Source organism: Rhinopithecus roxellana, chromosome 2 (genome assembly GCF_007565055.1).
Source record: "Rhinopithecus roxellana isolate Shanxi Qingling chromosome 2, ASM756505v1, whole genome shotgun sequence".
In the NCBI taxonomy this organism is placed as follows: Eukaryota; Metazoa; Chordata; class Mammalia; order Primates; family Cercopithecidae; genus Rhinopithecus; species Rhinopithecus roxellana.
In genome coordinates, this window is record NC_044550.1 from 53,980,280 (window position 1) to 54,052,368 (window position 72,089).

The 72,089-nt window shown below is 40.7% G+C and overlaps 1 protein-coding gene across 2 annotated transcripts; it reads left to right on the forward strand.

Moving 5' to 3' along the window:
- Nucleotides 1-10,239: 10,239 nt before the first annotated feature.
- RASGEF1B (RasGEF domain family member 1B) lies at nucleotides 10,240-56,454 on the forward strand. 2 transcript variants are annotated; one of them, XM_010354110.2, is made up of 14 exons: nucleotides 10,240-10,379; nucleotides 22,952-23,134; nucleotides 24,841-24,963; nucleotides 25,688-25,825; nucleotides 35,662-35,877; nucleotides 36,369-36,443; nucleotides 38,098-38,193; nucleotides 38,308-38,410; nucleotides 41,543-41,622; nucleotides 43,011-43,106; nucleotides 48,509-48,604; nucleotides 49,279-49,402; nucleotides 50,861-50,933; nucleotides 55,025-56,454. In XM_010354110.2, exons 2-14 carry the CDS (start codon nucleotides 22,958-22,960, stop codon nucleotides 55,047-55,049), a joined length of 1,422 nt encoding a protein of 473 aa, XP_010352412.1. In that variant the 5' UTR covers nucleotides 10,240-10,379; nucleotides 22,952-22,957; the 3' UTR covers nucleotides 55,050-56,454. The 2 variants fall into 2 exon arrangements, with proteins under 2 accessions (XP_010352412.1, XP_010352413.1); XM_010354111.2 differs by having other exon boundaries at nucleotides 35,665-35,877.
- Nucleotides 56,455-72,089: the final 15,635 nt, after the last annotated feature.

Below are 72,089 nucleotides of genomic sequence, written 5' to 3' on the forward strand. Positions count from 1 at the left end.
TATAAAATTACTCTGCAGTTCCAATATGGTCTCCTATTAATTTTATTATTCTATTACTCATTTTCTCCTTTGTCCCTTCCTACTCAAGGTGCTAGACATAGATTGGCAATTAGTCAAAACCAAAAAGATCTTCTAGTAAAATAATCAGACTTAACATTAAAGGCTACCAGAATCTGACTTAGAAAAACCTGTTCTTAATTCATTATAAGACCAACTTATTCAGAAAGAAACAAAAAGTCTGACTCATGGACAGCCTTCCTTTCACTCAGGCTAATGGCAGGAAGAGAGCATGAAACCAAAGCACACCAAGCAGCCTCCTTCTCTTTTTGCTGTAGGCCCTCAGAGGATGAGGAAAGGGAAGTCAAGGAAAAGCATACTTAAATAGCAAGGGGAAAATAAGGGATTTGCTCTAAAGTGTGGAGCTGGGTTGGTCTAATTGGCCTAAGACCCCATAATCTTTTGTCATCATACAAGAGAGGCCATGTACATCAGACTTATCAAAAAAAGGTTTGTGTTTTTTAGCTTTGAAAGCGAGAAGGCCTAGGCTGGGGTCCAGATTGACTGTTGATAGGTGGTGTGATCAATCCCGTTTTTTCCTTCCATTTACAATCTGAGGTTAAGATTACATATCCTTGAACTGCTCATCTCCATAGTCCAGAGTGACATTGAGAATATAAATGAAAGAGAAAATGTGGGAGTGTTTTGGGGAGTTACATGGCCATTTCACAAGACCCTTTAAGATGCACAGAATGGGAATTTAATGCTGAAAAAGGATACCATTCTGCTTTAGACATGTTTTATGTTTTTCTTACATTGAAGCCATAATCCATTACCTTATATCATTTCCTTTTTAATCCTATCTAGTGTTCTGGTGCCTCATTCTTCTTTAAAATGATAAATTTTAAACATCTGAAGACAAACACGCATTGTGAGATTTTCATGGAAGCTTCAAGTGTTTTAAAGAAATTATAAACCACAAATAATAGTATTAAACTCGTGTCTATGAAGAAAACTAAACTTGTGTCTTTGAGACAAATAACATTGCTTTGCAAAAAGCAACTGGCTTCCAGTTTAATTTAAATACACATATCTAGTAGTTTTAAACATTATTTCATAAGTCCCACAGTAATTGAGTGAATTTTATGAACTGGGAAGGCAGGAGGATTAAACAGAGATATACAGGTTTAATTCATGGCTTCTCCAGCTGAGTGTCCTTGGCCGGTGAGTACCTTCCCAAGCCTCATTTCTTCATCTCAGAAATGGAAATAATAGTACTTATCTCTCAGAGTTTGGGTGAGGATTGATGATAATGTGAATAAAAAATAGCTCCCTGCTAACAGGGAGCTATTAACAGAGTTACACAGATATGGTGAAACACTCAACAGTGGATAAACAGAGTGAGCAACACAAACATATATCAACACAGATAGATGATCAAAAGTCTAAGTTGTGGGGAAAACGAGAAACAGAATGAGATTGATTGCACAATAACATTTATGTAAATACACTCGTGTACTCACATAAGACAATACCATCATTGTTCATGAAAGGTGGATTGAAAAGTTCACACTAAATAATGTGTGGTAAAAACTGGAATTTTAGATAGGGAATGAAAGGAACTAAAATAAAAGAAAGAGGGTTGGACATGGATCGGTCATGATGATTGCTCTAATTTTATGCATTTGAGCTGCAAGAGGACTGGAAACTAAGAAAGTAATGCTTAGCACAGAGCCTGCCATATAGCAGAAGCTCTAAATACAGGTGGCTGTTTTTTAATACTGGAGGGAGCTACTACTTAGCAGATTTGCATCAGTTTGATTGGCATTATTGAGCTTACTGACATTTACAGATAGGAGTTGAGCCAATAGAGTAAAAAGATCAGAAAGAAACTGAGGAGTAGAGAAAGGAAATTTTTTTCATGATAGAAAACAATTCAGACATGATAATAACAGCAATTAGTTATTGAGTACTTATGTGCTAAGCATTCATTCATTTGTTCAACCAACACATATTTACTAACTGCTTCTTATATGTCAGACATTGTTCTAGACATTGGAAATACAGCAGGAAAACAACAACTACAATGACAACAGCAACATTCCCTGCTGTTATGGAACTTATATGCTAGTGAGAGGGGAGAAGCAATAATAAGTAAAATATATAGTATGTTAAGTGGCAATACGTCCTATGGAAGAAACAACAACAAGAAAGCAGGGAAGGGTTACATGGAATCGGGGGTGACTGCAATTTTAAATAGGGGGGTCAGGGAAGGCTTCTCTGAGCCTTCAAACATTATTTCAAACTCATTTCCTGTATGATCTCTTTTAGTCTTCTCAACATCCTATGAAAAAGTTACTTTCATTAACCATAATGTTATTTTTCAGATGAGTAAGCTGGTCCAGAGTCTATCAGTGCCTTTTCTAAGGCTTTATAGGTGGCTCTGTGAGAGAGATAGGATTAGGGTTCAGGATACCTGGCTCCAGAACTGTCTGCTTATTTAATACTTGGCATGCAGAAAGCTAGAAGGAACCCAGAGAGATCTGCCAGAATAGGGGGTGAGAATGCTGTTTGGAAAGCATTGCATTAATATTATCATGGTATCCATTTTACATCTTAAGAATCTAAAATAAACAAACTTCTTGGTTGGGGGATACTTTAGAAAGTAAAACTGGCCAAAATCTTCTGGTCTGCTGTGCATATCCAGAGGTTACAAAGGATATGTCAGATATTCTCATTAAGAAATCCTAATTTTTTCTAACTCTTAATTTCTTTTTCTTTATCATTTTACTTCAAGTTCTGGGTTACATGTGCAGAACGCGCAGTTTTCTTACATAGGTACACACGTGCCATGGTGGTTTGCTGCACACATTAACCTGCCATCTACATTAGGTATTTTTCCTAATGGTATCCCTCCCCTAGCACCCGACCCCACAACAGGCCCCAGTGTGTGATGTTCCCCTCCCTATGTCCATGAGTTCTCATTGTGCAGCTCCCACTTATGAGTGAGAAAATGCAGTGTTTGGTTTTCTGTTCTTGTGTTAGTTTGCTGAGAATGATGGTTTCCAGCTTTATCCATGTCCTTGCAAAGGACATGAACTCATCCTTCTTTATGGCTGCATAGTATTCCATGGTGTACATGTGCCACATTTTCTTTATCCAGTCTAACATTGACGGGCATTTGGGTTGGTTCCAAGTCTTTGCTATTGTGAATGGTGCCACAATACACATATATATATGTATGTGTCTTTATAGTAGAATGATTCATAATCCATTGGATATATACCCAGTAATGGGATTGCTGGGCCAAATAGTATTAGATCCTTGAGGAATTGCCACACTGTCTTCCACAATGGTTGAACTAATTTATGCTCCCACCAACAGTGTAAAAGCATTCCTATTTCTCCACATCCTCTCCAGCATCTGTTGTTTCCTGACTTTTTAATAATCGCCCTCCTAACTGGCATGAGATGGTATCTCATTGTGGTTTTGATTTGCAATTCTCTAATGACCAGTGATGATGAGCATTTTTTCATATGTCTGTTGGCTGCATAAATGTCTTCTTTTGAGACATGTCTGTTCATATTCTTTGCCCACTTTTTGATGAGGTTGTTTGTTTTCTTTCTTGTAAATTTGTTTAAGTTCTTTGTAGATTCTGGATATTAGCCCTTTGTCAGATGGATAGATTGCAAAAATTTTCTCCCATCCTGTATGTTGCCTGTTCACTCTGATGACAGTTTCTTTTGCTGTGCAGAAGCTCTTTAGTTTAGTTAGATCCCATTTGTCAATTTGGCTTTTGTTGCCATTGCGTTTGGTGTTTTGGACATGAAGTCTTTGTCCATGCCTGTGTCCTGAACGGTATTGCCCACGTTTTCTTCCAGGATTTTTATGGTCCTAGGTCTTATGTTTAAGTCTTTGATCCATCTTGAGTTGATTTTTGTATAAGGTGTAAGGAAGGGATCCAGTTTCAGTTTTCTGCATATGATTAGGCAGTTTTCCCAATGCCATTTATTAAATAGGAAATCTTTTCCCCATTGCTTGTTTGTGTCACATTTGTCAAAGATCAGATGGTGGTAGACGTGTAGGGTTATTTCTGAGACTTCTGTTCTGTTCCATTGGTCTATATATCTGTTTTGGTACCAGTACCATGCTGTTTTGGTTACTGTAGCCTTGTAGTATAGTTTGAAGTTAGGCAGTGTGATGCCTCCAGCTTTGTTCTTCTTGCCCAGGATTGTCTTGGCTATGTGGGCTCTTTTTGGTTCCATATGAATATTAAAGTAGGTTTTTCCAATTCTGTGAAGAAAGTCAATGGTAGTTTGATGGGAATAGTATTGAATCCATAAATTGTTTTGGGCAGTGTGGCCATTTTCACAATACTGATTCTTCCTATCCATAAGCATGGAATATTTTTCCATTTGTTTGTGTCCTCTCTTATTTCCTTGAGCAGTGGTTTGTAGTTCTCCTTGAAGAGGTCCTTCACATCCCTTGTAAGTTGTATTCCTAGGTATTTTATCCTCTTAGTAGCAATTGTGAATGGGAGTTCACTCATGATTTGGCTCTTTATCTGTTATTAGTGTATAGGAATGCTTGTGATTTTTGCACATTGATTTTGTATCCTGAGACTTTGCTGAAGTTGCTTATCAGCTTACAGAGATTTTGGGCTGAGATGATGGGGCTTTCTAAATATACAATCATGTCATCTGTGAACAGAGACAATTTGACTCCACTCTTCCTATCTGAATACCCTTTATTTCTTTCTCTTGCCTGATTGCCCTGGCCAGAACTTTCAATACTATGTTGAATAAGAGTGGTGAGAGAGGGCATCCTTGTCTTGTGCCAGTTTTCCAAGGGGATGCTTCCAGTTTTTGCCCATTCAGTATCATACTGGCTGTGGGTGTGTCATAAACAGCTCTTTTATTATGAGATATCTTCCATCAATACCTAGTTTATTCAGAATTTTTAGCATGAAGGGGCATTGAATTTTGTCAAAGGCCTTTTCTGCATCTATTGAGATAATAATTTGGTTTTTGTCATTGGTTCTATTTATATGATGGATTACGTTTATTAATTTGTATATGTTGAACCAGCCTTGCATCCCAGGGATGAAGCCCGCTTGATCGTGGTGGATAAGCTTTTTGATGTGCTGCTGGATTTGGTTTGCCAGTATTTTATTGAGGATTTTCCCCACTGTCAATATTAGAAAGATCAACAAGACAGAAAATTAGCGAGGACGTTCAGGACTTGAACTCAGCTTGGACCAAGCAGACCTAATAGATTCTACAGAACTCTCCACCCGAAAGCAATAGAATATACATTTTTCTCAGCACCTCATCACACTTATTCTGGAATTGACCACATAATTGGAAGTAAAATACTCCTCAGCAAATGCAAAAGAATGGAAATCATAATAGTCTCTCAGACCACAGTGCAATCAAATTAGAACTCAGGATTAAGAAACTCACTCAAAACCACACAACTACATGGAAACTGAACAACCTGTTCATGAATGACTACTGGGTAAAAAACAAAATTAAGGCAGAAATAAATAAGCTATTTCAAACCAAGGAGAATAAGGACACAACATACCAGAATTTCTGGGACACAGCGAATGCAGTGTTTAGAGGGAAATTTATAGCACTAAATGCCCACAGGAGAAAGTGGGAAAGATCTAAAACTGACACCCTAACATCACTATTAAAAGAACTAGAGAAGCAAGAGCAAACAAATTCAAAAGCTAGAAGAAAACAAGAAATAACTAAGATCAGAGCAAAACTGAAGACGATAGAAACATGAAAAACCCTTCGTTGATCTGTCTAATATTGACAGTGGGGTGTTAAAGTCTCCCACTATTATTGTGTGGGAGTCTAAGTCTCTTTGTAGGTCTCTAAGAACTTGTTTTATGAATCTGGGTGCTCCTATATTGGGTGCATATATATTTAGGATAGTTAGCTCATCTCCTTGCATTGATCCGTTTACCATTATGTTATGCCCTTCTTTGTCTCTTTTGATCTTTGTTGGTATAAAGTCTGTTTTATCGGAGACTAGGATTGCAACTCCTACTGTTTCTTTTTGTTTTGTTTTCCATTTGCTTGGTAAATATTCCTCCATCCCTTTATTTTGAGCCTATGTGTATCTCTGCACGTGAGATGGGTCTTCTGAATACAGTACCCTGATGGGTCTTGACTCTTTTTCCAATTTGCCAGTCTGTGTCTTTTAATCAGGGAATTTAGCCTGTTTACATTTAAGGTTAATATTGTTATTAGTGAATTTGATCCTTTTGTTATGATGCTAGCTGGTTGTTTTGCCCGTTAGTTGATGCAGTTTCTTCATAGTGTTGATGGTCTTTACAATTTGGTATGTTTTTGCAGTGGCTGGTACTGGTTGCTCCTTTCCATGTTTAGTGCTTCCTTCAGGAGCTCTTGTGAGGCAGGCCTAGTAGTGACAAAATCTCTCAGCATTTGCTTGTCTGTAGCGGATTTTATTTATCCTTCGCTTGTGAAGCTTAGTTTGGCTGGATGTGAAATTCTGGGTTGAAAATTCTTTTCTTTAAGAATGTTGAATATTGGTCCCCACTCTCTTCTGGCTTGTAGGTTTTCTGCACAGAGATCTGCGTTAGTCTGATGGGCTTCCCTTTGTGGGTAACCCGACTTTCTGGCTGCCCTTAACATGTTTTTCCTTCATTTCAACCTTGGTGATTCTGATGATTATGTGTCTTGGGGTTGCTCTTTTCGACGAGTATCTTTGTTGTGTTCTATGTATTTCCTGAATTTGAATGTTGGCCTATCTTGCTAGGTTGGGCAAGTCTCCTAGATAATATCCTGAATAGTGTTTTCCAACTTGGTTCCATTCTCCTTGTCACTTTCAGGTACAGCAATCAAACGTAGATTTGGTCTTCTCACATAGCCCTATGTTTCTTGGAGGCTTTGTTCATTCCTTTTTATTCTTTTTTCTTTAATTGTGTCTTCTCTCTATTTCATTAAGTTGACCTTCAGTCTCTGATATCCTTTCTTCCACTTGATGGATTTGGCTATTGATACTTGTGTATGCTTCACAAAGTTCTTATGCTGTGTTTTTCAGCTCCGTCACATCATTTATGTTTTTCTCTACTTTGGTTATTCTAGTTAGCAATTCATCCAACCTTTTCTCAAGGTTCTTGGCTTCCTTGCATTGGGTCAGACGATGCTCCTTTAGCTTGGAGGAGTTTGTTATTACCTACCTTCTGAAGCTTACTTCTGTCAATTCGTCAAACTCATTCTCCGTCCAGTTTTGTTCCCTTGCTGGTGAGGAGTTGTGATCCTTTGGAGGAAAAGAGGCGTTCTGGATTTTGGAATTTTCAGCCTTTTTGCGCTGGTTTCTCCCAATCTTTGTGGATATATCTACCTTTGGTCCTCGATGTTGGTAACGTTCGGATGGGGTCTTTCAGTGGACGTGCTATTTCTGTTTTTTAGTTTTCCTTCTGACATGCCTGTCTGCTGTCGGTCTGCTGGAGTTTGCTGGAGGTCCACTCCCGACCTTGTTTGCCTGGGTATCACCAGCAGAGGCTGCAGAACAGCAAAGATTGCTGCCTGATCTTTCCTCTGGAAACTTTGTCCCAGAGGGGCACCTGCCAGATGCCAGCCAGAGCTCTCCTGTAGGAGGTGTCTGTCAGCCCCTACTGGGAGGTATCTCCCAGTCAGGATACATGGGTGTCAGGGACCCATTTGAGGAAGCAGTCTGACCCTTAGCAGAGCTGGAACGCTGTGCTGAGAGGTCTGCTGCTCTTCAGAGCTGTCAGGCAGACTTTTAAGTCTACTGAAGCTGCGCCCGCAACCGCCCCTTTCCCCAGGTGTTCTGTCCCAGGGAGATCGGCGTTTTCTCTATGGGTCCATGACTGGGGCTGCTGCCTTTTTTTCAGAGATGCCCTGCCCAGAGAAGGGAAACCTGGCAGTCTGGCCACAGCAGCCTTACTGAGCTGCAGTGGGTTCTGCTCAGTTTGAACTTCTTAGCAGCTTTGTTTACACTATGAGCATAAAACTGCCTACTCTAGCCTCAGCAATGGCAGACGCCTCTCCCCACACCAAGCTCGAGTGTCCTGGGTTGATCTCAGACTGCTGCTGTGCTGGCAGTGAGAATTTCAAGCCAGTGGATTTTAGTTTGCTGGCCTCCGTGGGGGTGGGACCCACGGAGCCAGACCACCTGGCTCCCTGGCTTCAGCACCCCTTTCCAGGGGGAGTGAACGGCTCTGTCTCGCTGGCATTCCAGGCGCCACTGGGATATGGAAAAAAAAGAACTCCTGTAGCTAGTTCAGTGTCTGCCCAAATAACTGCCCAGTTTTGTGCTTGAAACCCAGGGCCCTGGTGGGGTAGGCACTGGAGGGAATCTCCTGGTTTGTGGGTTGCGAAAACTGGGGGACAAGCACAGTATCTGTGCGGGAGTTCCTCAGGCTCAGTCTCTCACGGTTTCCCTTGGGTAGAGGAGAAAACCCCTGACTCCTTGCGTTTCCCAGGTGAGGTGATGCCCCACCGTGCTTCGGCTCACCCTCCGTGCTTCAGCTCACCCTCCGTGCTTCGGCTCACCCTCCGTGCTTCGGCTCACCCTCCGTGCTTCGGCTCACCCTCCGTGGGCTGCAGCCACTGTCCAACGAGTCCCAATGAGATGAACTGGGTACCTCAGTTGGAAATGCAGAAATCACCTGTCTTCTGCCTCGATCTTGCTGGGAGCTGCACACTGCAGCTGTTCCTGTTCAGCCATCTTGCCGGCAATCCCCCGCAACTCTTAATTTCTTGCTACAGGACCAGTAATGTCAAGAGTGTAAGTGACTGGCCCAATGTCATATAGCTCATTTGCTACAGAACCAGGATGGGAAAACTGAGCTTGAAAAATCAACCAACCAGCACAACCACAACAGCAAGGCAGGGCCACCCAGCCTCTGTGTTTCACTCTGCATGGCTGGCCCACCAAACTCCGTTGGCCTTATGGCTTCTCATTTAAACTGCAAAGAAGCTATGGTTAAGTCAAAGGCTTAGCTAGGTTAGAGTGAATTACTGAATCAGGGGAGTCCTATTTACAGAAAGGAGGGAAGGAGTATGATAAAGAGGAAGAAAAGTAAACGGAGGCATAAATGAAGAAAATAAAGGAGGAATCTCCTAAGAACGGACAAAGTGAGTGTCAAAGTGAGACTCCACCCCAGGAAGGAGAGGGGGAGGGGCCCATGGAGCAGGAGGGAAAAGGATTCCTCCCCCTCAGTAATCTTAATTATAGTAGTATAGGACAGGTATGAATAGTGTTGTTTTATATATGAGAAAACGGAAACTCAGTAAAGCAGTATCACTTACTCAAGGACATACAGTTGGTAAGAGTCTCCTAATTCTGTAAATTTTTTTCTTTCCATAGGTCTCTCTCTTCCCTTGTTTCCATCATTACTTCCCTCTGGCCTCATTTTATGTGTACAAAGTGAAGTACTGAGGTTTTTACCTTTTCTCTGAAATAGTTATCAAATATCCCGTGATGGAGTATGTGGTTACCATGACAACACAGCCCTCACTGAGGACTAGCCTCCCTGCTTTGCCTCCGGAATCATGTTTCAGGGAGCAGGTTCCTCTCCGTGGAACTTCTAGGAGCTGTAATTCTACATTTTGTTTGGGTGGTTATTTGCTGAATGTATGTCCTCCACTAGACTATGTAAGCTTCACAATGGCAGGGACCAGCCTACTTTGCCAACAGTGTGCCCCCAGCGTTTTGCACAGTGCTTAGCACCAGGATCTACGTGATATTTGCTGAGCAAATGTTCTGTGGTTCGCCTCCGCTCTCTTCTGAAAGTTACATGGACAGTAACCTTTAGCTCACGATTATGTTAATAGATACTGTGTAACGAGTCGGGCCGGTATTGACAGATAGTATACACGTGAATGAACACACACACACTCACAACTGCACAACAGCCCCGGGCAGGTGCACTTAAGAGGAAACGCGCACAGTCAGAGCCAGCCCGACCAGCTCTGTTAAACACCGCTGCGCTGGGCTCCGCGGGCCTCTGCCGCGTGGGAGGTCACCCAGGTCCACGCGCTGCGGGAGTCTAGGGCCCACTGGGACTTGCCGGCCGGGTCGGGCGGCGGCGGCGTGGGCGGTGAGCTGCGCGGTGATTGGCCCGCGCCTGCCGGGGCAGGGCGGGGCAGGGCGGGGCTGGCGGCGGGGGGGCGGGGCTGGCGGTCGGAGGCCGGAGCTCGAGCAAAGGGGGCGTGCGCTGCGGCGGCTGCCGTAGTTTCAGTATAAACAAGGAACCCGACTGGTTAGGAAGATTTTGTTTTTCTTCTTCCCGCGCGCTTTCGCTCCCTGTCCTTTGGTCGCATTTGTGGGCGCGCGGCACGCAGCCGGGAGGCGGAGGACTCAGAGTCCACCTGCAGGTAGGTTGTTCCCTGGCTGGGTTGTTCTCCCTGCGGGGGGACCACAGCCCGGTAGCTGGAACTCGGGACCCTGCTGAGCGCTGCGCTCTCCCTGGAGATCCCGGGGCCGCGCGGGGAGCGAGCTGGGCTCAGAGACTGCACCGGCTGGGTGCGCTCCGAGGCGGCGGGAGATCCCGAGGCGAGTGAGCGCGAACGCGGGCACCAAGAGCCGGGTTACAGCCCGGGACCGGTGGAGGGCCCCTGCCCGGCCGCTGCGGGCACCTGGGACTGTCGCGGCCCCAACAGGTGTGTGGCCGAGCCGCTGGAACCCGGGTAGGGACGGGCTTGGGTTGGGTTGTGCCTTCCCTCTTTCTCCCTGATCCTGCATCCAGGCCTTCTGTCTCGAGATCGGTGGTTTTTGAGGATTTGTCTTGAGTTGTAGTCGCGTCCATCATTTTTTTCATCCCTTCTTTCCTTCGTGTGCATACCTACGTTGATTCTTCCACTTCTTGACTAGTTTTGTGTGTGTGTGTGTGTGTGTGTGTGTGTGTGTGTGTGTGTGTAGGGGGAGCTGTTTATTTTTGTTGCCAGTGCCATGTAATCTAAAGTCTGACTCGTAGGAAGGGACAAGGGAACAGAAGTCACATACTCCCCACCGACAAGGTGATGTTCTGTCATCCTTCGGTGTTCACCTGGCAAACTTGGGAGACACTGAGTCGTATTGCTTTTGTCAGAGTTCAGTTGAATAGCCTCGGGTCACCTGCCTGGGGAATCTAAGATGAGCTAGAGGTATCTGGGAGCCTCGCGGGCAATTAGCTTAAGGGAGGCTCTTTCTAAGGGAGCTGTGAAAAACAACTTCAGTGCTGCACCAGGGAAAAGGGCGAGACAGGGGCTGGGGTGCGCGCGCCATTATGTGCGTGTATGGACGTACCATTTCAATACGGCTTGCTGTCTTGCCCCAACCAAATCGGCACAGTTCAGGCAAAAGCAACGTAGCTTAGTCCTCTGACACTGCCGAGGGTGGCACAAGTGTGGCACATAACACAAGGAGATTGTCTAGACTGCGATTTTCTCTTCGAAATGTAGATGTATGTGTCCATCCTCCCTGATGAATTCGGTGGATATGGTGTATATAGATGAATATGCACACAAATTTGTGTATGTGTTTGGGCCGAACGCGTCTCCAAGGAGTCCTTCGTCAGCAGCACCATGTGACGACGATCAGGAACTGCTGGTGTGTGTAGATCTATATTTAGCTCAGATGGTCTAATGGCCGAGGGGAGGGTCTCTGAACTGGGTGCATAAAGGGGAAGAGTCTAGGGATCAGGGTGGTGCACTTTTGAATGATGTCTGGCACAGTCACACTCAGATGGGGTGAATAATTGCCCTTTCCTCGTGAAAACAGTAGCTAGAGCTTGGCATGTGATGGCTGTGCCTTAAATTTAAAACATAGTTGGACCATGGCAATAAGCCTCTACTAAGAAACAAGGAGGTTTACAGTTAAGCAGCGTATGTACCTGGTTGGCGATTTGGGTGAAAATAACTGGTCCCATGAGATTTAGAACAAAAATAGAGTTGATTTCTTTTATAAAAAGAAATAAAAATAAAAATTCTTTGCTGTTGAGTTTTTCATAACAGAAGAAAAAGAATGGCAGCTTGTTAAACCCTATCATTAAAGGTAATTTTATTTTTTTAAGTGAGGGGCAGTGGTGGAGCTAGAGAGGAGGACCTTAGGGCACTTTTGACAGACATCAGGGTTTACAAACAACGTTATATTATGCCTTTCAAGCAGATTTTCTGGTGAAGATGAGATCAGCCACTGATTAACAAGTTTCTTGGCATTCTTCCACTGCATGTCGGGTCAATCCTTTGTTTTCTTGTAGGTGGCAACATTTCTGACTACTAAGTATACTGGCTTTGCACTTTCCAGTTGTCTAACGAAGTGTTACATTCTTAGAATTTATTTCTCCTATGGTGCATTTTCAGTCTTGCTTCATTTTATGTGCTCCATTGGATATTTTATCTGATACTACCACATCTAATACCTGGGAATCATACTGTCTTTTGGAGAAGAGAATCACCAGAAAACATTCACATGTATTGTCTCCCGCTAACCCCCTACAGCTTAGCATTAATAGACTTTTTATATGTGTGTATACACATACATGTATATATACACGTGTATTTATATGTATAAATCAAAATATTTTAACAACGCATACTTCTTATATGACATTTTATTCTTAGAACCTAAAATTAACTACTAGTTAATAGAGTACAATAGACCAAATAAAAACAATTCAATACACCTTTCTGATGGAAAAAGACATGTTAAGAAAATTGAATGGGAGAAACTGGGATCCCTAGTATGACTCAGGAGTGTTGGGATCAGCTTTGTCAATATCCACAGAGTACCTGAAAGAATTGGACTTGGGAGGAACATTGGGATGGCCCCAGGAGAGCACCTCCTTGGAAAGGAGATGGGTGAAAGGAGTGTCTTTTCCTTTGCTTGGGAGAAGAATCTAGAATCCTTGAAGCAGGGATTAGGAAACTTGATTCTGATGCCACACATAATAAATGAAAAAGCTGTGAAAACATTTTGTGACTTCTTAAAGAGGCCAATTGCACTGTCGAAAATGCTGTTTAAGATTTATGGGATTTGTATTAGTAGTAGTTGAATTTGGGTATTGCCAGCCCACTCCCCTCACTTTTTCAGACCTGTAGTTGTCCTTTTTGGTTCTCCAGTTAAAACTACAAAAAAGACCCATGCAACCTTTGCTTATCCTAAAGTGACAGATGTTGTAGCCTAGTGCTGCGGGCATATTTCTGCTTTGGAAATAAGGAGACTTGGGTTCTGGCCGATCTGGAGCCCTAATCAGTGATTTATTTTTTCTCTATGCCTGCAGTTTCTGTAAAACGACTGTGGGGAGTTGAATGGAGTGATTTATTAGTTTCTTTAGGTCTGTCATAACTGCTTTATTTTGTTGTACTACTGCTTCATGCATTTACACGCTGTCTTAAGGGTGGACTAATGAAGGGTGAAGTGATTTGCGGTTAGATGTTCACCTACTTTCTAGGTACATGGAAATGAAGAGAGGAGAGTGAAATTTCTTTTTATTGATTAATTTATGTAGAAGTTTAATATTAAACTGCTTTTTGCTTTTGTTTTTCTCTAGGTATGAATATTAAAAATGATTATTAAAAAGGTTGGTGTCAGATTTTTTTTTGGCCTATTAAATCAATATTACTATCCGTTAAATTTTTAAATTTGTTTTGAACAACCATTTTTTCTTAGGTTTATATTTATTATTTCATTTCAGGGTATGTCTGTGTCTGGAAATGATTCAGTTGATTCAAATTTTATTAGGAAACCCTGCTTAGAAAATTAGTTTAACCCAGAGAAAGTACAAATTAGCCTGGAGTACCAACATCTTTCTGTTTCTCTAAAAGAGAAAAATGGGGAGGGATGAATATAGTTTTTCAAAAATTCACAGCTGGAAAATTATCCTAGTAACCATATTACATACTAAAATATAAATAGAAAACTCTACTTTTAATAAACATCCTCATTAGGTATCAGATCATTTTCTTGAGATGAATTAGGTATAGAAAAATAAAACCTTTTATTAAAGAGTGTTCTCCATATGATATTACTTAATTTGTGTTGAGATCTACCATGTATAAATGATGATTCAGCTACTCGTATCTGTGCTGTTCAGTATGGTAGCCACTAGTCATATGGGAATATTTAAACTTAAGTTTATTAAAATTAAACAAAATTTAAAATTTAGTTTTTCAGTTGCAATAAGCCACATTTTAAGTGCTAAGTAGTCACTTGTGGCTAGTGGCTACTGTATTGGATTGTGCAAAAGAAAAACATTTTCAGTATCCCAGAAAGTTCTTTTTGACAGCACTCAATTAGGTAATGATGATTTTGATTGTGCAGAAGATCATTTTTATTCTTCTAGGAAAAGGAAATATTTAATTCTCATTATAGATGAGCACCTACAATGTAAGGGATTATGAGCAAATGGCATTAGCCAGTACGTCTTCACCTGTACAGTATGAGCTGTATAGTTCAATAATATGCCAAGATCACAAATGCCAGTTTCTCAATATATTTCCCCATAACTCTAGTTATCCTTTTGCTTTTCTAAACCAGCACTGTTACTGCTATAAAGTGCCAACCCTTTGAAAGACAAGGAACGAGGAGCCATCTACTGTCCAGTTTAGGAACTGCATGGAAGATGTAGATGATAAAAAGTTAATGCATAAAGAATGTATGCATTACATTATTTACATTCAATATGTCCTGGGTTCAGTTCCCACGTAGTAAAGATTTAGTTCATAGAAGAGCTTTAATTGACTCTCCAGGTCATGTGCTGAAATGTCATTTGTGTTTTAATAAACTGCTAACAACATATCCCCAAGACAAAAGATGACAAATCTAAGCTTTATTTTTCTTCCGAGGAAACCAAATATAGTAAACTATTTGAGTCAGAATCCCCTTCCTCCATCAATTAGGAATTAGTAAGGAAATCTTTAAGTAGCATCTAAGACAAATGAAGCAGAATGCAAATTCACTTTTTGTATGGATGCCGATAAATCAGGAAATAATATCACTGTTTCATTGCAGAGAGAAATAGGATCTTCCTTCCTCAAAAATACTGATGTTTTTCTTTTTCTCCCTTAATTGTGAAATCTACTAAGCCTGTGGGACTCACTTTCAAAGAAGGTACTTATCTTGGAGTCTTGGAGTTTCTGTCTGTTCACATACCAAAGATGTGAGTTGACTCTGAGTTGTTTTCTCTGTGTTGTTTACCTTCTCAATACGATACCTTTTTTTTTTTTTTTTTTTAATAAAGGAGGTAAGCAGAGGTGTAGCATTTCTGCAGTTTCCAGAGATGCTGTTAGAAATCTCTGATTTAGGACTTCCTCTGAATGAGGACAGAAATGAGAAGATAATCTAGAAATTTTCTTTCTTTCTTTTTTTTTTTTTTTTTTTACATAGAGTCTCGCTCTGTCACCTAGGCTGGAGTGCAGTGGCACATTCTCGGCTCACTACAGCCTCTGCCTCCTGGGTTCAAGCAATTCTCCTGCCTCAGCCTCCCCAGTAGCTGGGACTACAGGAGCCCGCCACCATGCCCAACTAATTTTTTGTATTTTTAGCAGAGATGAGGTTTCACTGGGTTAGCCAGGATGGTCTCGATCTGCTGACCTTGTGATCTGCCTGCCTCGGCCTCCCAAAGTGCTGGGATTACAGGTGTGAGCCACCGCACCTGGCAATCTAGACATTTTCAAACTTAAGTCATGTTTTAGATAGTGTCAGAAACTTGAGTTTTACCTTTCACCCTGGCTCAAATCCATAGTTAGATACACCCTATGAAGGTGCAGTCAATCTTGGTATTCTAGCAGGGCAAAAGGAGGCAGGCTGCAAGTACTTGAGATAACAGCTGGAGTAAAGCTGAAATATGTGAACTCTTAATTCAGATCTATGCAACTTCAAGGGAGAAAAGGAAGAAGCAAGTTGTTGAAGATGAATCTCACCAAAGGGCAAAGTTTCTCTGGCATCTAGATGGGAATTCAGGAACCAGTAATTCCAGGATATTAAATTAAACCTCTCCCCACTAAACAAATAAGCTTTCAAAGTTCAGCTGTGATACGGAGGCCTTTGTCTACTTAAGTGTTTTTTCTTTTTCTTTAATTGGGACACATGCCCAACATTTGAACAGAAGCTAAAATATTATGGTCAACATCAAGGCATTGGATTTATTAGATATTTCACCGAAGCACTCTTATGTATGATGAAATAGGGATTGAAAAAAATAAACCTTTTTTTCTCTGACTCTTACATTTTCTATCTCATTCCAAGTGTAGAGGAAATGCTGACTCGACATTCTGGTAGAGATTTACAAAGCACCTATTGCAGACATTGAGGGATAGCTTTTGATTTAGTTCCCATACCCATCTTTTCCTCAACCTCTTTTCCAATTTGAATTGTCACCTGAAACCACCCTATCCTGGTGCACCTGCTTCATCATAAATAACATTGTGCAAAAGCAGTCGCTAATTCAAACACAGTCTGCTGTTTAGAAAAAGGCAGCTTTTCATCTGGCGCTTTAGTGGGTTTGAAACCATTAGGCATGCCTTTCAAATCCATTCATATCGTAAATCATCCAGAGCTTGCTTCCTTGCTGCTGGATCAATGTCAGGCTGAACTTTTTCAGGGTCCTTGGAAGAACATGATCTATCTTTGTGACCAAATTAGCTGCCTCTGTAAGATGTCTTGTCTGTCAACTAACTTTTCAAGTTACCAAATTAATTTTAACAAAGAACATTCATCTTGTATACCTGGGCTGGGTGTATCTTGACTTCCTGTTGGAAGATTTTCCAGCATAACCTGTAATCTATATGCTAATTTTGGTGGCTCTACACTTTCTTTTCGCCTGGTTCATTGTTTTAAAACCAGAATCTGTTTCCCATTATCTCCCTGCATCTCCTCACATCCTAAAGTGCTGCCTCAATTTATGTAGAAAAGAAAAGAAAAAGCCCATTTCAATAGCTGTACCCAAGCCAAAATAATTATGATTATTTTATTCTCTTAACTCAGTTTGATAGGTACTACCTGAAAATACAAGAATTCGTTGATTTCTTTTCCTTTTTTCTTTTTTCTTTTTTTTTTTTTTTTTTTTGAGACAGAGTTTTGCTTTTTTTGCCCAGGCTAGAGTGCAATGGCACGATCTTGGCTCACGACAACTTCTGTCTCCCAGGTTCAAGAGATTCTCCTGCCTCAGCCTTGCGAGTAGCTGGGATTACAGGCATGCGCCACCATGCCCAGCTAATTTTATATTTTTAGTAGAGATGGGCTTTCTCCATGTTGGTCAGGCTGGTCTCGAACTCCTGACCTCAGGTAATCTGCCCACCTCAGCCTCCCAAAGTACTAGGATTACAGGTGTGAGCCACCATGCCCGGCTTAAGAATTTCTTGTTTTCTAAGGGGCCAGTCTTGAAAGTGTTAGACCAAGGTTACTGTCAGAGCCACCATGTTCTCCTTCCTTGGCATAGAGAAATAATATATAGGTTCTGTACAGGCCAGCACATGGACTTCTTAATCTGGGGTCTGTAAATTCCCTGAAAATATATGAAAACTGGTGTGTACATTTCTCTGGGGGTGGTGATGGGGAGAGGTTTGTGATCTCCCTAAAAAGTTAAGAGCCACTGACTGAATTGAATATATTCTGAGTTGTAAAGAACTGACTTACAAATGCAACTTCGTAAGGTGAGAATAGCTTTTGAGATGAACCTGCTCTCTGCTTTATGTATTATTGGTAGGATTTGAATAAAGTCAGCAGCTTTTTCTTGTGTCTCATACAAATCTCTTTTTTCTGAAGGAATTAGCTACTTTGAAGTTGGACTTTATGGTAAATTAATGCCAGTATTTAACTTGCTGTTCCATCCACATATTCTAATTTTGGAGAAGAGTCAGTTTTTCCTGAACAAAATTTTTCGTTAGCTGGTCCCCATTGATAGGTATATTGAGTTAGGCAAAATTTGTACTAACGACAGATGGCAGACAGTGGAGAGGCTAGTTTTGAGGCTGTGTTGCAGAGTGTAGAGAGGAGTAAGTTGAGAGTTTATAGGATCTCAGAGACAGAAAATATTAGTTGTGGAAGCTGAAAGGAGAAGATTTGCTGCCAGTAAGGAAGGCATGAGAACTGCACTGACTGAATGAAATAAATGGAAGTTACGGGTTATGAACAACCTTACCCTGAGCCTTTCTTTCCCTGGAGAAATCATTAGGAAGTGATTCCTGGAGTTAATAGTGCCCAGGGATAAATACTTGTCTGGATTCTCATGCCCAGTACTTTGAATATTGGATTTATTTTCTTAACAAGAGCTAAACCAATGTTTAGTCTTTTGGTCCTCACTTTTCAATTCCAGAACTGAAGCAGTTAAAACAAAAGACCCAGATATCAAGTCTGAGGAATACGGAACGAACAGTAGCTCTTGGTGTGTGGTTAACAAGAGGGAAGATACTTTAGAGAAAACAGACTACTATGTTTGTCTCCTTAGGTATTTAGAATTCTGTTCCACAAACAGTGCTTTCTGTACCATTCTGCTGATTTTTCCTTGTGATTATCAAGTGCGTCTATTACACAGGCAGCTGATCCTTCCAAAAACAGCTAGACTGGCCACTTGTTAGACATTGTCCAGCAATGAGTGATGAATACTGTGAGCCATGATTTTTCTCTTGGTCATTTCTTTCATTAAATTTTTTTTGCTGGAAATCTATAAAATACACATGAGCAAATATTACTATATTTCATGGAGTCTAAGAGGCTATCCATTGTTAGATGCTCTGTCACTGCGTATATCACTTAAAAAGACTGTTAAGTAAACATTTTTTTTACCATTCAACTGTTTACACACATCCCAGTTTTGAGGATGTTATAATGTTTTTTAAAGTCCATACTAGAATCTCTGGAATCTCTGTGTCTTGATGACACCGTGCTTTGATGGCAAAGGCCAGTAGCTTAAATACTGCTGTTGACAGTTGAACTTTTTAATAAGAGTAATTAATGATACTAATACTTCTTTGGAGCAAGGATTTATGTGGAACATGTAAAACGTGTGAATTATCCTAATAGCCTACAATTTGAGACAGACTGACAGGATTTTCGTTTAATGATTAAACATTAGAAGTTCAAAGAAGACCATTTGCAGCATATCGTGATGTAGTGTAATAAATTTTGAACCTGGAATCAGAAGACCTAACTCTGAAACCCTACCCCACTTGTCCCTTACTCCATGTCTAACCCCAAGCTAGTTATTACAGTGTTTCTGAACCTCAGCTGCTTATGTAGTCAAAAAAAGATGAGGATGCCTGCCAGATGAGGTGGTTGTAGAATCCAGGAAGGCATTTGTAGTCAGTAAATAATTACACAAATGGAACCATTGAAATTCTGAGAGCCTTCTGCATCACGGATGTCGTGAGAGAGACCTGGAGGGGGGCTTCAGAGAGTAAAGGTCTGTGACATGTGAAGACATTCTCCAGCACACAGTATCCCATAGTGAGAAGAATTATGACTAACGAAGGGAGAAGAGATTAAGGAATTGAAAAGGTTCTGTCTGGAGTATATGGGGAGGTAGAAAAATAAGACTATTGTGCATAATAAATAAGGGACTGAAGTGACTTGAATCTCAGGAGTTAGTTATTGCTATGTGCAAGGTCAGCAATCAAGGTGGTTTCATGGGAAAATGAAATCAGCTAATTAGCAGCATAACTTTGGGCTCATTAGAAGGCAGAAAATAGACTGTGACATAACTCTCTTCTTACAGTTGATTTTTAAATACAGTAAGCCATAACCCTTATTCATTTACCTCAGTTTGGTTTCTATCGCTATTTGCATTATTTTCTTTTGGTGCCTTGTTGGAGGGAGTTTTCTAAGTATTGACACTTTGCACCTCTTCAGAGAAATACTACGAGTGATATAGTTCCAAAAAACAATACACAGTCTTTTGCCATTGCTCTAATCATAATGCTCTAAGAAGAACTTTGCACTAAAGAAGATAAGTAGTTTTGTTATTATTTAGGATTTTGGAAGGGATAAGCAAAATTGGAAATAACAGGTGGAAAACATACCTGGTGGTGTTGAGGGTTTGAAGATTTCACAGCCATTAAGTGCCCGAATTAGGGCTTCACTAAATCTGAATCTTTGTCCAGATCTGAGCTCTTGTCTACTCTGCAGGAGTAAATAATTAAGAAGTGATGGCCGGGCGCGGTGGCTCAAGCCTGTAATCCCAGCACTTTGGGAGGCCGAGACGGGCGGATCACGAGGTCAGGAGATCGAGACCATCCTGGCTAACACGGTGAAACCCCGTCTCTACTAAAAATACAAAAAACTAGCCGGGTGAGGTGGCAGGCGCCTGTAGTCCCAGCTACTCAGGAGGCTGAGGCAGGAGAATGGCGTAAATCCGGGAGGCGGAGCTTGCAGTGAGCTGAGATCCGGCCACTGCACTCCAGCTCGGGCGACAGAGCAAGACTCCGTCTCAAAAAAAAAAAAAAAAAAAAAAAAAAGAAGTGCAAATACTTGGTGGGTTTTGGTGCTGATTCCTTGAAAACAAAATCTGAGTGACCCATGACCACTTTATGGGTTGGTGCTTACTGCTAATTAGCCCGTGGCCAGAGAGTACTTGATGCAGGGGAGTTGCATTCAGCAAGAGTGCAGCGATGTGCTGTGGCCTCATTGCTGGGTCATCTTAGCCTGGTCACCTTACCCCCTTGGGTCTCAGTGTGCACATTTATAAGAAGAGGAGATTGGACTAGATTGTGATGGCACATGGGCTGCTTCTCCTTCCATGACTGTCTGACAGTCATTGCTAATCACTCAGAACCTGCATTCTCCCACTGAGTTACAGCTTGCATATGCTCCTTGCTCATCCTCAGGCCTTTAGACAACTACTTGAATTGCTTGCAGTTGGAAAGTGAAATGAAATGTTTTCCAGATCCTGGGCCAGGTGATTTCTGTGGTTCCTTTGAATATTTATGATTTTCTGATTTTTTGGAATTCCCAAATCCTGGCCAACCATCTCCCAAAAGTGTTTTGTTAGAATGGTTGTACTAGCAATGAGTAAGTGCTCCAATGAAGGAAACTGTGTGGTTCCTGAAAGAAAAAATCCCGATTCCAAGGGCATGACGTTCCTCATGCTGTATGTGAAGGACACTGTGGTTATAACCATCTAAAGCTTTTGTAAGCCAGAGGCAACCAAATCCAGACAACGAGTTCTCTCTCAGTTATCTGAGGGAGCTTTTAGGTGCCTCTAATCTCAGGTCCCTGCCTCCTAGTTTGAGGACATTATGAGTTTCTCAGGGCAAGGACAGACTGGCTCTTTTTCTTCCCACCAAGGATGGCCAGTTTGCAATGATTATATTGCACAGGAGTTGTACTCGTAGAAACCTGGCAATTTGAAGAGGAAAGAAATGTACCTTGTCTATTGCCTTATAAAATGTTAACATTGAATGATTTATTTATTTAACTGCAGTTCCTACATGTGAGGTCTTGCCAACTAAGGGTGTGTACAGACTGTTTGTGTTAATGTTATATCCCATAGTGCCTGACCCTTTGGCTGTTATGATTATGTGCTACCTAAAGGAGAGCCATGGAGCCAGTGTCCCCCCCCGCTAGTCACAAATCCCTGTGGATAGAGTGGTTCTCAGTCAACACCTTCTTCCCATTTGTGGCTTTTTCATGGATCCCTTTAAATTGTCCCTCAGCACTGGTTTGTGGAGGGGACAAAATACACAGAAATGAAGTTGGTTTTTATTTCCTGTTTATTTTTCTTGATGTTTCTTTTCTCTAATTCTGTTTTCACTGGCCAGGTTGGCTTTGATGACGGATGTTTTCTCTTAATGTCCCACCCCTGGCTGCCTCCTGCTGAGGCACGTGCACAGGTTGTGGTGCTCTGTATACCCATCAGCTGTAGCTGGAACAGATGCTCAAGGAGTGATGGATGTGACTTCTCAGACAGGGCTCCACGCCCCTCCCACATTGAGATGCAAATATCTTTTAGCATCTTGAAAAGAAAGATTAGTCCAGGTTGTGTCCTCCTGCTGCCTGCACACACCCTGTCCCCATCAGTCCACGACTTGGAATATGGCTCCCCCTCATTGTTTGCCTTCTGAAGCCCGCAGTCTCTGCAGCTCTTCAATGCCTCCATTGTGCAGACGTGGTGCCAGAGACTGGGAGTCTGTTCTCAGGGCCGGGTGCCGTCCCTAGGAATTCAAGTAATAACTTAATAACCTCTGCCGTCTGCAGAACACCCTCTGACAAGGCCTTTGTGAATTGCAAAGTAAACAGATGGAGAGGAGCAACTTATCTCAGGACTGTCACAGTGCTCCTTGTTCCCAAATCGGGTGCCTTCTCAGCCTGCATGTTCATTGAGAACTGAGGCTTTACAAGATACTACCCCACAGCCCCAGGAGAATTTAACACAAAGGGGAGAAAGTCAACAGCATCTGATCTTTCAGTGAAAACTGAGGAGTCTACATGAAATCTTGTGTGTACACGTATACATATATAAACACGCACACAGTGTACTTTAATTCTAGGCCTACTTTGCAATTTATTTGCAGCTTCAATTTTGGTTGTCTTCAAGTCCTTCAGATAGATCTTCAGTGTTAGGTAACTTTTCCCAACCAAATTTTAAGGTGTACACATTTCCACCTTAGGAAAATTGTTGACTCCATGCGATAAAGCAATCAACGTTCAGTTCCCTTGCCCCTTTCACAATCTGATGTGAAGGAGTGACATCTAAATATGACAGCCAGAGACTTGAGTTTAAGTCCAGAGTGGGCCCCTTGGTCTAAGCGTTGTATGATGTTTGATGGGAGTGGTACTCAAAAGTATGATTACATGTGGTACTCAGAGAGCAGTTTGGTTCTCGATGGGCTCTGATATTGTGTCAGAAACTGAACTACTATTTTAATTGCCTATTCTCTCATTACTGTTAAATCTTAGTGCCTATTAAAGCTTACCTTTATTTTCATACTGCATATTGCTGACATTATGTTTTCTTCTTTTTTATTCCTTTTAGGAAAGTATGCCTCAGACTCCTCCCTTTTCAGCAATGTTTGACAGCAGTGGTTACAATCGAAACCTCTATCAGTCTGCAGAGGACAGCTGTGGAGGGTTGTATTACCATGACAACAACCTCCTCTCTGGATCCCTGGAAGCACTCATCCAGCACTTAGTACCTAATGTGGATTACTATCCAGATGTAGGTATTCATGTTTCTCTGAAACACATCCTTGGCAATGAGTAGAAATTATAGTACAGTAGGCAGGGACCATAGATAATACAGAATTATCTCTAGGTTGCTGAGAATTTTTCTAATAAGAAATTGCATATTGATTATCAAGTGCATTGAAATCAAGTTGAGCCTGGATAAGGATCAGATTTTGGTGTACTGTGCGTATCAATTTCTTTTCAGGTTAGTTACTACATTGTAGACAGTCTGATACCATCTGAATGAAGTATCTGTAGAGTTGATTCATGCATATAGCTTAGTCCTTAAATAGAAATGTCAGAGAACATTGGATGCTCCCAGAATATATAATGCCTTTTTTTTTCCAAGATCATCACTATGCTAAGAAAAGTGAATGTAACCAAGGAAAGTATATGGAAGAGAAAACAAGGTTTATGCTCAAGATGTAATTCTTTATAGATTCAACATCAGGTGACATGGTTGCTTTGTTTTACCTTGGTAACCTACATTTATATAACCGAATCTAGGAAATTTGTTATATGTTTTCTCAGTCTTTATAGTAATTCCAAGAGGGAAGGGAGGAGAAAACTAATTCAGAGTGTTGAGTATTTGCTCATGGTCTCACTCCCAGCATCAGCAGTCAAACACAGATTTTCTTTCTGGGACAAATGACTTTTCCCCTTCCCTGTGCTACAGCTACCTCTATGGAATTGAGCTTAGTAGTAGGAGATTTGCTGAGCAGCTGGTTATTGATAAAGATCTCATGAAAATATCTAGAGACTGCATTCATTTGTCTTTATAAATTTAATGATAACGTTGGTGTGCAAAGGATAGTTCGTGCTTGCCACAGTAATTCACCATAGTGTTTCTTACTGAGTTATCTCTCTGTGTATTTTGTTACATGGCATTTTCAGATATGTTGCCACACAGGGAAGACTTGTAACCAAAAGTAAAAGGAATCCCTTGTTCAGCCCTGTAAGTGTTTATGAGCTAGTAAAGGCGCCTAAGGAAAAAAGAAAAATCCCATAGAATTTCTCTTTTCAATGAGAGTCTGAAATTGTTATAACAAATAAGCACTACTTCATTACTGGCTTCTTGGGAGACAATGTGGTTAAAGAAAAGTATATAGTGTTATATTGTGCTTTATTAAATTGCTTTGCCTTTAAGCAAATAAATAGGTTACTTGAAAGCCTGCCTTTGAATGTTCTGACACAAACACTTTAGTGTGACATGCTAGACACCCTGGAGAATTCTTGAGTGTTATGTGCATTGGGTAGGTAGGTTTTTTTGTTGTTATTTTTTGTTTGGTTTCCATTGAGTTACAGAGTATTTGGACACACAACCATGTTTTGTATGGGTAGTATATTCAAGTAAGATTTATCTCTCTGGGCTGAATTTCATTCTTCTTTACTAAAGTGAGTTATGTGTCTTGGTATCCTGGCTCCCTGAGGATGGATGTGAAAATGTGCTCTGAATAATTCCAGGAGCCAAACTTATCCTGTACTTCTGTTATTTTAGTATGGTTTAAGGGAAAACATACATCAGAAGGTAAAGGAGAGATTAATCTTATACCGTTTTACTACTAGTAGGCATTACTTTTGAAACTGCAGCATATTAACTTGATCAGGAGAACTTAATGAAATAAGATGTATAGTATAAAGGCAAGATATTAATTTTAGAGAGAATGTAACAATGATGACTTTTTTCTCTTGCTGCAGAGAACATACATATTTACCTTCCTACTCAGTTCTCGGTTATTTATGCATCCTTATGAGCTAATGGCCAAAGTTTGCCACTTATGTGTTGAGCACCAGAGACTCAGTGATCCTGATAGTGATAAGGTAATGGTACATTTTTAATATTATAATATTACAGTTTGTTTTATTAGGAATGCTGACTCTATGGCTTAGATTTTTGTGAAGTTGGTACCTTAAGTAACCGGGGCTTATCCCCAGGCTGAAGTGCATAAATGGCATTGTGGCTATGCAAGGGGAATTGTGAATGGTATAAAAAAGAACACAGAATAAATCAAATGCAGCCTGGGTGCAGGTGGCTCATGCCTGTAATCCCAGCACTCTGGGAGGCCAGGGTGGGCAGATCACCTGAGGTCAGGAGTTTTGAGACCAGCCTGGCCAACATGAAACCCCGTCTCTACTAAAAATACAAAAATTAGCTGGCTGTGGTGGCGCACACCTGTAATCCTGGCTACTCCGGAGACTGAGGCAGGAGAATCGCTTGAACCTGGGAGGCAGGTTGCAGTGAGCTGAGATCGCACCACTACGCTCCAGCCTGGGGGACAGAATGAGACTCTTGTCTCAAAAATCAAAGACATTAAAAATTTAAAAATTGAAAAAAATAAATTAATTAAATGCAATTGAGGATCCCTAGGTCCTGCCTTAAGTTGGTGGCACTTGGCATTGACATGGAGGGAGAGGGGCTGCAGCTTCTTCTTCATCCCTAAAGACTTTGCACTAGAAGTTTCTCAGTGACACTGTTTGTAACTATTTATTTGATGTAGTCCATGGTGATAAATATCACTGAATTAGATTTGCTTTTTCTCCCTAGAACCAGATGAGAAAAATTGCGCCCAAAATCCTTCAACTCCTCACGGAATGGACGGAAACATTTCCCTATGATTTTCGGGATGAAAGAATGATGAGAAACTTAAAAGATCTGGCTCACCGGATAGCCAGTGGCGAAGAGGTTGGTAACCTGAATTTAGCACGGCCACTGGAATTCCCAGGCAGAGCCTGGGTGGGAAATGGTGCTGAATTATGCATCCTAATCTCCACTGCTTCCTCTCTGTTTTGCCTTTGGGCAAGCCCTCCACATCACATATTGGTCTGTTTAGTATGTCAAGTGAGAATGATTATACCATCCCACTTCAAAGGGATATGATCTAGAATGTTATGTGATTAATTTGGGGCTATGTTCATGTCAACTCATACACAGGATTTATGTTGCAAGTGTGTTTTAATTTTACTTTACTTTTACCTTTTTTCCTTCCAAAAAGGTTTAACACAGCTAGTTAGATAATAAATGGCATGTTAATAGATATAAACACTAGTGGCTACAAAGTAAATAACATTAATATATTAACCAATGATAAATAGTAGATTAATAAATCAGAAATAGACATTCTGGGCTGTGGCAGGAAGAAAACAAATATGCTTCTGTTGAGAATGAGTAGAGGAGGACAGGACTGCTGTGGTATGAGTTTAAGTTCCAGGTAAAAGGGAAATGCAGCTGGTCATGTGATATTCACGGTCAGAAAAGGGGAAGTATAGTAATTATTGAGGGAATTAGATGAAAAATTTAAAAACTTTTTTCTGAAGAACTTCGTATAGGGTCATAGAATGAGATCCTAGAAACTGTTCTTTATGGTGTTTACAACACCTTCCTGGATAGAAACTGAATTCATAGATTCATGTGTGAATGAGCAAAGGTAATTCTTGGGGGAGGAGAAGACTGAGGAAATGAGGCAAGTCTTCCAGTGCTCAGAAGTTGATTTAAAGATAGAGTCTAGTATAGGTGGAGATTAAAAGTAAGTCTCTTAGCTAGTCTTTCATAAATATCACTTCCCTCAGTTGAGTCTTTGATAAGCACTAACTACTAGCTGTGTAAATTCAGGTTATCCTTTTGGAAGCACGTCTGAAGGGCTGGTATTCTGTGTTGAGACTTGCTGGGCAAGGATGTCCTTGTAGTTTCCATGTTGCAGGTCAACTTCTGGGAACAAGTCGTTTAGGCACAGATACACTTTGACCTGGAAAAAGTAGATGAAGCATTTGGCAATGATGGTGCATTTCATTCGTCTTAAAATGCATTTTCCATTATGAATAACCTTCCTTGAGAACTCTTTCAGTGGTGTGCTACAGCGTATAACTTGATACCCTATCCTTTTTTTCTGAGACAGAGCCTTGCTCTGTTCCTCAGGCTATAGTGTTGTGATCATGGCTCACTGCAGCCTTGACTTCTCTGGCTTAATTAGTCCTCCCACCTCAGCTTCCCTAGTAGCTGGGACTACAGGTGCATACAACTGTGCCTGGCTAATTTTTTCTATTTTTTGTAGAGACAAAGCCTCACTATGTTGCCTAGGCTGGTCTCGAACTTTCTGGCTCAAGCAATCCACTGGCCTTGGCCTCCCAAAGTGCTGGAATTATAGGCGGCTTGAGTATAGTGTCACCATCATGACTCACTACAACCCTGACTTCTCTGACTTAATCAATTCTCCCACCTCAGCTTCCCTAGTAGCTGGGACTACAGGTGCATACGACTGTGCCTGGCTAGTTTTTTTCTAATTTTTGTAGAGACAAAGCCTCACTATGTTGCTCAGGCTGGTCTCGAATTTGTGGTCTCAAGCAATCCACTGGCCTTGGCCTCCCAAAGTGCTGGAATTACAGGTGTGAGCCACTGCGCCCAGCTGTAATTTTTGTGAGAAAAGGGGAAGTGTATTAATTCTTGAGGGAATTAAGTGAAAAACTTAAAAACTTTCATCTGAATAACTTTGGGGCTATGTTCATGTCAACTCATGCACAGGATTTATGTTGCAAGTATGTTTTAATTTTACTTATATGTTTTTTCCTTCCAAAAAGGTTTGACACAGCTAGTTAGGTAATAATAAATGGCATCTTAATAGATATAAACATTTTAATACAATTTCTCCCAATTTTACAAAATCAGACTAAAATTATATAAGGCTAGCTCTTGAAAAATGTGTATGGGCTTTCCTGTATTATGTTCTCATGAAAATGGAATTAGCCATTTTACTGTTACTTTTTGACATTATATTGTTACGAACCCAAGTGCTTGAGACAGCCATTATTTCTGCCGGGCTGAATGAGTCATTTCCTGAGTCATTGTGCAAGTTATGACGGTTATAATCATTTTGCCAGTTTGCCTATTACAGGTTCCAGCCAGGTATGAATTGATAGGTCCCTTGCTTACAAAGGCAAAAATTAAGCATCATGGTGTAGTTTGGTAGCAAATCGTATATTAAAGAGGTTAGCCGGGGAGTTCCTCAGCAGGGTCAGTGCTGGCTCAGTGACCTTGGTTTATGTATCTGAAGCTGCTCAAAAGATTAGTGACATCATAAGGGCTTTTTCTGGTGTGAAGGCTGAGACCTAAGTCAGACAGTTTTCATTTCAGTTAGGTTGTCTTTAGCTACTTAACATTATATGTCAATCATCTTATCTTCCCTCTATTGCCTTTATAACTTAGTTCTTTCCAAAAGAAACACCTTAAAAATCTTTTTATTTTAAGATAAAATGTTAGTGTTTTGAAAATACCAAATGGATGGTCCTTCTTATTGCGGGAGTCAAAGGGGAAATCATTTCTATCTGTGTTTACCTGATGAAAATTGGTCTTTTTGTTTAACAGAATCAAGCTATTTGAGAGCTGGGTAGAACAGAGAGAAGGGCCAAACAGCCTTGTGACCCTGGCTTCTTTTCAACACTCCTGTGTTAATAACAGTCTTGATAGAAACCTTGTGAAGTTCAGATGGTTTTGAGCATGAAAAGAGGAGATAAGAAGACAAGCCAGTTCTAACTGAGGAATTGATTAAACTAAGGGTTGAGTGGAGAGATGTCACCTGCCTTGATCAGGTTGAGTTTCACAGGGAACCTGTTTCTTTAGTTGCTTCTATTCAGTATTCCGTATTCTAGTCAGTATTCAGAATTCAAATCCACACTTGCCAGCTGGTTTATCTGAGTGTGTTTTGGCTAGTCCTCTAAATCCTTGCTCCTTCCTCATCTCTATAAATCATAGAAGTAACTGCCTTGTGTTAATGCCCTTTCAGGTCTGAAACTGTACAATCAATGTCCTTCCTCCAGTTCTTTGGCTGTCAGGCTCCTTATCAGTCATGTGCTTAGGTGTGTCTCCTCAGAGAGACCTTCCTTCAGCACCCCAACTATGATCATCCCCTCTCCCATTATTGGCTTTCACTGCTCTTCCCTTCATAGTGGTTCCTAGCACTCTGTGGTGAGTAAGTATAGCTGGCCCCCTCTCTGTATTTGTGGGATCTGCATCCATGGGTTCAACCAACCTCAGATTGAAAATATTCAAAAAGCATTAAGTGTGTACCAAACATATATAGCCTTTTTTTCCCTGTCATTATTCCCTAAACAATACAGTATCACAGTGATGTACATAGCATTTACGTTGCATTAGGTATTATAAGTAATGTAGAGATGATTAAAGTATACAGGAGGATGTGCAGATGTATGAAAATACTATACCATCTTATAGCAGAGATGTGAGAGCATCTGCAGGGAAGTCCTGGAACCAGTCTCCCGAGGATACTGAGGGATGACTGTGCTTGCATTTTTGTTGCTTGTTTTCCTCTCTAGACCCCATGCTGTGCCCTCTTTGTTCACCTTGGCATCCTTAACTCCTAGCTCAGTACCTGGCACCTCGTATTCTCTCAGTAGTGTTTGAATGAATGAGTCAATGAATGAATGAATGAACAAATGAATTACTGGAATAGGGAAACATTATTTCCCTCTACTGGAAGGAATATGGGCCTGGGTTGGAATTTGTTACTTCTTGCCTGGGACTTTTTATTTTCCTTTTGGCAGTCAGTGAATCCAGGTGTGCCCTATATATAATTTAGTCAGGTTCTTCTGACTCTGCCAGGACAGTTCTACATAATGTGGCTTAATATGTTTCCCCCCTGGGGATTTGCCCAAAATGAAGTGGTTTATTAGGACTTGCCTGCAAGAAACATGAAATGAAACTAATGATTGAATTACATGACAAATGACTGTGGTGGATAGAATGCAATTTTCTCTTCCTTAAGGGGCTGGTCTTTATAATAAGAACTTCTATCTTTATTTGCCAGGTAATTACTGTCACTGGCATTTGAAGTTATAAAAAAGAATAAGTACATATTTAGTAATTCATGACTCAGTGAGGAACCGTGCTTAACAACACAAAGCTTGATTTCTCAAATGGAATCAAATGGCAGCAGGAAACTTTTAAAAGAGGTGGCGTGCATACACTGTCTCCCATGCTCACACACTAGTTGTTGAATAGCTTCCCCCATACTCTATTGCATGCATTTTTCCATTATATTTTGATGCAGTTTTTTGCTAACAACCTCACTGTACATTCCTCTGCCTCTTCCCCCAATAAATTTTTTTAAATTGCAGAATAGGCTGGGCGCGTTGGCTCACGCCTGTAATCCCAGCACTTTGGGAGGCTGAAGCAGGCAGATTACTGAGGTTGGGAGTTCGAGACCAGCCTGACCACCATGGAGGAACCCCATTTCTACTAAAAATACAAAATTAGCCAGGCGTGGTGGCGCATGCCTATAATCCCAGCTACTCAGGAGGCTGAGGCAGGAGAATCTCTTGAACCCGGGAGGCAGAGATTGTGGTGAGCCAAGATCGCACCGTTGCACTCCAGCCTGGGCAACAAGAGTGAAACTCTCCGCCTCAAAAAAAAAAAAAAAAAAAAAAAAAAATTGCAGAATAAAAATCTTTCAGCAGATATGCCAGTAAAGCATTGCTTCTCACACTTGGCTTATACAAGGATCAGCTGAGACGCATCTAGATCATGTGACCCAAATGCACTGCAGACCAAGTCGATCGGAATCTCTGGGGTGGAACCCAGGCTGCCCCCATTCAGCAGTTTGTTCTGTTCATTGCTCCCCAGCTGGTACCCTTGTGTGGTACCCTGAAGAGAAGTGATAATTTCTAGCTAAAGTGTTCTCTGCGTGGATCCTGGGAAGGGGTGAGGAAAAGGTGCATGATGTAGGAATGATAGCATGCATGGAATAGCAGCTGAGGCATAGAATAATGAATATTTTAAAGTGAGTTGTTGGTTTTTTTAAGTGAAAATAACTTCCTTGTGCATGTCTCATGCCTGTGTTATCCAAGAAATCCCATTCTGTGGGAAAGCTTTAAAACATTTTATTTTTAACATGTCAAGTAGTATAGGAATATATTCACTTGGATTTTGTTTGAAAATTCATACAAAGCAAAAGAGGCCAAAAAACTTCCATCAATCCAACTTCTCTCTTAAAGGTAACAGCTGTTGTCAATTTTGTGTGTATCCTTCCAGAGCTGCTCCTACGTATACAGGTGTTCATAGAAAGTAGTGTGTATGGCTTTTATTTCCGTGTGTGTTCACCTAGTATTCTTCACCCTGCTTGTTTTCTCTGTGTTATGTCTTGGAAAACTTTCCATGTCAGTGCAGGTAGCTGTATCTTCTTTCAGCTGCTACACAGTAGTCCAGTATGTGATTGGGCCATGTTTCTTTTTCTTTTTCTTTTTTTTTTTTTTGAGATGGAGTCTCGCTCTGTCGCCCAGGCTGGAGTGCAGTGGCCAGATCTCAGCTCACTGCAAGCTCCGCCTCCCGGGTTCACGCCATTCTCCTGCCTCAGCCTCCCGAGTAGCTGGGACTACAGGCGCCCGCCACCTCGCCCGGCTAGTTTTTTGTATTTTTTAGTAGAGACGGGGTTTCACCATGTTAGCCAGGATGGTCTCGATCTCCTGACCTCGTGATCCGCCCGTCTCGGCCTCCCAAAGTGCTGGGATTACAGGCTTGAGCCACCGCGCCCGGCCGTTTCTTTTTCTTTTTAAAAATTATTCTATTGGACACAAACAAGTTAAATTTGTTTATACCAAAAACTCAGCATTTTCTGAGAAAGACTTAGCAAAGAAGATTAAGTCCCTTCTTCATATCAAACTCTGTTTAGTAAAGTAGTAACATATAGTTGTGAGTTGCTCTTGTAAACAGGCTTTACTGACTGTGAAACTTCAACTTTGTTTTTTTTTTTTTTTTTTTTTCGAGATGGAGTCTTGCTCTGTCTCCCAGGCTGGAGTGCAGTGGCCAGATCTCAGCTCACTGCAAGCTCCTCCTCCCGGGTTTACGCCATTCTCTCGCCTCAGCCTCCCGAGTAGCTGGGACTACAGGCGCCCGCCACATCGCCCGGCTAAGTTTTTGTATTTCTTTAGTAGAGACGGGGTTTCACCGTGTTAGCCAGGATGGTCTCGATCTCCTGACCTTGTGATCCACCAGTCTCGGCCTCCCAAAGTGCTGGGATCACAGGCTTGAGCCACCGCGCCCGGCCGTAACACGTATTTTCTACTCTGCACTTGTTCTAGCCAAAAGGCTGAGAAGCGATTCTACCCTGGATAGTATATGCTATAACTAAGGTATCTCCAAGAAGGTGTTCAGAAACCAGTCTGAGTAATACACTGGGAAATATTTGCATAATTATTAGAAGTAGTATCTAACTCTCATGTAGTCATTTGCTATGACATTTGGGACAAAGGACTGAATAAAACAGTTGAAGTTGATAGATTTTGTTTGTTTGCTTGCTTTGTTTGTTGAGACAGGTTCTCGCTTTGTTACCCAGGCTGGAGTGTTGTGGCACCATCAGGGCTCACCATAGCGTCAACCTCCCTGACTCAAGCAATCCTCCCACCTCAGTTTCCCTCAAGTTACTGGGACTGCAGGTGCCCCGCTAATTTTTAAATTTTTGTAGAGGCCGAGCACAGTGGCTCGTGCTTAATAATCCCAGCATCTTGGGAGGCTGAGGTGGGCAGATCACTTGAGGTCAGGAGTTCGAGACCATCCTTGCTAACATGGCGAAACCCCATCTCTACTAATACGACAACAAAAACAAAACAAAACAAGAACAACAACAACAACAAATTAGCTGGGTGTGGTGGCACACATTTGTAATCCCAGCTACTCAGGAGGCTGAGGCAGGAGAATTGCTTGAAACTGGGAGGGGGAGGTTGCAGTTAGTTGAGATTGCACCTCTGCACTCCAGTCTGGGCAACAGAGTGAGACTCTATCTCAGTCAATCAATCAGTCAAATCAATATATAAATAAGTTTTTGTGGAGACAGGGTCTCACTATGTTGTCTCGATCTCCTGCGCTCAAGGGATCCTCCTGCTTCATCCTCCCAAAGTTGTGGGATTACAGATGTGAGCCACCATGCCTGGACATAGATTTTTAATGTAACTCAAGTTTATAAAGTAAAAGAGGAGGGGGAAATAGGAATGAGAGATTTAAAATAACCCTCAGCTCATCCTTGAACAGCTTTGAATTCCAAAAAAGAGACATTTCCCTTGAGTGACAAACATACTACCAAATAGCGTTTTCTAAACTGATAACCTGAATGCTGTATGGAAGGTGGGATTTTTGACGGTTCAATTTTTTTTTTTTTTTTTTTTTTTTTTTTTTTGAGACAGAGTCTCGCTCTGTCTCCCTGGCTGGAGTGCAGTGGCGCGATCTCGGCTCACTGTAAGCTCCGCCTCCTGGGTTCATGCCATTCTCCTGCCTCAGCCTCCTGGGTAGCTGGGACTACAGGCGCCCACCACCGCGCCCGGCTAATTTTTTGTATTTTTAGTAGAGACGGGGTTTCACCACTGGTCTTGATCTCCTGACCTTGTGATCCGCCCGCCTCGGCCTCCCAAAGTGCTGGGATTACAGGCGTGAGCCACCGCGCCCGGCCGACGGTTCCATTTTTAAATACATAGGTGTTTCATTAGTGATTTCAGGGTGATCCATGACTGTAGAGAAAAATAGAGGTCTTCTAATGGACCAGTTTAAATAACTCAGCAGAATATACACTAACAGAGAAGAAAAGGAAAAGAAGTCTGTGTATGCTTTTTACACCTTGACTATGCGAGAATTAACCATTTCCAGGTATGTTGTTATTCTCCTCATAAGCAAATATCTCTTCATTTGGGTTTTTGTAATATACTGTAATAAACAAAATTGCTTCTATAAAAAAAAACTGTGGCTCTTATACTTGTAGGTAAATGCCATTATTTTTCAGATAATTAATCTCAGCAAATGATATTGTGGTATTTTTTTAAAAGGCAATGGAGCCATAAACGTAGGCCTTTCTATATCTGTAGGTTTACTGGGGCCATCCTCTTTTGGAGATTTAACCTAAGGACCGTGTTAGCATTGAATCAGCCTGTGTGCCTTTCTCGGATACAGGCATCAAAATTTACCTGGAAGAACATTGTTTTGGAAATTTTTGGCTAGAAAAGAAAGACTAAATGGACCTGCAACTTATGTCATAGCTGTGCCCTGGGATTGATGGATTGTGAAGTCATTTCTTGATTTAACAAATGTTTTAAAAGTCAGGAGGTTGACAGTTATCTAAACTACATGCAGTGCTTTTTTTTTTTTTTTTTTTTTTTTGAGACGGAGTCTCGCTCTGTTGCCCAGGCTGGAGTGCAGTGGCCGGATCTCAGCTCACTGCAAGCTCTGCCTCCCGGGTTTACGCCATTCCTCCTGGCTCAGCCTCCCGAGTAGCTGGGACTACAGGCGCCCGCCACCTCGCCCGGCTAGTTTTTTGTATTTTAGTAGAGACAGGGTTTCACCGTGTTAGCCAGGATGGTCTCGATCTCCTGACCTCGTGATCCACCCGTCTGGGCCTCCCAAAGTGCTGGGATTACAGGCTTGAGCCACCGCGCCCGGCCCATGCAGTGCTTTTTTAAACCAGTTTATCTTATGCATGAGGCTGCAGCATTATGAAGTAGCAAACAAAGTGGCACCTGGGAGTAGTGTTGCAGGGAGAATTGCCACGTGGAAGAGTTTGGTTGTGAACATTAATAGTGAGTCATGAGTGCAAAAGAAATGAATATGAGCCCAGTGGAGGTCAGATGCCAGAAATGAATATCTACTGCTTCCTCATGGTAATCCACATTTTATGTGTAAGTCAAGAAGATGGTAGGCTGGACGTGGTGGCTTACGTCTATAATCCCCACACTTTGGGAGCCCGAGGCAGGCGGATCACAAGTTCAGGAGTTCGAGACTGGCCTGGCTAATGTAGTGAAACCCCATCTCTACAAAAATACATAAATTAGCTGGGCGTGGTGGCGCATGCCTGTAATCCCAGCTACTCGGGAGGCTGAGGCAGGTGAATCACTTGAACCCAGGAGGTGGAGGTTGTAGTGAGTGAGCCAAGATCATGTCACTGCACTCCAGCCTAGGCAACAGAGCAAGACTCCGTCTCAAACAAAACAAAACAAAACAAAAACAAAAAGAAGGTGGTTCGAGGGGGTGAGTGGGAAGTAATGGTATATTTCTGCTAAGTAGCCAGACTGATGAGATTGAGAATGATAGGACTAGAGAAATCAAGAGGGTGGCCCTAAAGAAAAAGTGTTAGGAAAAGGATACATTGACTTGCAATCAATGTATTTCAACCCACCAGCAGTAAACTGGTAGGTACATTTCTTTGCTGGAACAGAGGACATTCAGTTATACTTAGTACTCATTATACTGGATTCCCTCAAGAGGTAATCTAGATTGTCACTGTAGTGTTTTCATGGCCCAACCTGAATTGTACTCTCAGTCGCAACCCCAAAGAAGAACTAAACCTTACAGGTTTGAAAATGCCTTATGCATGTGTCTCAAACTGTTAGAGCTAGCCAAATCTTCCTGTAACTTCCCTTAACCCAGTTGATTCTCCAGTGTCCAGGTAAAATCATTTGAGGACATAGTCTCTGAGTTTGCATAGTGGCAAAACCAGACATGCAGAGCACGGATGTAATTCTTCACTTATTCCCTAGCAGACATACAGAAAGAATGTCCAGCAGATGATGCAGTGTCTGATCCGCAAACTTGCTGCGCTTAGCCAGTACGAAGAAGTCCTGGCAAAAATCAGCTCCACATCCACAGATCGGCTCACAGTTCTCAAGACCAAGCCACAGTCCATACAAAGGGATATCATTACTGTCTGCAATGACCCTTACACGTTGGCCCAGCAGCTGACTCATATAGAGCTGGTAAGGCCGTTATCATCTTTGCCCTTTACAACCACAGATTTGCTTTGCTTTGGCAACCAGACAATATATTTGTCAACAGTAATGTCACAAGGAGAGGTTAGAATAATCCAAGTGGGAAATCATCTGAGACAGCTGAAACATACAGTGTTTATGGATTTGAGTATGAATGCTTCTGATATTCTGGGGATTCACTTGTAAATAAATACTAAACAAGGCTGAAGAGCAAAGAGTTTATTGACCTTCCTCACCTCCTGCCTCTAATCAGTTTTTCCAAAACCTGCTCAGCCTTTCACTATCTTGTGGAATATTGACCCAAGCAGAAAATTGCCTCTGCACAGACCTTGAAGATGATGAAAGTATTCAGGGTTAAAGGCTTATTTTATAATCTTCATTAAGAAATGGAAGGTGGTGCCAAAAGTCATAGAGGGAGTTGACAGTCCATTTCTTTTCACTTTCTTTAATACTGTTGACCTTCTGGGTTTGTGTTTCAGGAGAGGCTCAATTATATTGGGCCAGAAGAATTTGTTCAGGCGTTCGTGCAGAAGGGCCCTTTGGATAATGACAAGGTAATCAGTCGACCCACAGGTCAACACTGAAACCAGAAATGGGATTTCTCAGTCTGTGATAGTGGGTATAAGGGACAGAAGTTAGAACTATATTCGGTTTTAGATTTTAAAATCAGAATTTTTTTTTTTTCCACCAGCCATGTCTGATTCATTGCAGTTTTCTTGAGCGAGGTCTCCAAGCTCCTTCACAATATTGCCCCATCACTAACTTGTAGCCTCTTCTTCCTCCTTATTGGGAAATTTAGTAAGTAGATGCAGGCATTTGTGGTGATGAAAATAGGAGAGGAAAGCATAATGGTTTTAGCAGATTAAGAATCTGCTGAGAAGGTTCTGCCCATAATTCAACAATAGCAGGGGCAGGAAAGACAGGATGCACATCCAGCTTGCTGAGTAAAGGGCTTGACTGCTTTGCCTCTTGTTTTGAGGTGAATCTCTCATGAGACGTTCATCGCCTAGGTGCAGCCCACTATTAAAGAAATTAATGCTGGGCATGGATTGTCAAATCAGTGTACACATATAAGAAAATTTTTTTCTTCCAGTGACCTGGAAGCATTTTGAATTGTTAGGCAAAGACTACAACACCCGCTGATGAAAGCCCCCTTCTGGGAGTAGGGGCAACAGCTGTTTTCCGGACTTAGAATAGTGTCTCCTAATACAGGAAGTGAAGAATTGGTTTTGCCATAGAAGGCTAGTGGACTTTTTGTTTGTTTGTTTCTTTTGGAAGGAAGGAAAGAGGGGTGTAATTAGCCTCTTCAAGTTGGCCTTGAACTTCAAGATGAGATTAACTTTTTTGCCTTTGAACAATGTGTTACTCACCCTACTAAAGACCATGATGGTATAGACTTCTGTTTATCTACTTGGAAGATACTTAGTTTGTTGCAACATTATGTTGTAAAATTTTGTCCTATGCTTAATTTTAAGTAAAAAATGTCTACTCCTTTGTACTGGTAGCCACTTTTTGCTGTATCAATTATAGCAGTTGGTATTTGCACTCCATTTACTGAGTCAGGATCGTTTTGGAATGCAGCCAGAACTCTTCCTCTGAATTGTGTTTCTGAAGATACAATCCAGACTAATTTAGTTTCTCGGGAAGAGGGGTTAGGGACACTTTTTTTTTTTGGAGGCTGAATCTCACTCTGCCACCCAGGCTGGAGTGCAATAGCGTGATCCCAGTTCACTGCAACCTCCACCTCCCGGGTTCAAGCAATTCTCCTGCTTCAGCCTCCTGAGTAGCTGGGATTACAGGCACGTGCCACTATGCCCAGCTAATTTTTTGTATTTTAGGAGAGATGGGGTTTCACCATATTAACCAGGCTGATCTTGAACTTCTGGCCTCTGGTGATCCACCCGCCTCAGCCTCCCAAAGTGTTGGGATTACAGGTGTGAGCCACTGTGCCCGGCCTAAGGACACTTTTATAAATGCATCAGAGTACATTTCTAGACCTCACGTGTTTCACTGGACTATCCTAAAAGCCTTCGATATTTCTGTAAGGATAATCAAAAATGCCAGTGATTGTCTTTCTCTCTCTTTCTGTTGTTCTAAAAAGCTTGCCTAATCCATAAACTGAGAATAAAGGCTCGTATTTCACAAAATGAGAGTCCAATACGTTCTTTTTTTCCTCTAACTCATCCGTTTACTTTGTTTTCTCTAAAGAGTTGCTATGGTGAACGGAAGAAAACACGAAACTTAGAAGCTTACGTGGAATGGTTTAATCGCCTCAGCTACTTGGTTGCTACAGAAATCTGTATGGTGAGGAAATGAATTTTCTATCTCCTAGCTCTCAATATTATTTTTTCCTACTTATTTTAGAACTGTTGGGCCTTTATACTGGATAACTGCCCTCTATTGTCTTTTGCTATATAGCCTGTTAAGAAAAAACACCGAGCAAGAATGATTGAGTATTTCATTGACGTAGCTCGGGAGTGTTTTAACATTGGCAACTTCAACTCCTTGATGGCGATAATCTGTGAGTATTTTGTGGAGGATACGTGTCCTTTATCTTTACGAATCCTGTAAAGTGACCCACAGAAAATTTGCAAATAGTATAGTTTTGTTAGTACAGGCTGTATTTTTTAATCCTGAGTTACTTGAGAATGTCCAAAATGCTTTAAATAGGCAAATGGGTGCGAGTAGGTGTGTAATGTTTCTTAAGTATGCAAGAATTCTTGGAATGTTTTAAGTTAACCTTAGCTAAATATTCATCTACAAAGACTTGCAGGTAAGATACTTGTCTAAATAAAGAGTTTTAAAAAGTATTTTGGCAGCTTGCATATCAAGTATTATAGAAATAATGATCCAAGACTCAATTATCTGATTCCTTGGACAAGAGGGTGGCCTAAGAAACTGGCACATTTTCTAACTGTTCAGGTTTCTAGTACTTATCACCCACAGACCTTATCACTCTAGTATACAAACTCACTCCTTTATATTATGGAGGTTTTAACATCAGAGACCGTGTTTCTTTCCTTTCATTCTATAAATATGTGTGGTAACAATATGTCTTAGTTGTTCCAATTTATATCTGTTGTCTTGCCTTAATTATTGATAATAGCTTTTGATAATAATTCTTTAATTAAAAAGTGTCCTACTTTGTATGATCAATTATATGGCCATCTTACAAATTATAGGTGCTCAATAAACATTTCAATAAAAGAATAGGCTGGGCACAGTGGGCTCATGCCTATAATCCCAACACTTTGGGAGGCCAAGGCAGGCGGATCATGAAGTCAGGAGATCGAGACCACCCTAGCCAACATGGTGAAACCTAAAAATACAAAAATTAGCTGGGCATGGTGGTGCACGCCTGTAATTCCAGCTACTCAGGAGGCTGAGGCAGGAGAATCACTTGAACCAGGGAGTCGGAGGTTGCAGTGAGCTGAAATCATGCCACTGCATTCTAGCCTGACGCCAGAGCAAGACTCCGTCTTAAAAAAAAAAAAAAGAAGAAGAGCGTTGAGGTCTTTTTGAAGGATCAGTTTAAAGCTAGAGAGTCTACCAAATTTAATTCAAGAATCTTAATCTAATAAATTCTCCCTTCCACCAATTTATTTTTCCATTTTGTTTACATACCATTTCCTCTTTCTCTTCCCCCAGAAAATTACTGGCCAAGTCTCAGCTTATTATTTATCTGACTAACTCCATGAAAATAGCAAACAGAAAGATTATCTGAATCAGGGACTGAAAGGCTCACAGTCTAGATAATAAATTACTTAATTTCCCTCTTCTACTAGTAAGAAAATGTCAAGGCAAGCCATAGCATCAGAGAAAATGTTTGTAATACATAGAGCTGACAAATAACTTGTATCCAGAATCTATAAAGAACCCTGCAAATCAATAAAAAGATAAATAACCCAGTGAAAAAAAGGCCAAAAGACTGAAACAGATATGCCATGCAAGAAGATACTGTATATTAATGGTTAACGAGTATCTGGAATGGTGTTCCACATCATTAGTCATCAGAGAAATACAAATTAAATTACAGCAAAATATTAATACCATTGCATGCACTAGAATGACTGGAATTTTAAAAACTGGTTATACCAAATAGTGTTGAAGATGTGGAACAAGTGGTGCTCTTATACATTATTGGCAGGAGTATAAAATGGTACTACTACTTTGGAAAACTATTCAGCAGTTTCTTATAAGGTTAAACATATTTATACCCTGCAATGCAGAGATTGCACACACCTATGTATTTACTCCATGGAAATGCAAACACATGTCCACAGGAAGATTTGTAAAAGAACGCAGCTTTATTCATAATTGCCCAAGACTGGAAACAATCCAAATGCCCATTTACAAATGAATGGCTAAATAAATTGTGGCATATTAATACAATGAAATACTGCTCAGCAATAAAAATGAACCGTTGATACATATAAGTAACATGGATTAATTTTAGAATCATTATGTTGTGCAAAATAAGCCAGACACAAGAGTAGATACAGTATGATTTCACTGATATGAAGTTCTAGGGCAGACAAAACGAATCTGTGGTTTTAGGTAGCCAGTGTTCTGATTTCTGTGGTGGTGGGGAGGTGACCAGAAGAGGGTTCAAAGGTGACCAGAAGAGGCCCAAGAGCTTTCTGGGATCATGAAATGTGCTACTTTATCTTGATTGGAGTGGTAATACATGGACTTACACATTAGTCAAAATTCATCTAATTATGTGTTTAAGATCTGTGTATTTTTTGTATGTAAATTGTACCTCAATTAGGAAGCAATCTCCCACTTCTCGTCCTTAAAATATGAATGTTGGTGGCGTGGAATTAATATATGTACTCATTTAGGCTAGCGTGGGTTCCTTTTCTGTACAACAGCCACTGTAATATTTTTCTGAATAGTTATAGTACATAAAGTATCATTCAGGAGAGGCAGCCTGGCTTGTTGGAGTGAGTGTGGGTTATGGTGTTAGCTCCGTGTGAGCTTCCATCTCTGTTACTTGTTAACTGGATATCCTTGGGAAAATGTCTTACTCCCTAGAACTTTAGCATATTTTTTAAGAATGTTGAGGGGATATGTGAGATAACACACACAAAGCATGGTTGACACATTAGTTTCTAGGTCAAAGGTCAGCAAACTGACCTGTGGGTCAAATATGGCCCACCACTGGTTTCTTTATGACCGGTGAGCTAAGAATGGATTTTATCTTTTTAAATGATTGAAAAAAATGAAAATAATAATATTAACATTTCTAACATGTGACTGTAATATAAATTCAGATTTCAGTGCACATAAACAAAGTTTTACTGGAACACAACCATAACCATTTGTATATGTAGTTACCTACATAACTGGATGTTGGCTGTCTTTGCACGACAGTGATAGTGTCTTGTAGTGATGACACAGACCATATGGCCTAAAATGCTTACTTTTTTTTCCTTTATAGAGAAAATGTGTTCACCTCTGCACAGAGTCAATGGTAGCATTTATGCTGTTTCACGACTCAGAATTTGCAAAAAAAAAAAAAAGTTATACAATTGGAGTTTGTTACTTACTAATTTTAGAATTCTCACTTTTTAGAAGTATATGTTTATGGTTTTTCTTATTTCTCTCTTTCAATTTTCCTTTTTTCTTCCCCTCCATTTCAAATGGGAAGCTGGTATGAATATGAGCCCAGTCTCTCGACTAAAAAAAACTTGGGCCAAAGTGAAGACTGCAAAATTTGACATTCTTGAGGTATGTGAAGCCGATGTTTTGCTGTTAAGTAACACTTTACACCTGGAAAGTGGAATTCCTTTATGTGGTCTTGCCTTTCCATCAGACTATGACAGAGGAAAAAGCCCATCCATCTTTACAGACCCCGGGAAAGGAAAGTGGGTAGAATTGGAGAGGAAAATAAATCAGGTTATGTACTGGTTGTTTCATAGGTAGATATGTCCATTCTGGGGTTAATTGACTGGAGAAATAGTGAGCTGTCAGTCATATCACCTTATATGCCAGAATGGAATTTCGGTCCTGAGCAGTTGAGAGTTTTACTTCACTGTGAGCCTATTAGCTTCATTTATCTTCAGTGTCTCAGGGGAAGTGTTCCCCATCCCTAGAGTAACATTTATTCATCCTTTCAGCAATTTAGCTGACCTGGGAAAAAGCCCTTCCCATACAATTCTAAGGATAGTAAGAATTGTGGGCCAGGTGCAGTGGCTCATGCCTGTAATACTAGCACTTTGGGAGGCTGAGGCAGGAGGATCACCTGAGCCCAGGAGTTCAAGACCAGCCTGGGCAACGTGGTGAAACCCCACCTCTATGAAAAATACAAAAAATTAGCTGGGTGTGGTGGCGCGTGCCTGTAGTCCCAGCTACTTGCAGGGCTGAGGCAGGAGGATTGATTGAACCTGGAAGGTGGGAGCTGTAGTGAGCCAAGATCACACCACTACATTACAGCCTGGGTGGCAAAGTGAGACCCTGTCTCAAAAAAAAAAAAAAAAAAAAAAAAAAAAAAAAATTCATGTGCCAGAGTATGTGTATTTGAATCATATTCATCTGAGCACTACCTTGGTGTGCCAGTGCTTTGAATTACTATCTTTGGAGATAAGAAGAAAGCGTTCTTTCCCAAGTTTTCTCCCAAATTGGAAATTATCATTATGCCTATTATTTTATGATCTATTCATACAATCTAATACATCTCTTTTCCTTCTTGCAAAATGATATGCTTCAATTATTTGTGCATGATTTGTCACTACAAAGTGTTGGATCACTGTACATGGCTAACCATCAGAGGGCCCATTGACTTTCAGATGCAAACAGGAAATTTTTCTGCTGCTGGTGTTTGACTCTTACTAGTTTTACGTCTAAGCTCAACAATTAGCCTAGAAAGAATGTGGTTTAGGTTTAACTTTATTGAAGCTGACATCAGTTCACGTAATTACAACCAAACCTCAGGAAAGAAAACACTTGTGCAATGTGTGTCATGTGCATTTGTGTGTATGAGAAGGATAAATCATATTCCTACTGAGTTTCATAACTAATTTTGAATTTCATGTGTAGCTAAATGTGTGATCTCGTAAACTTCCTACAGAAGTTTACAATAAATAAAGAGTTAATATTCTTCTGTCTTTTATCTATAGCATCAGATGGACCCTTCAAGCAATTTCTATAATTATCGAACAGCTCTTCGTGGAGCAGCACAAAGGTCTTTAACTGCTCATAGTAGTAGAGAAAAGGTATGCACTTAAAGTCTTTCTTATGGTAGACTTGCTGTGTTTTATACTGAAATGCTATGTGAACTACTACACTGAAGCTTTTTTACTTGTTGAGATTTAAGAGAGACATGTACTCTAGAAATGATACCACTTGCCACACAGAGTTGGAGAATGCTACCAGAAAGTTTGTTAGACTGCATATTGCTGTGTTATTATTACATTACTTAAATAATTACTCTGTAGTGCCTCTTAATTGTGTTTCAAGCAATACATTAAGTCATATGTTAAGATGACTAATAGCATTAAAGAGTAATTTAGTTTAATGGAAAATAGACATTTAAGCTCTGCACAAGGTAGCTGACTTAATGTAACCTTTTCTCTTAAAAGAATTAGCTTACCTCCCATGGTTAAGTCATTTATTTTCAGAAAGTAGGTTAGTTGCTATAACATTAGGCGTGCTGTTACTAATTGGATTATGGGAGTAGCAGAAAAAGTACAGGGGTAATGTCTGAGAAATTAATGGTCCTTTCTCACTCTACCATACTCTTAAACAAATTAGTACCATCCTGCATCTACCATTTTCTTGATTCTGAGGGTCCTTTCTTGGCATGTTTCGGTGTCATATTTCTTTACAGAGGAAGGATAAGCTGTTTCGGCATTTGGCGGTCATGTTATTTGAGAAGTGAATGCTTAGTTATGGTAACTGGGTTAATGAAGGTTGCTTGATGGAGGTTATTTTCGGTTTCAATTCCATCCATCTTTTAACTTAAACTATATCTTCCACAAATAAAAGAAAATGAGGTAAAAAACCTTTCACAGCTTCCCAATCACGTCCCCTGAAAAAGCTTCAGCCTCAACGATCTAAAATAAAAATAAACACACAACCCCACCTTTAGTAAATGCTAAGTTGGTTCTCAATCAGATCTGAAATATCAGTTCTAACAATGTTTGAGGAGTATTGTAAATCCTTCCAATTTTTTCTTTACATAAAGGAACTTATAAGATCGGAGGGGGTATGAAGCAGAGATGACAGTCTTACTGTAGCCTGACAGGGTTTGCCAGCTTTTAAGTTTTACTTGCTCCATCCCAGTATGTTTGTGATTAGATTGAGAAAAGAATCTAATATGAAGTCTTTTAAGCTTCAAACAGCGAGCACATATGGGAGAATTGCAGCCCACTGAAGGGGCTGTACGTGGCCTCATTCACCTTCTCTGTGTTGCAGGGCAGGCAAGGTTCTCTCTGCATGGGCTTCAGTGAGGGCTTGGTGGGCTCTGCCCCAGAAGTCTGTGGAATCATATCTGTGAGTAGGGAGCTGCAGCGTTGGCCAAAGAAATTCTGAAGTGCAATCCCTCCAAAATTTCTCAGTTGTGGAATTCTAAGTTTTTTTCTACAAAAAGTCCCAAGTACTTACCCTTTACATCATTTAATACATTGTGTCTGCTTTAGTTTTGTTTTGTTTTAAACAGGTTCTATGTGAACATATAAATTGTACTCTGTAGTTCATTAAACAAATGAAAGCACATCCATTCAATTATTAAAAAGTCAAGAAACAATAGATGCTGGTGAGGCTGTGGAGAAACAGGAACACTTTTACACTGTTGGTGGGAATGTAAATTAGTTCAACATAATTTACATAATTGTGGAAGATAGTGTGGCAATTCCTCAAGGATGCAGAAATACCATTTGACCCAGCAACCCCATTACTGTGTATATACCCAAAGCAATATAAATCATTCTGCTATAAAGACACATGCACACGTATGTTAACTGCAGCAGTATTTACAATAGCAAAGACATGGAACCAACCCAAATGCCCATCATTGATAGACTGGATGAAGAAAATGTAGTACATATACACCATGGAATACTATGCAGCCATAAAAATGAATGAGATCTTGTCCTTTGTGGGGGCACAGATGAAGCTGGAAGCCATCATCCTCAGCAAACTAACACAGGAACAGAAAACCAAACACTGCATGTTCTCACTCATAAGCGGGAGTTGAACAATGAGAACACATGGACACAGGGTGGGGACACAACACATAACTGAGGCCAGAAGGGGGCTAGGGGGCAAGGGGAAGGAGAGCATTAGGACAAATACCTAATGCATGTGGGGCTTAAAACCTAGATGACAGGTGGATGGGTGCAGCAAACCACCATGACACATGTATACCTATGTAACAAACCTGCACATTGTGCACATGTATCCCAGAACTTAAAGTAAAATTAAAAAAAAACACAGCCATTTTAAAAACTGCCATCTCTTTTTACAGTTGGTCTCAAAGGCTGAGAGTGAAAGCATTTCTAGTTAAATCCACCTTTTATTCAAGAAAATTGGGATCCTTGGCCAGGCGTGGTGGCCCACGCCTATAATCCCAGCACTTTGGGAGGCTGAGGCGGGTAGATCACCTGAGGTCAGAATTTCGAGATCAGCCTGACCAATATGGTGAATCTTTTGTATCCTTTTAAATCTCAAGTTTGTGTGGTCAGAGTGGCACATCTCTAGGTACCTAATATAGAACAAACCAAATGTGTCTTCCACACAGCAGCCCTTAAATATTCTTTAAATAGCTGGGTTTTTTTTTTTTCTGTAGGTACCTGTGTCTCCAGGTTTTTAACCATTCCTCATATGATTACATGGCTTTAAATCCTCTTGCCATTCCAATTCTGCTCCTGTGAACTTACTTGGTCCTATTTATCAGCATTCATTTCTAGGTGTGGAACTGGCAAAACCCTTATGGTGTAGTTGCTGGGTTTCTGAACTAAGAATATTTTGAAAGGAAATTCAAAAATACTATTACTTGAGAAGTTCTCCTGCTAAAAACATCATTGACAAGACCTTCAGGAAAATAAACTTTTGCTTTGTCCTATTAATAATGTGTACATTCACTTAGCTCATGGAAGTTCTTATAATCTGATTTTCACTGTATTAGATTTGTATAGGGGCTACAGATCTGAAGGGAATTATCCATGAATAAACAAAAAGTTGAAGCCTGCAAGACTTCTTTCTTGTATACAGGCATAAGGAACAGAGCAGTAAAGTATCATAAGTAAGATTAGTTATATTTTTATTTTTATGAAAGAGTGATTGAGATAGTCAGTAGTGGAGCATCTTGCAGGCACCCCTGAATGCAAAAATCATGTAAGGTATAGCCCCTGCCACCTAGAATTTCTATTCCAGCTGTAGGCACTTGGTGTGAATTTACGAGAAGTTTAAATATCAGCAAGAAACAGTCAATGATCAACACCTCATGAATCTCACAGTTCAGCACCAAAGACTAGAGTACAAAAATAAAGTTCTTGTTTAAAAGCTGCTACAGTATACAAATATTACATCTTGATTATAATTTTGTTCTTATTTCCCTGGGGCTGTCTTATGATGATGTATCCTTATTATCCTCTAAGTGCATGTTCACCTTGGGCACAGTAGCACAGAAGCAGACATAGACAATATGAAGATGAATGAATATGGTTCTCTTCCAGTAAAGCTCTATGGCCACTGTCATTTGAATTTCATATAATTTTCATGCATCTTGAAATATTATTATTTTGATTTTTTTAGCTACTTACACATGTAAAATGTGTGGCTCCTAGGCCATAAAAAAGAGGCCCGAGGGCCACAGTTTGCCAACTCCTAGCTTATATCACCAGTAAATTCTGAAGCTAAATTTTTTACTATTGTCTGGCAGCATCCAAAGTCCAGCATTCCCATTCACAAATAGTCTTTCAAAGAAGCAAGGTTCGGTTGCACTTTTACTATTGTTACTATGTTGTTTAGTTCTAACATAATAGAAAATAGCCAATCATATTAGAAGGAAAGGTAATGAGATCTTTACTAATTTGGCTTTAGAGACTTTCAGAGATAATAACAAATGATTAAAAGTATATTTAGGTGAGATGTCCAAAGATGTCAAAATGGAAGATTCATTTTGGTTATTTTCAGAAATCAATGAAACAAAAATAATCAAAACTTGTTTTTTAAATGACTTTGGTGAAAATCTGAATTTTTCCTTAGAAGGGAATTGATACTTAATATTTTTTTGTGTGAGCCCAAAAGTATGTTTTCCTGTTCACTCAATATAGAGGTACCCACCTGAGTCATAAGCTTAGGAAACTTCAAAGATCTGACCTTGGGGAAACAAGATAGACCCACAATCGGTGTTTAATGGATTTTTTACATTGTAGGAAATTTAGAATCTTTAAAAATATGTTGACATTTGAGAGAAAATGGAAATTACTGTATGTGAGCCTTTTTCTCTGTTTCTTGTGGGTTTAGTATGATTTGGGGTACTTACTGAGAGATTATTGCTTTAGGCTAATTAATTAAATACTACCTCATCAAGCCAAAGAATTCAGATGGGGAAGTATTTTTAAAGGTTTATTGTTTTTAAACAACTATTAATTTTAATTTATACATTCATATTTCCTCCTTCACCTCGGGCACATTTGTCTCAAAACATATTGTGCAAGGTACTTCTTAGGTGATTTCCCGGGAGAGCAGGTGCTAACTTGTTCGTCATACACAGACCAGGTTTACAATAGAAAGTTTGTAGCAACTATTCTAAAACCTTGAGCTCTCACATTATCTTGAGGAATGTCTTCAAGAAGAAATGTTTATCTAAAAAAAAAAGTTTTGTCTTAAATGTAGATGTCTAAATAATAAGCAGTACAGCTTCTAGCAGGGAGATGGGTCATGCATCTTAATATCTTGGTACATGGCTGGGTTTGGTGGCTCATGACTGTAATCTGGGCACTTTGGGAGGCTGAGATAAGAGGATTGCTTGACCCCCATGAGTTCAAGACTAACCTGGGCAACATAGTGAGACTCCGTCTCTACACAAAATTTTTAAAAATTAGCTGGGTGTGGTGGCACATGCCTGTAGTCCCAGTTACGTAGGAGGCTAAGGCTAGAGGATTGGTTGAGCCTAGGAGTTCAAGGCTGCAGTAAGCCATGATTGCACCACCATACTCCAGCTAGTGTGACAGAGCAAGACCTGTCTCTAAAAAAAAAAAAATGGTGCCTGCAGTGATAGGTATTCTATTAACATTTTGCTAAGGGGTTGCTAAATGAAAGGCAAGAGTTCTTTTAGGTATTTTTTCTTTCTTAATAGCTAGAATTTTCAGATTTTATTGCATACTACTACAATGAGAAAAATAGGAAAAATTGTAATAAAAGTACTAACCTATTCACTTCCCAATGCTACTTGTCCTTGCTGCTATTTGGTTATAAATAGCAGTTGTATTGTAAGCAAAATTATGTAAAGGAAGAAATTACTGTTGTGTAAGAAACAAAATACTGTACCTTCATTCTTTGTGGCCTTTCATATAATCAAAAGTTAATGTTGTTCATTAATCTCGTGTATTTTTATGAGAGACTAAATATTTGTTTGCCCAGACAAATCAGAATCTTTTGTTTCCTCTAGATTGTGATACCATTCTTCAGTCTCTTAATCAAAGATATTTATTTCCTCAATGAGGGTTGTGCCAACCGCCTTCCCAATGGCCATGTCAATTTTGAGGTGAGTGTGATAAAGTAGGATACAAAAATCCGAGCACAAGGAGAGGGGCAGCTTCTCCAGCACTGCATTCCAGGCCAGGGAGCCAAAGCCAATTCTGCAGTTTCAGAACAAATTATCTTTTTCCATATTATTTTGTTTAAGAAATTAACAATACCAAGTAGAAGAGAGTAACTGAGCCATTATGATGATGATTATTACTATTTGAGGAAGCTTGAGAAAATTTTTATACCTCACAAATAGTTTTATTAAATTAAGAAAACTATATAATTCAGAAGAGCAAAGACCAGAAAGTAGCTGCAGTAGCTCATGCCTGTAATACCAGTCCATTAGGAGGCCAAGGTGGGAGGAATGCTTGAGGCTAGGAGTTTGAAACCAGCCTGGGCAACAGTGAGACCCTGTCTCTACAAAAAATTAAAATATTAGCTAGTCATGGTGGTTCGCACCTGTAGTCCCTGCTACTTGGGAGGCTGAGGCTGAAGGATTGCTTGAGCCCAGAAGTTTGAGGTTGCAGTGAGCTATATGATTGTACCACAGCACTCCAGCTTTGGTGACAGAGTGAAACCCTGTCTCTTTAATAAAATAAGAGGGAATCATTTCGAATGGAATTGCCTCTCCCAAGCTCATAATTATTTTTTCATGATCACCTTTATATTCTTCTTTTACTTATCTTCCAGAAATTTTGGGAACTGGCCAAACAAGTGAGTGAATTTATGACATGGAAACAAGTGGAGTGTCCATTTGAGAGGGACCGGAAGATCTTGCAGTATCTGATCACGGTACCAGTCTTCAGTGAAGATGGTAAGACCATTCAGTGGGAGCTACCACTAGCATCCCCAAATCCTTTGTTTAGGATGTTAGTATAGAAATGCTTGGTTACTCATATAGTAGTGAGGCCTGTCCTCTGATCTGTTTCATGTTAAGAGTTTTCTGTGTCACAGAAAATGTATGATTTGTCCCTAAAATATTTGCACTTAATATTCACCTACAAACAGTATGTTTCTGTGTTTAAGTATTCTTTATAATACCAGATTTGCAAAGCTATGGCCACAAATGGGATAATTTTTTTTTCTTGTTTGAACTTACTTGAATAGACAAAAGGTGTTTTGTGGCATGTTGATAGTCCATGTAATTTGGAGAAAAAAAACAAAAACAGTAAATTGCTACCCCCTGCTGTTTAAAAAAGTACTGGAACATTTTAACCTGTTAAAACATTAGGGAATTTGAAGCAGAACAAGTGATTAGATACAGAACAAAATCATCAGAAGAGAAGTGAGCTCATAAAATATTTAGAGATTTATTTTATTGATTTGATATATCCTAATATTATAGAAATTAATAGCACCTATTAACAATTTCTCATAGTAGATTGATAGTATTTACAATAATGACTTTTTTTTTTTTGAGACAGCGACTCACTCTGTCACCCAGGCTGGAGCGCAGTGGCACAATCACAGCTCACTGCAGCCTCGACCTCCTGGGCTCAAGCAATTCTCCCACCTTAGCCTTCCAGATAGCTGGGAGTACAGGCGTGCACCACCATGCCAGATTAATTTTTTTTCTTTTCTTTTTTTTTTTTTTCTTGTAGAGACAGAGTTTCATCGTGTTGCCCAGGCTGGTCTCCAACTATTGGGCTCATGCAATCTGCCCACAGCCTCTCAAAGTGCTGAGATTATGCCACCACGCCCAACCAGGAGAACATTTTGAATTAATATCACCTATGCCAGAGGGGATTTGATTCTTTTTAATCTCTTTTATAAAGAGGATTAATAACAAACTTGAATTTTTAAATGAAGAGTCTTTATGATTTGAAAAGAAAGAAAAATATTAGAAGGATGGAAAATTGGCCTAAGAAACCTGGCTTTTTACCTAGTAAAGAGTTTTTAAAAAAAGGAAAAAACAACTCAGGCTACCAGGAAAGAACCCTCACCCCTTTCTTTGTAAAGGACATTAAGTCTTAAGTGTATGGCAGCGTCATATGGCTTACATTTTATAAGCTTTTTTTGCCTCATACATTCTTAGGTAATTAAGTGCATTTTTGGCTTAGAAGCCCTTGGGTTTTCATTGAGATGGTCAGTCAGAGGCAAAGTGATAATCTGTGTTCTTCATGAAACAGTGAAGCTTCTTGGTCATGACCTGATATTTTGAAGAGTATCTTGCTATGGAGTTTGGCTCAAGTTGAACAAGGGATGGATGGTGGTAGATAATATATCAGGAGAAGGCTTTGATGTTAATGCACTTTCTTTTGTTTGATTGTAGCTCTCTACTTGGCTTCTTATGAGAGTGAAGGACCTGAAAATCATATAGAGAAAGACAGGTGGAAGTCTCTAAGGTGGGTCTCATTCTTCTCATTGCTGCACAAGTCTGAAGGAAATTGGCTTTACTTGAAGAAAGCCACATGCGTTCTATAGGGAGCTGCTGTCTATCTGTTCCAAGTCCTCTGCACCTTATCTCTTGTACACCAAATCTTTGTGGCTCAGAATTCTCACTGCCATCATTCTGCTTTATTGCCTTTCATTTTTTTTTTCTACTGGCAGATATACAGAGACTGTTCTTTTTCTCTCCCATTATTTAATAGAATGAGGAGCTGAACCAAAGTATGGTAAAAAAAAAAAAAAAATGCATTGACTTTGTCTAAAATATCAGTTCAGACTTCATTTCTGAATAGTTCTTCTAACACTAAATTTTATTTAACCTAAGATAAAAAAAAAAAGAAGTACCAGTAGGCTTTATAAAGTTGGGTTTGCGGTTTTCCAAGTGGATCTCAGTCACCTCTTTGTTGGAGAGAGTTGGGACTTTAAACATAATCTGGAGATTTTTCAGATTTACAACTTTTGCTATTCTATGAGTATTTTTGAACAAAACTAGGGTTAAATTTGTATTTTAAGCATTTGAGATACTTTAATAGGCACAAGCAGCCCAGGGTATAATATCAAAATTGTTATCATTATAGTCCTACTGAGAAACTCAGAATGTATACCTTTTTGTACTAGGGTTTACAAGCACATTTTCTCTTCTTTTTGTGGTCCCAGAATCATTTGAGAGCCTTCATTATACTTGATATTAGGCTAGATTTCATGAACCAGGATATCTAAGATATACTTGGTTTTGGGTGGTTGTGTTTGTTTCAAAGGAAAGCTTAGGCCTTCTTTGTACCTCCCAGTGAATGAGGGATAAGGTATGAAGGCATTGGAATTCTTATCCTTAGGATATCATAGTAATTGGTGAAGGATTGGAGATGTTTCTTGTATCCCCAGACTCAAACATAAAGAAGGTTTGGCCAATGCCTAAAGCCATGGGATATAACAGGCTTGTTGGGCTGATGCCTATATATATGTATAGAACTAAAATTCATTGACTAATTATACATATATATATAATTTTGTGCCTGGCAGTGGCACATTTCAATTAAAATTTTGTATTACTCTGTGTTTGTATTAAAATATTTCACTGTGCTATTTAATATTATTCATGTGCAAAACATGAGCCTCAGAGTGCATATCTTGCTGGATAAAAGATTTGAGAATCACTCCTTTTAGTTATCCTTTTTTGATACATTTTGCCTTCCATATGTGTCCTTTTTAATCCCTCCTTTCTGTAATTTTAAAAACAGTAAGTTTGGTGGGATCCCTGGGTATAGCTTAGCTTTTGTTACTTTTCTGGTAGATTTTTTAAAAAATTGGTAAGCAGATTGGCTACACATGAATGATACCTGGTGTCTGCATTACCTATGATCTCCAGACATTTTAAATTAATCCAGACCTAACTACAAAATTATTTTCTAGTTCTATTATTTTATGACGTGTTGCTCTTAACTAGTGGTTAGATTGGAAAGGTTCATAAGTCAGAGGTTGGACATTAAAAGCTAAAGATTGAATTGTATAATGTCTTCCCACGTCTGTACTGTTCACGTAACATATGACATCTAACATTTGATTGTGAAACCGGAAAGGTTCCCTTGTGCCTCTCCCAGGGCATGCAATGGGGATATGGTGTGGCTCGATTCTTCAGTGCCCTGCTGCTCAGACCTCTAGAGGGTGCTGCCTTATTTTGCCATCTATAGGTGGCTTGCGTTAACCAGCTCAATTAGACCCTCTACCTTATGGCAAGGACAGAGGGCTTTCTCTATCCCAGGGCTCTTGCTTCGGTGTACTGGAAGAATCGGGTCACACATAGGCTTGGAAAATGAGTGCAAAGTGTTATTGAGTGGAAGTAGCTCTCCGCCGATGGGCGAGCCCAAAGGGAGATGTTTTTACATTGGAGTGGGGCCACTCAGTGGCCCGGGCTCTTCTGCGACTGCCCCTGCCAAACTCTGCCTCTTCCCGCCAGTCAGTGGCCTTCCGGTATGCTGGCGTCTGTCAGTGTGCCTATCTGCCAGCGTGCTCCCCTCAGTGTCCTCTCGATGACCAACCTCTCCTCAGATGGCCCCTGCCAAACTCTGCCTCATCCCGCCAGTCAGTCTGGTGTGCTGGCATCTGTTGGTGTGCCCTGCCGGCATGCCCTTCTACCAGTGCGCTCCCCTCAGTGTCCTCTCGATGACGAGCCAATTGTGTCTTCTGTAGCAGATGTGTTCCTCACCACGTCCAGCTACTTGTGTGTCTGCCTGGTGGGGTCTCACGTTTTTATAGGCCCAGGATGGGAGCATGGTTGGCCAGGGTGGTCTTGGGAAATGCAACATTTGGGCAGGAAAGTCTGTCCTCACCTAGGTCCTTGGGGGTGGAGCCCTAGCCAGGGACCCGCCTTTCTCTACCCAGCACTTCCCTTCTCCCATTCTGTATTATTTAAAAGGACGGTGCTCTTCCCCTCCCAGTACTCCCGTATCAATTGGTTGAAATGAAAGTTGGTATAAAAGACAGTTTCCACATTAAAATTGTTTTTTAAGGAGCTTTGAAGAACAACTCCCATCTGTGTTGGTGTTCAAGCCACGCACTCTGCCTTTTCCACATCCTGTCTGTTCTCATGGCCCAGCTCCAATGCCTCCCCCATCCCTGGCCGGTTTTTCCCTAGAAAGACTTTCTCCAGAACTCATACAGTCAGGAGGTAGTCTTTCTCTCTCATTGCCAGCCATGCGGTTTTGTGTAGTGTTTGTGGTTCTTTCCCCTATTGCTGTGTAAGCCCCTTGAGAGCAGGCACAGGGTCTTCCCCTAATGTCTGCCCCAGCTCTGGACAGGGTGTCTTGCTCTCTCTTACTCCTCAGCCCGTGCTCCTGTAGTGTCATTGAATGGTAGTGGGTTATCGCAGGTGTTGGCCAAAGCATAGCAACCACGAAAAAGTTAAAACAAAATAAAACAGGCTATTATAATTTACAAAATACATACATTAAGCGGATACTAAGATTAAGCATAATCATCCCTTGGTATTTATGGGGGATTGGTTCCAGGACCTCCTGCAGATACCAAAATCTGAGGATACTCCAGTCCCTGGTATAATGAAATGGAACTTTCTGTTGCTGTTGTTTGAAGAAATATTCTTTTCTTGTGGCCATCAATCTTACTGATTCAATAAAACATAACCTCTTAGGGTAAACTCAAAATAATAAATAGATAATACTTGAACATAACAACATACATCCTCTCTTATACTTTAAGTCATCTCTAGATTACTTATAATACCTAATATAATGTAAATGCTGTGTAAATGGTGTCATACCATAAATCGTCTCTAGATTTATCTAGTATAATGTAAATGCTATATACATAGTTGTTATACCATATTACCTAGGGAATGATGGCAAGAAAAAGAGTCTGTATATATTCAATACAGACACACCTTTTTTGTTTCAAATATTTTTGATCTGCCATTGATTGAAATCACAGGTGCAAAACCCACAGATAGAGCGGGCTGACTATATTCTGGAATCATTGTACCTACCTGAAAACTTTTGTACGTTAGCTTTGAAGGCAGTAAGATATTTTTACGTAGACGCTTTTCTTGGTGGTCCTAGAGCCATTCATTGCAGATACGTAGATTCATGAGTGGCAATGACAAACACACCTCTGACGGCAGACACCCTTATTGTCAACACTTGTTTAAACTCTCCCAATGTTCATGGAATGTGTGGTGAAGATGCTTATATCTACCAAGTAAACCCGCCTATGATAACCTATACCTAAAAGCTCTTTATTATTAATGATCTTTGCTGTTTTTGTTTTTGTTATAATATAAACCTACTCAAGATGAAGACTTATCTGTTTAAGCTTTTGCCATCTCTATTAATAAATGTTTGTTTTTTTAAGTAACTAGCAATTTTCCCAGAGAGCCGATATAACTTAAAAGCTTGAATTTCTTTTTTTTCCTGGTTTAACTTTGTAAAATCAAACTTAAAACACAGGATAGATAAATTAGTATTACACAAGGCATTTTCATCCTAGTTCAAGTAGTCTGTTACATTCTATCTTAGGTTGTGTTGTTTTTACTACTCAGGTCGAGCCTCTTAGGCAGAGTTTAACACGTGGGAGCTGCCTGCCTGCTGCTGCTGCTGCTGCTGTTGCTGCTGCTTCCTGCAGATCATGGAGGGGCTGGCCTTTGTTTTCTGGCATCTCATATTCAGAACACTCATGAAGACCCTGCAGTCATTGGAGCACCCGGGTCAGCAAAGCATGCAAGCTCACTCAAGACCAGATGGAGAACTTATTTCCTGCAGCTGACAGACTCAGATTTTGTGAGACTGAAATGTTCACTGAAGACACTTGAGAAAGAATCCTCTAAAAATCCCAGCTCTGCACATGATTCATCTCCTGGAATTTCCATGTGAATCACAGCTCTGCACCTGGATGGAGTTTTCTTTTGTGTGTGTGTGTGTTCTTTTTTATTTGGTTGAACATTTGCTGCTAATGGGACTTGCCCAGCTGAGTGCTGGCTCTGAGGAAGCCCGTGTTTCTTTTGTTAACTTAAATGAAGAAGGGAGTGGAGGGAGGGGATCTAAACCTGCGCCCCCCCCTCCCCCCCCCCCCCCCCCCCCCGTTTAGATTCCCAAACCTCAGCTCAATCAGTATTGCCAGAGAGGGGTAAGACTGGTTGGAAGCTGACTGCGGACTTGGTTTCCCCTTAGTGTGTGCTGTGTTGTAAATTTTTCTCCTCCCTCCTCCTACAAGGTTTTGAGTTGGCTGCTGGTTAGCAAACTCCTTTTTACCCATATAAGTTATTTAATATAATAATGAAGCTCAACACTGTGGTAGGAAAATAGCCACTAGAAAGAAAGAAAAAAAAAAGCAGAGTTTGTCATTGGACTGCTTAACATGCTAGAAGGACTTTTTTTTTTTCCCCTTCTGAGCTTTTTACAGCTGACCACTGTGTTCTACAGATGTATTTTTCAGTAGTTTTTTGTTACTTAGTTTTCCATGATGCCTTTTTTTTTTTTCTCTTGTAAATTTAAATGAGCTGACTTTAAGGATCTTGGGAAACCCCATGGCATAATTACAATTTAATTTTTTTAACCGACTTTTCATTATTTTTGGGAGTCTGTTGGTAACTAAAGATGTCAACAAAGAATACATTGGAAAAGTTACCACCCCCCGCCACTATAGCAGTAAACAAAACAGATGAAAAACACCTTGCTGTTAATGGTTGATCTAATTGTGAAATTGTTCACCTTGTTAAACATCTAAGTAAGTCTGTAGTCGCTCTGCAAACAGCCATTATATTTATTTACTCTAGAAGAAACTGTAGAGTTGTAATTCGTGCTAATGAAAAAAACAAAATACCATGTTCAAAACAGATGTATTTGAAAACTTAATGACATGGTTCCAAAAACTAGAGCATGTATGTATGCTGTGCATCATCTCAGCAGACCTAAAATATCCCCAAGTTGTCCCTTTACAACCATCAATATATTTTACACTCTGCGGCCAGGAGTTGTGGCGTCTTGCTTTTCTTTTATGGGTGGAATTGTTGGGGGCGGGCATGGGCTATAATCGCAGTGGATCAGTTCAAGAGACTGGCTAAGAATGTATCAGAGGAAGTTGCCTCAACAGTTTGTGCATGGGCATTTATATTTTAAAAAAGAATGATAGTATTATTTGCCAGGCATTTTCTAAGTGTTTAGCATGGATTCATCTCTACTTATTAGGGGTGGACATAATAATAACTTGTACAAGCCCACATAGCTAATGAGCGGCACAAATACATGAAATGGGCCTTCTAATTCCAGACCCGAAGCTTTAAGCCACACCACCACAGCACCTCAAACTTCAATATCCTTGCAAATGACCCGCAGATCTTTTTCACATGCAGATGCAGATTCTGTCGCTTTAGGCTGGGGCTCAGGGGATGCTAATGCTGCTGGTCCTGGGATCCCGCTGAGAGTAGGAAGGCATTTCTGCCTCATGATACCTGTTGAGATTTTAATTTATGGGAGTAGCTAAGTGATAACACAGAGAGGCCAGTGACAATGAAATCTTTATATTAGTCAATTTCCCAAGAGAAAAGGGCACATGCCATGCCAAGCCATGCAGGGCCACAGGGGAAGCACTGGCGTCAGCTGGGGGCAGAAGCAGGAGCAAGAAGAAAGCATAGGCTTTGAGGTTTCTGCAGGGAGGCAAGGCAGAGCAAGGCCAACAGTTTCGGATTGGCAAGTCTGAATGATTCCAGCAGTCTCTGGGCTGGAGGGGTGGTCTCCATTTGCCTGGTACCTGGACCCTCGGGTGAGTTAGGGCAATTTCTGTATTGGCTTGGTGTGTGAGTTAGATAAAGGGGAAGGTTGGGGCTATGTTCTTGACAGTAGTTGGGTATGCTCAGGGCCAAGTCCTTCGCTGTCTCTAAGAATTAGCTAGTCCTGGGAGTCTCTTGCCTGTCAGCAAAATTTATAAGATACCAGAACATCATAAGATACAGAAAAAAAACCATGATGAATGCAACTTCACAATATTGCCTCCTTTCTCCTTGCACTGCCTTTCCCTGATCCCTCTACCACTTTGCTTATTGTGACAGCAACAAGGTTGATCTTTCAACCACCTACACCAGGGGTCATCAAACTATGGGCTGATGGCCAGATCTAGCCAGCTGCTTCTTTTGTATGGCCCACAGGGTAACAATGGTAAAAAAAAAAAAAATCAAAAGAAGATTTCATGATGTGAAAATTATCTGGAATTCAAATTTCAGTGTCCTTAAGTAAAGTTCTATTGGAACATGGCCACACGTTTATTTATATATTTTCTTGTGGCTATTTTCTGCTACAGCTGCAGCGTCTTATACTTGTAACAGACTGTATGACCCACAAAGCCTCATACATTTACTTTATGGGACTTGATGGAAACTTGACTGACCCCTGATCTAAGTGTTTCTTTTAAGCATTGCAAAGATAGTTTGGAGAAATGCTGTGAGAGCTCTATTATGGTATTAGATAGCTAAATGTAGCAGCTGAAATAAATTTCCTAAAGTGGTATTAGGCCGAAAAAAAGTGATTCTAGGGCTATTTAGACAAGAAGTTTTTACAGAAAGAGTTACATCCTCATACTCATTTTAATATCTACATAAGCCAGAGCTTTAAATCCTGTATTAATTTACCTGTGGAAATATTTCATATTCTCTCTTTTGTGCCGTGCGTGCATTGGATTCCCCAGCGGGTGTAAAGATGAGTTTATAATTTATGTGGCTGGATAGAAGCCTGCGTAAATACAAGCATAAACAGCATCAGGCAATGCCAGTCGGTAGACTGCGATTCAGGATGTGTTCTGTCCAGGCCTGCCGTACATTCCAAAGGCCTGCATTTCAAAGCTGCAGGCTTGGAGCTGGGACTGCCGGGAAGGTGGGGGGCAGGGTTCAGAACTGGTTGGGCTTAGGAAGGTACCAGGAGAGTGCACCTTCTAGTACTTGAAATGTCCCTTCATTTTGAGGACACAGGAGTGGCCTACCTTTCATCTAACAAAGACAGCAGAATTGAAATCTGATCGTCTTTATCTTTGAAGGGTTTTTGCTTTACCTCTTCGCTTCACCTGGCTCTGGCACCTGTGTCATTTCCTCATTTACTTTTCTTCCTAGCATACTTTTAACTTCTTTTTGTACTTTCCAACTGCTGTCCACATGCCACCTGTGTGTAGAATCCCAAGAAAACATACCACCATTAGAATTTTCGTTGCTAAACTATGTAAGAATTTTGAGCCGTAGATTGTTAACATCCTCTACCTTCCTTTGGTGCCATTTGTTTACCCCTTAGTCCGAACAAAAAACAATACCTGCCCCTGTTCCAAAGGTGTCTTACTATTCCGATAAAGAATGCTTGTCTGGGAATAAAAAAGAAGCTTAGACTAATGTTCCAATGGAGCTAAGTGTTCAAAGAAATTCCTGAATTCATTTCCTGGGGGAAAAAAAAATGTGGTTAGTGACCTGGAAACTACTAACAACATATAAAACTCAATACTCTGATGGCGACTCTGTTAGCTTTACCCCTAAGACATTTTAAAAGGAAAGACTTTTGTCAGAGTTGGGCTTCTAAAGTTTTAATAGGAAATTGGGGCACTTTCTGTATAATTCAAGCCAAAGACTTTTTTTTTTTCCGGGTTTGAATGATTGGATAATTGCCTCAATTCTCTGTTCCATGTAATTGAGATCACTTGACTCTACTCAGTGCTAATAAAGAGATGTTGGGGTTCACGGTTTATTAACCAAACCTTTCAGTCTGTGGACCTGTCATTCAAAATTGCAAACAAGGCTGATCCCATGCAAAATAGACTACTGCCTTTGTTGTACTAAGAATAAATTCCTCTTAAAGGATGCATTTTTAAACTTTATGCAATGAGGAAATTCCCAAGTAGCCAATTTTCTTTATAGTGCTAGCAGCCTTCAGCAAGCTTAAACTCTGCCCTGCAAACCTGAAATCCTGCTTTACTTCTCTAAGATTCTACTAACAGGAGATTAAACATCCAAATGTGTATAATCACATTCTGGACAGTATGAAGAAGCTGTTTTGGAATAATCTTAACTATTAGAATACTTAAAATGTGCACATCACCCAATTTAGGATTTCTAGGTAATAGTAGCTTATACTTTAGAAACTTAAAGAGGAGAAGGGGCTGGGCACAGTGGTTCATGCCTATAATCCCAGCACTTTGGGAGGCCGAGGTGTGCAGATCACTTGAGGCCAGGAGTTTGAGACCAGCTTGGCCAACATGGAGAAACACCGTCTCTACTAAACATACCAAAAAAAAAAAAAAAAAAAATTAGCCAGGTGTGCTGGCGTGTGCCTGTAATCCCAGCTACTTGGGAGGCTGAGGCAGGGAAGCACTTGAACCTGGGAAGCGGAGGTTGCATTGAGCCAAGATTGCACCACTGCACTCCAGCTAGGGTGACAGTGTGACCTTGTCTCAAAAAAAAAAAAAAAAAAAAAAAAAAAAAAAAAAAAAAAAAAAAAGAAAGAAACTGATAATTCTGAGAATAAAAAGGAAAATTATCTACTCCTTGATGGATGTCAAACCAGTGGGTTTTCTACAATGAAACAAAGTTTGCTTTCTTTCCACCCACACTGCTTGGAGAAAATGAAAGTGAGCAAAAATCACCTTTCTCCAGATGAATCATTGTGGGAAAATAAGTTTAGCAGAATGTGCTGTCAACTTGGTTGAGATAAGGCAGTTGGAGGACTGACATTATTAAATTTTCTGCAGTGCAATTAGGAGTCCTAAGTGCAGGTGAGCTGTGGTGAGGAGTTAATGTATACTCAGTAAATATGTGTTGAATGCCTAAGCAAGGCAGTTATTAATCTGGTTATCATTGGGGATTCACAAATTTCACTTTATATGTTGTAACAAATCTCAAATGTGCCCCTGAAACATCTGGATTTTGAAAATTACTATAAATTTAAGGGATCCCAATCCATTGCCATGGGTGGCACTATTCCCAGAAATCAACAAAGGGAATACAAGCCACTGAGGGTTTTTAAAAAATTATGAGTATTGACTAGATTGTTATACTCTTCTGTTTATATTTAGTACCAATAATCAAGACAATAAATCCATCTCTAACAATAATATGAAAAGCCATCATTAAAAAAAAAAAAACGAGGACCAATATGGTTTAGGGTCATGGGATAAATGCGAAGTCCCTCCCTGTGAGAACTCTTGTCTAAGAAGGTGAGAACGAAGTGCTAAACCTCACTCTACCCAGGTTTCTAGGATTTTGTGGAAACCTTCCCACCTTTCTGAACTTCTGGGTCCTCATCTGTGAGTAATGGGTCTGGACTAATTGAGATGGAATGGGCTTCAGGGTTCTGTGGTTTGGGAAAGCACTTTCCCAGTTTGCTGGATTAAAAGGTAAATTAGCAAGTAAATGCAGCATCCTATATGTGTGCCTCCAACCTCTTCCTGTCTGACTCTTTTGTGCTTTAATTGTACTTGAAGAGGGAAGGGATAAGAGGCTAATTGCTACTCGGTAGGACACAATGGAGTGATAAAGGCTTCACTCACCCCTACCCCTCCAGTTGCAGGCAGTCACACAATTCAATGGTAAAGAGTGATTGTTACCCAGGCCAGGAATTAGAAAATAACCTTTGTGAAAGGTCAGTTGTGTGATTTCAAAGGTGCTACATTAAGAAAGCATAGTCTCTAAAGACTGCAAAATAGCTTTGTTGTGTAGACTACATCTTTGTCATAGCAGCTGTTGTAATTGTGCTTGTTGACACAGATAAAATAACATATAACTTGCCTGGTCACACCTAGTCATTTGCAAATGAGTCACTACTTGGCCCGAAGGACCAAGACTTAGAGAAGTCAGAGCCAACTTCTGCATTTTGTCAACTTTCACTCTTAGGCCAGAGCTGGGACCTCCTTGAAGGCTGTCCAGCCAGGGTAAGCTGAATAATTTGACATACATGTTAGGGAGAGTCCTGAAGTGAAAGAAACCAGGGCATGTATCAGTCCCAAGTGGGTGAATACCTTCTTTCCTTGGGCTATAAATACTGTCTGAATCCTACTCCAGGTAGGCCTCTTCTGCAAAAGAGGAATGATCAAAGGAAAAAGACAAAAACTAGTAAGAGAAGGAAAAATGTTGAGGAGATATAAATAACAAATTAAATGGCTTTTGACAAGGGAGAGTAAGAGGAGGTATGACAGTAGTATCCAAGCATCTGAAACATTTGAACTCATTTAAAATCTAATAAGAAAACAATGAAGCTAGGAAATATGTTCTCTTGGGAGATCACAAATTATTTGCTAATAAAATATATATTAGGTAAATGAACTGAACTAGATAATTAGGGGGATTATTTTCAATTACAGTAACTCACTGAACTGACTCAATAAAATCCATTTCATAAAATTCTGGAAACTAGGTATCACCAACCCCTTTCTACCTATTTAAAAATTAGCAAGGCCTTTGTGAAGGGCAAAGAGGAACTAGATGGAGCGCTTGCTCTCTCAACCAGTTCAGACTTAGCACACAGAATAACCTAGGAGGTTCTTAGCACCTCCCCCAAAACGCTCCAGAATTGTAAAATGCTCTTTCCTTTAGGATACTTTTACAAAATTTGGCTTACAGATTAATCCAACCTACAATGGCCCAGGTTTATAGTGGAAAAAATGTGATCCCTTAGCTCTGCTCTTACATTTTAAAAGAGCAGATGAGAGTGCAGGTCTATTACTAAATTTTATAGGAAGGTGAGAGTGCAGGTCTATTACCAAAATATTCTTACTAGTAGAACTTCTTGTGTTCAGAGAGTTCACAGTATGGTGAAGGCAGTTCTTTGGTTTTTCTCCAAAGGTTGACTCTGTCAATCTTGAATGAGCCTGAAGAGGTCTTTACTCGGCTTTCCTGCAGGCCCAGGTGTAGGCTGTGGACCTTCAATTTCCAGGTTCTTTTTCTACTCAATGGAACTAGCAGTACTATGGTTCTACAAGAGGTGAAAGGAGTGAAGGAGGAGAGTTCTAATGCTGATTGGCTACCCTTTACAGCATGACTCCCAAGTGATATGATATCTAGAGAGCCTCTCTTTTCTTTGCCTTAAAGAAGAGTCCTATCTATTATCCTTGCTTCCTGGGTCTGGGCCCCGGGAGGTCAGTGGGCATGTACCTATCCACATCTGCAGAAGATTGGGGGATAAAGAGAGAAAACTCAGCCCTGCCAATAACTGACGACACCATTTCCAATGAGGCTGGTAAGTTCCCAGCTCTCATCCTACTTCCTAACATGCTGTATGTTTTGAAACTTCCTCTCAGTCTTCTCTCCAAATCGAGACGTCTGTTTCCTCATGGTCTACCCATCTTAGCAAGGAATTTGAAAAAGTTGGTGGTTTAAAATTGTTAGTCTAATTCATACTGTAATGTGATTGAGAATCCTTTCATGTCAGCTTTCTAGCTGCTAGAGTTTCAGAGCATATGATAGAGTGAAATTTAAAAATTCAGGCAGCAAGGGGAGAAGCGTATATGGAAGGACCTTGTAAAGCCCTCAACTCTGAGAGGTTTAAAGGTGTTACCAAGTGATTGACTTACTTAGCCATTGAGCTGGTTGATGACTGGCCTGGGACTAGAACCACAATCTGGAACTACTCCCCTGCACTAAGCAGATTCCCTACAAAGTAGGCCAGCCTTCCTGGGATTCTGCTCAGTTTCACTCTCCTAAGCAATTCTTAGTGTTTTCAGCTATTCTAGCACCTTTGAATTCACAGATTCTCTAATTGTCGAGGAAAAATGGAATTCGTTTGAGATTGACTGAGTACCTATATATACATACGACGCATCGCATCAGAGCTATTGAGATGTGATGAACACCCAGCTCCTGTGTTGAAGGAGCTCACCTTCTCCTGAAGAAATTGCCCTTGCAGTGCAGCAGGTGTTCAGAATCAATCTCTCCTCCATGCTGCTGTTGAATCCTCTAATCTTAGCTTCCTCGGCTTAGAAGGTCAGGGATTTCTCATGGTGGTTGCAAACCTGAGACTTCACAAATGCTTTCCTGGGGAACTCCTTCTGCATGTGAGTACAGGGCCAGGCAGCCACATGTTGGCATGTTGGTTTATCCTGCACAAGGTGGAGGAGGCTGACTAGGAACTGAAATCCAACCAGTCCCCCAGTCCTCCAGCTGTGTACTGAGCCTGCCCTGAGGCAGCCTCCACAGGGGGAAGGGTACTTGATTGTAATTCATCCTCCCTGAGGAGGCTCCTTTTCCTAATTGGCACAAAGGCTTTTGATATGCTAGCAGCAGCCTTGCAAAAAGACACTACCGAAATGCTATATTTAAAGAACTACCTCATGTTTCTGATGGCTGAAAACAGGGTAAAGTTGAGGCTTAAGAGGTGGTTAGGAGCCATATTTTGACTCTCTGCTGAGGAACTGCACTTTATTTTAAAGATCAATGTAAAACCACCCAAGGGTTTTTTGCAGTGAAGTGGCAAAGTCAGAGGTCCATTTTAGCAAGATAGCACTGGCTGCCCAGTGGAGGTTGAGTGGTAGCTGGAGAAGGAGGGTCATGGAATAAATTAGTGGGACTGGATAGGAGGGTCTTGTCTTAGACCAGACAATGAACTAGGAGGCTTTGAGCTAAAGCAGGGAGGATGAAGAGGAGGAAATGGATTTGCAAAATGTTAAGACAGTAGAGATAAAAGCCCTGGGTGAAGGACCATGTGGGCACTCTTGTGGAGGAAGAGGAATTGAGGCTGGGCAGCAGCCATTGTAGGTAGGTTTGTGTTGTAGGGCAGAAAGCAGGTGATCTCTTCCCTCCTCACCACAAGGGCCACAACTGACACCCCCATAACAAAGACAGGTTAACAAGGGAAAAGCATGGCAAATTTACCTGATTATAGTTTCACATGACACAGGAGCCTTCAGAATGAAGACCCAAAGGTACAAGGGAAGCTTCTGATTTTACGCTTCAGCTTGATGAAGCAGGGAGAATGGTGTAGAAATGCGATTGGACGAAAGGGAACGATCTAATAGACTGGCCAGGAAGCCAGCAAAGCCTGTCTGTTTAGGTTCTTCTTGCCTTTCTGTGCAGCGTTTCTTCCTCTCAGGTATGGAGTCTCTGAAATGAGGGTCTGGATGTCGTTATGGTCAGCTGTTGCACAGAAAGGCAAGGGGAAGGTTAGAGTAGTATTTTTAGGTTTTATGGCTAGCTTTGGGGAAACGGGTTCTGGTTTCTATGGCTTGCCTTGGTGGGAGGCTGGGAGTTGAGAGATAAGAGGCCAGGAGGTCAGAGGGAAACTGCTTCTGAGGCCTTCAGCTTGGAATGCCGTTTTCTCAGCCTGCAGTGCTGTGGGTCCAATTGCGTCCTCACAAAAGAGGTATATGGGAGTCCTAACCCCCGCACCTCTGAATGTGACCTCACTTGGAGGTGGGGTCTTTACAGAGGTAATGAAATTAAAATGAGGATTTTTAGTGTGGGTATTAAAACCATATAACTGGTGACCTTAACAAAGGGGAATATTTAGACATAAACACGGACACAGGGAGAACCCGTGTGAAGATTGGACCTATGGTAGAAGAGGGGCTGGAACAGATAATTCCCCAGCCCCTTCAGAGGGAGCACAGCCCTGCAGACACCTTCTGGGATAGCTGGCACCGGAACTAGGAGATGGGCCATTTCTGTTGTTTAAGCCACTTCCTTTGTGGTACTTTGTTATAGCAGCCCTAAAAAACTAATACAGTTTGTTTCTTTATGATTAAATTATTTATTACCTAAAATCTTGGATTAATTAAATCCCTTTAATAAAGGGGAGATATATAAGGGGATTAAACAATACTTCCCACACTTGACCTTGAGCTCCTCAACTAGTCATTCCATTTTATTGCCAAATATCCTTTGAAGGTTTCATATTTCGTTTATTTATTACCTTCAATTGTATCACATCTTAATCAATGTAAAGCAAATAGGGAATTTGAAATGTATACTTAAATCAATGAATGCAATTAAACACATATCCTGGAAACTGATGTGATCTAGTCCTGAGGCCCAGCCCATCTCAAGATGGAATGCCTAGGCCAAATGGCAGAGTCAGAAAGGACTCTAGAGAAAATAATATATTTCTTCATTTTATTGATGCATACAAAAAGGTCTTGAGAATTTATGTGACCTTGAGCAAGTGATTTAAAAAACTGGTGACAGGGCTAAAAGTGAAGATTTAATCTCTTGACCTGGAGACAGTTTTTTCTCCTTACACTGCTGATTTAATGCTGAATTTCACTATGAACTGAGTTAGTTTGATGCTACTCCCAGTTTTTAAACACAGATGTTTAAAGTCAAATGATCAGAGACTCTCCATCCTGCAATAGATTAAAAGGTGTAATAAAAAAAATACAAAAAACTAGCCGGGTGAGGTGGCGGGCGCCTGTAGTCCCAGCTACTCGGGAGGCTGAGGCAGGAGAATGGCGTAAACCCGGGAGGCGGAGCTTGCAGTGAGCTGAGATCCGGCCACTGCACTCCAGCCCGGGCGACAGAGCGAGACTCCGTCTCAAAAAAAAAAAAAAAATAAATAAATAAATAAATAAATAAATAAATAGCGGCCAGGCGTGGTGGCTCAAGCCTGTAATCCCAGCACTTTGGGAAGCTGAGACGGGCGGATAACGAGGTCAGGAGATCGAGACCATCCTGGCTTTCACGAGGTTAGGAGATCGAGACCATCCTGGCTAACACGGTGAAACCCCGTCTCTACTAAAAAAATACAAAAAACTAGCCGGGCGAGGTGGCGGGCGCCTGTAGTCCCAGCTACTCGGGAGGCTGAGGCAGGAGAATGGCGTGAACCCGGGAGGCGGAGCTTGCAGTGAGCTGAGATCCGGCCACTGCACTCCAGCCTGGGCGACAGAGCGAGACTCCGTCTCAAATAAATAAATAAATAAATAAATAAATAAATAAATAAATGGCAGCCTATGGGACAGCAAGCATGAAGTAAATGTAAAGAGAAAGTGAAATTATTTTATCAAGTATATCTCACTGGTCATTTCTCAATCTCCATTTCTGATTACACCTAAATCTTGAAACACAGGATTCTCCCAGGATTCAGGGACTCTTTTATTTATATCCACTTTATAGATGACTTCTTTCATTCCTATGGCTTTAAAATCCTCCACTACCTGGTAACTTCCATTTACAGCCCTAGGCCTTCTCACCAAGAGGTGAATTCACCTTTAAATGTATGGAGCTTAAACTTTAGGGCCTCTTATTTGCACAACCCCTTCTTTTTTATAATTTCAGTCGGTTTTGGGGGAACAGGTGGTGTTTAATTATATGGGTAAGTTCTTTGGTGGTGATTTCTGATATTTTGGTGCACCCGTTACCTAAGCAGTGTACACTATATCCAATGTGTAGTCTTTTATCTTTTGCCTCCCAGCCATCCTTACCCCTCCCTGAGTCTCCAAAGTCCGTTGTATCATTCTTATGCCTTTGTGTCCTCACAGCTTAGCTCCCACTTGTAAGTGAGAACCTATGATGTTGATTTTCCATTCCTGAGTCACTTCTCTTAGAATAATGGTCTCCAATTCTATCCAGGTTGCTGTGAATGCCATTATTTAATTCATTTTTATGGCTGAGTAGTATTCTATGGTATATTTATACCATATTTTCTTTGTCCATTCATTGATTGATGGGCATTTGGGCTTGTTCCATATTTTTGCAATTGCAAATTGTGCTGCTACAAATGTGTATGCAAGTATCTTTTTCATATAATGATTTCTTTTCTTCTGAGTGGATACCTGGGAATGGATTACTGGGTCAGATGGTAGATCTACTTTTAATTCCTTAAGAAATCTCCACACTATTTTCCATAGTGGTTGTACTAGTTTACATTCCCACCAGCAGTGTAAAACTGTTCTCTTTTCACCACATCCTCACCAACATCTATTATTTTTTATTTTTTAATTATGCTATTCTTGCAGGAGTAAGGTGGTATCATATTGTGGTTTTGATTTGTGTTTCCCTGATCATTAGTGATGTTGAGCATTTTTTCATGCGTTTGTTGGCCATTTGTGTATCTTCTTTTGAGAATTTATCAAAAGATTCTTTGAGAATCTATCATGCCCTTTGTCCACTGCATGATGGGATTATTTGTGTTTTTTTTTTTTTTTTCCTTGTTGATTTGGTTGAGTTCCTTGTAGATTCTGGATATTAGTCCTTTGTTGGGTACATAGATTGCAAAGATTTCCTACCACTCTGTGAGTTGTCTGTTTGCTGGTTATTTCTTTTGCTGTGTGAAGCTTTTTAGTTTAATTAAGTCCCATCTATTTATCTTTGTTTTTGTTGCATTTGCTTTTGGGTTCTTGGTCATGAAGTCTTTGCCTAAGTCAATGTCTAGAAGGGTTTTTTTGAAGTTATCTTCTAGAATTTTTATGGTTTCAGGTCTTAGATTTAAGTCTTTGATCCACCTTGAGTTGATTTTTTTATAAAGTGAGAGATGAGGATCCAGTTTTATTCTTCTACATGTGGCTTGCCAATTATCCCAGCACTATTTGTTGGATAGGGTGTCTTTTCCCCACTTTATGTTTTTGTTTGTTTTGTCAAAGACCAGTTGGCTGTAAGTATTTGTAAGTATTTGGCCAATGGAACCCAATAGAGAACCCAGAACATTGGCCTATGTGCCTGTTTTTATGCCAGTACTATGCTGTTTTTGTGACTATGGCCTTACAGTATAGTTTGAAGTTGGGTAATGTGATGCCTCCAGATTTCTTCTTTTTGTTTAGTCTTGCTTTGGCTATGAGTCCTCTTGTTTGGTTCCAGATGAATTTTAGGATTTTTTTTTCCAGTTCTGTGGAGAATGATGATGGTATTTTGATGGGAATTGCATTGATTTGTAGATTGCTTTTGGCAATATGGTCATTTTCACAATATTGATTCTAGCCATCAATGAGCATGGGATGTTTTCCATTCATTTGTGTCATCTATGATTTCCTTCAGCAGTGTTTTGTAGTTTTCTTTCTATAGGTCTTTTACCTCCTTGGTTAGGTATGTTTCTAAGTATTTTATTTTTCATTTGCATGTACTCTCCTAAGACTCTGTATTTAGTTTTTATAGGGTCTGGCATTCCTTATCTTAAAGGAGTTTCCCCCCAGAATATATACACTCCAGTTACGACAAGCCTGGATGCACTTCTTGTCCTCCCCTGAACTTCAGACTAGTACACTACACCCCCACAGGAATGGCCACATCCAAAACACAGAAAAAAAACTCCTGGTTTTCTAATCGGTGGCAGTCACTGGTGCTATTCATCAAATACTTCCAACTTTCTTATGTTCAGGTATGCAGTAGGTTGTGCTTCCTTTCATCCCCTTTGAAGTTAGGCAGTGCTCTGTGATTACTTTGATGAAATGTGAGTGGAAGGAGCTTCACTCCCCATCAGGCACTTTGGGAACCAGAGTGCAATTCTCTATGCTCCTTCTTGCTGCTGTGGTGGTGAAGGCAACCAGTATCAAAGTGAAGCCTCAGACCCCTTAGGTTCCTAAGTGAATCCTCTGAGTGGAGGTCCCAGCCAACTGGCAATGGAAATGTCCTATGAGTGAGAAGGAGATTTTTAGGGGTTAAGCCATTGAGACTTAGGAGTTGTTTGTTACCACAGCATAACCTAGTGTATCCTCTTATCCTGATTGATACACCTCCCAAAGCTCTGCCTCTTCCTGGCTTTCTATCTCAGTAAACACAAATTCAGTCTTCTGGTTGCTTAGGACAAATTACATGGTCTCATCCTTGGTGTCTCTTTCTTTCACTGCATATCAATAGTCCTAGAGACCTTCAAATGTATCTAGAAACCGACTACTTCTCACCACTTCCATGTCAAGACACTGTCATCTTCTGCTGGATTATCACAACAGTCTTCTAAAGCCTTGCCTTCCTTATGGTCTAGTTGTCACATGTCAGCTAGGACAGCTGTTCAGAACACAAGTCCACTTGTGTTACTCATCCCATTACTCATATTTCTATAATGGTTTCTCCAAGTAAAACCCAAGGCTCTGTAAGATCCAACCCTGCTGCCTCTCCAGCCTCATCCCCTGCGATCCTGCTTTGTGATAATTCAGGTGTAGCCACACTCCCCTTGCTAGATCGTGCACATGCTCGACCTTGCCCTTGCCATTCCCTTGGCTTAGAACATCTCTCCAAGGCAGCTCTGTGGCTCATTCCCTCTTCTTCATCTCTCTGCTCATATGTTTCCTTCTTCATGAGGCCTCTGGTCTCCCCTAAATCAGCTACTCTCTTTCCAACATTCCCATTAGTTTGGAATAATAAGAGAAAATGTTAGTATTACATGTTAGGTTCTCTGTTGAACTCTTGATATATAATAAATAACCTCATTTACTTACAACTATCCCGTGAAATGGGAACTATTATTCTTATTTAAAGAGTACAGTAACTGTAGCTTAGGGATATTAAAATGAGCTTAAGTTCACAAAGCTGGTAAGCGGCAGAACTCAGATGAATCCGTCTGCCAGACTCTTAAGCTATCCTCTTAATTGCTATGTAAGTCTGCTCCATAGATTAGAAAGATTCCAAAGACATAGTAAAACTTGATTTTTGCAATTTTTAATAATAATTATTTGTATCATCCTATTGACAAACAAATTCGGACTGTATGAGAGCACAGTTAGGAGAATGCAGAGCTTGCTGAGCAACAGCTCCCACAGAGTCACTACCCAGTTCCATACAGGTCTGCCTGTTCCATACAGGCAGGGTTCTGGCTCTGGCCTGGTCTTGCTCTCACTCATGTTATTGACCAGGATGAAGACTGGCGAGGCCAAAAAACTGATGTGGCATCAATATTCAAAAAATATTCTGATGCAATAATGAATTAAACCAGATGAAGCTTGGCAGACTAAAGTTAAACTTTACATTTAGGTTCAAAACTCAATCTTGTAAATTCAGTGGGGAGAAAACATTTCTTTTTTTTTTTTTTTTTGAGACAGAGTCTCACTCTGTCACTCAGGCTGGAGTGCAGTGGCATGATCTCAGCTCACTTCAGCCTCTGCCTTCCAGGTTCAAGTGATCCTCCCACCTCAACCTCTGGAGTAGCTGGGACTACAGGTGTGCACCACCATGCCTGGCTAATTTTTGCATTTTTTCGTAGAGATGGGGTTTCGCTATGTGGTCCAGGCTGGTCTCGAACTCCTGATGTCAGGTGATTGGTCAGTCTTGGCTTCCCAAAGTGCTGGGATTACAGGCATGAGCCACCGTACCTGGCCAGGAAAAAAACATTTCTTACAAAAGTTCATGTAAAGAAACCTAGTGATTTTAACTGACCCTTCTCTTCATGTGGACCCAGAGTGTGACACCACACAGGTGTTTTTAGGAAACCCAGAGTGTGACACCACACAGGTGTTTTTAGGAACGATCTTAGTCTCATTAAGAAAAACTCCTTATCCAGATTGAGGAAGAATAGAGGTGAACTGGGCTGCTAAACCGTATCTCTTTTATTTAATCCCATTGTTTTGTCACCCTATTGTTTTCAGTTATGAATAACAAGCTTTAAAGGGAACATTGACAAACTCAAGAGCACAAAGAAGACAGTGATAAGGGTGGTGAATTGGAGGAACTAAAGCCATATGAAAGCCTCTTCCTGGCTCCAGAGTTGTTAAGTTGTTAAGTCTGAAGGAAGGATGTTGGAAAATTAATCATTGTCTTATTTAGGCTTACTCTACTGTGTAAAATGGAACAATTGAGGCCAATATGTGAAAATTACAAGGAAGCAGATTTCAAGTCAATGTAAATATTTTCTAATCAGCAATTAAGTCCTGCATCCCTAATGATTACAGAAGATATTCCAGTGAATAGTTGCGTAACCATGCCCCTACTTTCAAAGTACTCTCTGACCAGTGAGAGAGACAGCTCAATTATAAATGTCGATCTGCTTACATGCAATCATTGAAGTAGCTGTAAGAGTCCGTAGTTGCACAGAGGAAGGAGTGATTAATTCTCTCTCCCTAGGTGGTCAGGGATATTTCACTAAAATGATAATTAAGCATAACTTAGAAGCGTAGGTAAGAGTTTTTAAGGGGGATAAGTGGCAGAAAAATGCTCCCTGGAGAAACTAGTAAAATAGTTAAGGATATCATATAAGGATGTGAAGAAGCCAAGTAAGGGTGTGTTAGTCTGTTTTCACACTGCTATAAATAAATACCTGGAATTGGGTAATTTATGAAGAAAAAAGGTTTAATTTGCTCACAGTTTAGCAGGCTGCACAGGAAGCATGGCTAGGGAGGCCTCAGGAAACTTTCAATCATGGCAGAATGCAAAGGGGAAGCAGGCACGTCCTACATGGCTAGAGCAGGAGGAAGTGAGAGAGAGAGCGCGGAATTGCTAGACACTTTTAAACAATCAGATCTCGTGATAACTCACTCACTATCACAAGAACATTACCCAAGGGAAATCCATCCCCATGAGCCAATCACTTCTCACCAGGCCCACCTCCAACACTGGGGATTACAATTTGACATGAGATTTCGGTGGGGACACAGACCCAAACTCTATCAGGGTACAATTTCAGATGAAGTCCCAGACTCAGCCTGATCCCCTGGGGAAATCTGTAGCATAATTCACACCTCAGAGTTTGTTCCCCTTGAAGCAAAGGAGCTGAACTTTTGTACTCCCACACCAGTCT

What these genes read in the sequence shown, in the direction of transcription:
- RASGEF1B (XM_010354110.2), top strand. Translation starts at nt 22,958, where the DNA reads ATGCCTCAGACTCCTCCCTTTTCAGCAATGTTTGACAGCAGTGGTTAC. An exon ending in GGATAGCCAGTGGCGAAGAG is followed by an intron (nt 25,826 to 35,661) that starts GTTGGTAACCTG and finishes CTTATTCCCTAG; the next exon opens with CAGACATACAGAAAGAATGT. An exon ending in CAAAATTTGACATTCTTGAG is followed by an intron (nt 41,623 to 43,010) that starts GTATGTGAAGCC and finishes TTTTATCTATAG; the next exon opens with CATCAGATGGACCCTTCAAG.